This window comes from Gigantopelta aegis, chromosome 13 (assembly GCF_016097555.1).
Source record: "Gigantopelta aegis isolate Gae_Host chromosome 13, Gae_host_genome, whole genome shotgun sequence".
Taxonomy (NCBI): domain Eukaryota; kingdom Metazoa; phylum Mollusca; class Gastropoda; order Neomphalida; family Peltospiridae; genus Gigantopelta; species Gigantopelta aegis.
In genome coordinates this window covers 5,634,631-5,693,700 of record NC_054711.1, presented here as the reverse complement: position 1 = coordinate 5,693,700, position 59,070 = coordinate 5,634,631, and the positions used below count along the sequence as shown (strand labels likewise).

At 36.9% G+C, this 59,070-nt stretch overlaps 1 protein-coding gene across 1 annotated transcript; it reads right to left on the bottom strand.

Moving 5' to 3' along the window:
- Positions 1 to 20,713: 20,713 nt before the first annotated feature.
- LOC121387558 (WD repeat-containing protein 86-like) lies at positions 20,714 to 50,048 on the bottom strand. Its single transcript, XM_041518713.1, has 5 exons — positions 49,772 to 50,048; positions 44,650 to 45,927; positions 37,139 to 37,274; positions 36,212 to 36,315; positions 20,714 to 21,115 (listed from the first exon to the last, which is right to left on the bottom strand). Exons 2-5 carry the CDS (start codon positions 45,406 to 45,408, stop codon positions 20,897 to 20,899), a joined length of 1,218 nt encoding a protein of 405 aa, XP_041374647.1. The 5' UTR covers positions 45,409 to 45,927; positions 49,772 to 50,048; the 3' UTR covers positions 20,714 to 20,896.
- Between the last annotated feature and the right edge of the window lie 9,022 nt (positions 50,049 to 59,070).

The window sequence follows — 59,070 nt, the reverse complement described above, 5'->3', positions numbered from 1 at the left end:
CACTGGCTGTTTCTGGGCGACGGACTCCATCTTCGCCAACTATTATCTGAGGGATGTCTCCACAGAAGACGTTGAGGGGTTCCATCATCTGGGTCCGGTTGTTGCTGCACAGACTCTGTTGAATACAAGCCATCCTTGTCGCCGTTGATGTCTGTCTGATTCTGGGCTGCATACCGAGATGTCCACCGAATCGACAGGTGAGGATTGCTTAGACTTTTGTTCTTTTGCACAGTTCACGCACTGGTGCCGGAACTTTTGTCTCGATAACCTTAACTCTTCACTGCATGTGGTTATTGGTTGTCGTTATTGAACTAACAGATCTTTGGTGTACTAGACAGAAAACATTCGGGGGTCTTGTTTTGTTCAATGTTCTGACGGATGCACCTCATTAGGTTGTCGCTTGTTATTGAAAAACTATAACACTTCAATACGTGAGGGTTACCTAACACCTGCATCCCTGGTGGCTACGTCTTCCCACCCTGTCAGAACCAGCATGAGATGTGGCTTCCGCCTCCTGGTTCATGTGTTCTAGGAGCCGTACCTGCCACTGCTGACGGATGCCACCATTCTGGTTGTTGTTACTAACATCACCTGCATTGGTCTGTGACGGGCATCCCTAGGAGGAGGGTTTACCAAGGTTGGCCTTATTCTTCCACTAGTCAGCCTCTTTCCGGTTGGGGAGTTATCACAAGCATCTACGGATCTCGGCACCCACCACCATCTGTTTGAATGCTGCACTTGTTTGAGGACAGGTAATGTCTATAGAAATGGAGAAAACTTGAGTGTTTTCTCTTTTATAGATACATTACCTGTCCTCAAGATTCATCCCGCCCGGGCCTCCCCGCTTCCTGTTCTCCGTGCGATGCGCTCATGGAAAAAGAAGGAAGTTACAGTCATGTGACCGGAACTAGAGAGCAGTATACAGTAGAAGAATTTAGGCCATCCCATTGGCTGTTGGGATGTTCGGACCAGACCACTTGCGTGGGGGGGGAGGTGCACTTGTTTGAGGACAGGTAATGTATCTATAAAAGAGAAAACACTCAAGTTTTCTCCATTCTTTTAGAAAGTAACTGTTGATTTCTGCAATTTTTAAAGTTTAATAGACAATTTGGCGAAATATTTTGCTCACCCAGAGCTAGCCCTGCCATGCAAGGAAGAGAACTCACAATCAGTTATATTTGTTAGATCATTTTGCGATATGTTTGCCGCCGGTTACATACATACTATAAGACAAGGAAGAGCACTCACAATCAGTTATATTTGTTAGATCATTTTGCGATATGTTTGCCGCCGGTTACATACATACTATAAGACAAGGAAGAGCACTCACAATCAGTTATATTTGTTAGATCATTTTGCGATATGCTTGACGCCGGTTACATACATACTATAAGACAAGGAAGAGCACTCACAATCAGTTATATTTGTTAGATCATTTTGCGATATGCTTGACGCCGGTTACATACATACTATAAGACAAGGAAGAGCACTCACAATCAGTTATATTTGTTAGATCATTTTGCGATATGCTTGACGCCGGTTACATACATACTATAAGACAAGGAAGAGCACTCACAATCAGTTATATTTGTTAGATCATTTTGCGATATGCTTGACGCCGGTTACATACATACTATAAGACAAGGAAGAGCACTCACAATCAGTTATATTTGTTAGATCATTTTGCGATATGCTTGACGCCGGTTACATACATACTATAAGACAAGGAAGAGCACTCACAATCAGTTATATTTGTTAGATCATTTTGCGATATGCTTGACGCCGGTTACATACATATTATAAGTCAAGGAAGAGAACTCACAATCAGTTATATTTGTTAGATCATTTTGCGATATGCTTGACGCCGGTTACATACATACTATAAGACAAGGAAGAGCACTCACAATCAGTTATATTTGTTAGATCATTTTGCGATATGCTTGACGCCGGTTACATACATACTATAAGACAAGGAAGAGCACTCACAATCAGTTATATTTGTTAGATCATTTTGCGATATGCTTGACGCCGGTTACATACATACTATAAGACAAGGAAGAGCACTCACAATCAGTTATATTTGTTAGATCATTTTGCGATATGCTTGACGCCGGTTACATACATACTATAAGACAAGGAAGAGCACTCACAATCAGTTATATTTGTTAGATCATTTTGCGATATGCTTGACGCCGGTTACATACATACTATAAGACAAGGAAGAGCACTCACAATCAGTTATATTTGTTAGATCATTTTGCGATATGCTTGACGCCGGTTACATACATACTATAAGACAAGGAAGAGCACTCACAATCAGTTATATTTGTTAGATCATTTTGCGATATGCTTGACGCCGGTTACATACATACTATAAGACAAGGAAGAGCACTCACAATCAGTTATATTTGTTAGATCATTTTGCGATATGCTTGACGCCGGTTACATACATACTATAAGACAAGGAAGAGCACTCACAATCAGTTATATTTGTTAGATCATTTTGCGATATGCTTGACGCCGGTTACATACATACTATAAGACAAGGAAGAGCACTCACAATCAGTTATATTTGTTAGATCATTTTGCGATATGCTTGCCGCCGGTTACATACATACTATAAGACAAGGAAGAGCACTCACAATCAGTTATATTTGTTAGATCATTTTGCGATATGCTTGACGCCGGTTACATACATACTATAAGACAAGGAAGAGCACTCACAATCAGTTATATTTGTTAGATCATTTTGCGATATGTTTGCCGCCGGTTACATACATACTATAAGACAAGGAAGAGCACTCACAATCAGTTATATTTGTTAGATCATTTTGCGATATGCTTGCCGCCGGTTACATTACAGGGCTATTAAGACATGGAGGGAAAACAAGTCGAATGTGTGGAATGCAGTACAATGGCATGATTTGGCATCCATGTTCAGCGCTGGAATGAATATGCATAATGCTATAATTTGAATGTATCCCTTAGTCTCATTATCATTGGGTGCTTGGTTCCAGATCGAGTTTGAACCTCAAGGACTCGAGACCTTAAAGGTGCACACCCTAGTTTTAACCCGTAAAAAATGGACACTAAGTTTAATTAATTTACAGACCTGTAACTCATTTGGAAAAAGTTACAATAGAGTGACGATAAAATAGACTAGAACTCTAATCAATAAACCACTACTTCTCAAACACATGCATTTTTTAAAATGTGAAAAATGTATTGTTTGGTATTAGAAACACCAGGATGGCCAGAAACACTTCGCTTGTACGGAAATGGATAATCAGAAGAATAAAATATAAGTAAAGTTTGAATGTCCAGTAGTATTCTATTGATAACACTAAAACAAAAACCAACCGACAATATTTACTTAGTCACCCAGCTAGAATTCTATTAATAAACAAGGCTAGAAAATGACAGGAAGCAAGCGACATGAAACACGTGAGAAGCTTTCCAGTAATCCGATTCATGAGAAGCTTTTGCTTTCCATCTTAAAGTACCTGTGGTCTAGAACTACTGCTTAATTTCCATCTTTGCTTGACAAAGATTACTTCCCACTCATCAATGAATTGCCAGCTATGAATAAAAACAATTTAAAGTTTTTTGTTTTTTACCTAGTTGTCTAGTTCTTCATCAGTGGGCCCATTTGGCTATTTCTCGTTCCAGCCAGTGCACCACGACTGGTTTATCAAAGGCTGCGGTATGTGCTATTCTATCTGTGGGATGGTGCATATAAAAGATTACTTGCTGCTAATGGAAAAATGTAGCAGGTTTCCTATGATTACTAGTCAAAATTACTAAATGTTAGACATCCAATAGCCGATGATTAATTAAATCAATGTCCTCTAGTGGTATTGTTAAACAAAACAAACTTTAACTTTAGTTTGTGTTATCCTGTCTGTGGGATGGTGCATATAAAAGATTCCTTGCTACTAATGGTAAAATGTAACAGGTTTCCTTTCTAGGACTATGACAAAATTACCAAATGTTTGACATCCAATAGCCGACTAATAAATAAATCATTGTGCTCTAGTGGTGTAATTAAACAAAACAAACTTTTTCTAAGACTATATGTCAAAATTACCAAATGTTTGACATCCAATAGCCGATGATTGATAAATCAGTGTGCTCTAGTGGTTTCGGTAAACAAAAACAAACTTTAACTTCAGTTGTCTAGTAATCCAGCTACTTGTATTGTTATTCGTGTGACTGACTTCAAAAAGTCGGACTTGTTCAGTTCCAAGTCAATCCATTTCTCGGAGGTATTTATCAGCTTACCTCTGCGATACCATTCCATGATAAATTGATTCCATGTTGAAAATCCCCTGTAAGAGACACAGGCTCATTTCAGTGAGATTTAGCCCGCTCTTTGTGTTCACTACAATGGCAATATCCGGTGTTTGTTGCCAAGCATCTCTTAAGAAACAAATCGGCTCTCTTCAGTGGATTAACTGGTAGTTCACTTTGATATGATGCAGAAATTTTCTCCGACAAATATTTCTTCTGGAATGAAGGGAATGTTTGTTAAACAACACAATATTCTCATTTGATTATATTACAGTGAAATTCCTCTAAACCGGACACCCTCAAAACCAAGTAAAATGTCTGGTTTAAGAGGTATCCAGTTTACAGAGGTTCTCTTCTGGACATATATTTAAAAACGAACGATGAAAAATGTCCGGTTTTGAGGGAATTCCGGTTTTGATAGGTTTCACTGTACCTGTAGCAAACCTCATCGTTTAAGGGGAGCTATAATAAATGGGAGCTGTCACTCGTGCTCCCCATCTCTACCGAAATTATGAGCTCCCCTTATGTGGACTTACATGGTGCCAATATGTTAATATATTAAATTATTCCCCATAATGTAAATTTAGGGGAGACTAATTTCAGAATTTTTAGTTCCCCTTAGCATGTGAATTTATTTGGTGTCAATATGTTAATATCTTAAATGACTCCCCATAAATAATGTAAGTTAGGGGAGCAATTAATTATTCTTCAGTTTTCTTCAAGCCGAGGTCTGCTGTAGTGTTAGAAACTGATCGGAATTTCATCATCGATCTTCAGTTATAACCAGACTGCAGCAAACAAACAGCGTTCATTAAACAATCATATCATACACTCATCACAAAACAAACAACATTCATTAAACAATCATATCATACTCATCACAAAACAAACAATGTTCATTAAACAATCATATCATACACTCATCACAAAACAGTGTTCATTAAACAATCATATCATACACTCATCACAGCGTTCATTAAACACAATCATATCATACACTTGTCACAAAACAAACAAGTTCATTAAACAATCATATCATACACTCGTCACAAAACAAACAGCGTTCATTAAACAATCATATCGTACACTCATCACAAAACAATCATATACACTCATCAACAAAACAAACAGCGTTCAAACAAACAACGTTCATTAAACAATCATATCGTACACTCATCACAAAACAAACAATGTTCATTAAACAATCATATCGTACACTTGTCACAAAACAAACAGCGTTCATTAAACAATCATATCATACACTCATCACAAAACAAACAGCGTTCATTAAACAATCATATCATACACTCTTCACAAAACAAACAGTGTTCATTAAACAATCATATCATACACTCGTCACAGCATTCATTAAACAATCATATCATACACTCATCACAAAACAAACAGCGTTCATTAAACAATCATATCATACACTCGTCACAGCGTTCATTAAACAACCATATCATACACTCGTCACAGCGTTCATTAAACAATCATATCATACACTCATCACAAAACAAACAACGTTCATTAAACAATCATATCATACTCATCACAAAACAAACAGCGTTCATTAAACAATCATATCATACACTCGTCACAAAACAAACAACGTTCATTAAACAATCATATCATACACTCTTCACAAAACAAACAGTGTTCATTAAACAATCATATCATACACTCGTCACAGTGTTCATTAAACAATCATATCATACACTCATCACAAAACAAACAGCGTTCATTAAACAATCATATCATACACTCGTCACAGCGTTCATTAAACAACCATATCATACACTCGTCACAGTGTTCATTAAACAATCATATCATACACTCATCACAAAACAAACAACGTTCATTAAACAACCATATCATACACTCGTCACAACGTTCATTAAACAATCGTATCATACACTCGTCACAAAACAAACAACGTTCATTAAACAATCGTATCATACACTCGTCACAAAACAAACAACGTTCATTAAACAATCGTATCATACACTCGTCACAAAACAAACAACGTTCATTAAACAATCATATCATACACTCTTCACAAAACAAACAGTGTTCATTAAACAATCATATCATACACTCGTCACAGTGTTCATTAAACAATCATTAAACAATCATATCATACACTCATCACTCATCACAAAACAAACAGCGTTCATTAAACAATCATATCATACACTCGTCACAGCATTCATTAAACAACCATAACATACACTCGTCACAGCGTTCATTAAACAATCATATCATACACTCATCACAAAACAAACAACGTTCATTAAACAACCATATCATACACTCGTCACAACGTTCATTAAACAATCGTATCATACACTCGTCACAAAACAAACAACGTTCATTAAACAATCGTATCATACACTCGTCACAAAACAACAACGTTCATTAAACAATCGTATCATACACTCGTCACAGCGTTCATTAAACACAATCATATCATACACTCGTCACAGTGTTCATTAAACAATCATATCATACACTCATCACAAAACAAACAGCGTTCATTAAACAATCGTATCATACACTCGTCACAAAACAAACAACGTTCATTAAACAATCGTATCATACACTCATCACAAAACAAACAACGTTCATTAAACAATCGTATCATACACTCGTCACAAAACAAACAACGTTCATTAAACAATCATATCATACACTCTTCACAAAACAAACAGTGTTCATTAAACAATCATATCATACACTCGTCACAGTGTTCATTAAACAATCATATCATACACTCATCACAAAACAAACAGCGTTCATTAAACAATCATATCATACACTCGTCACAGCGTTCATTAAACAACCATAACATACACTCGTCACAGCGTTCATTAAACAATCATATCATACACTCATCACAAAACAAACAACGTTCATTAAACAATCGTATCATACACTCGTCACAAAACAACAACGTTCATTAAACAATCGTATCATACACTCGTCACAGCGTTCATTAAACACAATCATATCATACACTCGTCACAAAACAAACAACGTTCATTAGACAATCGTATCATACACTCGTCACAAAACAAACAACGTTCATTAAACAATCGTATCATACACTCGTCACAAAACAAACAACGTTCATTAAACAATCGTATCATACACTCGTCACAAAACAAACAACATTCATTAAACAATCATATCGTACACTCATCACAAAACAAACAGCGTTCATTAAACAATCATATCGTACACTCATCACAAAACAAACAACATTCATTAAACAATCATATCGTACACTCGTCACAAAACAAACAGCGTTCATTAAACAATCGTATCATACACTCGTCACAAAACAAACAACGTTCATTAAACAATCGTATCATACACTCGTCACAAAACAAACAACGTTCATTAAACAATCGTATCATACACTCGTCACAAAACAAACAACGTTCATTAAACAATCGTATCATACACTCGTCACAAAACAAACAACGTTCATTAAACAATCGTATCATACACTCGTCACAAAACAAACAACGTTCATTAAACAATCGTATCATACACTCGTCACAAAACAAACAACGTTCATTAAACAATCGTATCATACACTCGTCACAAAACAAACAACGTTCATTAAACAATCGTATCATACACTCGTCACAAAACAAACAACGTTCATTAAACAATCGTATCATACACTCGTCACAAAACAAACAACGTTCATTAAACAATCGTATCATACACTCGTCACAAAACAAACAAACAACGTTCATTAAACAATCGTATCATACACTCGTCACAAAACAAACAACGTTCATTAAACAATCGTATCATACACTCGTCACAAAACAAACAACGTTCATTAAACAATCGTATCATACACTCGTCACAAAACAAACAACGTTCATTAAACAATCGTATCATACACTCGTCACAAAACAAACAACGTTCATTAAACAATCGTATCATACACTCGTCACAAAACAAACAACGTTCATTAAACAATCGTATCATACACTCGTCACAAAACAAACAACGTTCATTAAACAATCGTATCATACACTCGTCACAGCGTTCATTAAACAATCATATCATACACTCGTCACAGCGTTCATTAAACAACCATATCATACACTCGTCACAGCGTTCATTAAACAATCATATCATACACTCATCACAAAACAAACAGCGTTCATTAAACAATCATATCATACACTCGTCACAAAACAAACAGCGTTCATTAAACAATCATATCATACACTCGTCACAAAAGGTTAAGCAACAAATACTACTTGACAATATTCTTCAAATGATGTGATATGTTATTAAACTTTCATCATCCAATTAATGAACACACCCAAACATGGCCATGCTTGTTGGAGTTCTCTACTCTTGAACTTACAACACGCATACTTCATTTTCATATTGCATTGCTTGTAGGGATAGACCATAGCCCAATGGTAAAACACTCTGATGTCCAGTCGTCTAGGATCGATTCCCATCAGTGGGTCCATTTTGCTATTTCTCATTCCCGCCAGAGCTCCGCAACTGGTGTAACAAAGGCAGTGGTATGCACTATCATGTCTGTGGAATACTGCATATAAAAGATACTTGGCTGCTAATCGGAAAGAGTAGCCCACTGCATAGCACCAGCAGGTTTTCTCTCTCAATATCTGTGTGTCCCTGGATATATATGTCTGACGTTATATTTCCGTAATTAAAATGTGTTAAGTGCGTTGTAAAATAAAACATTCCTTCTTCCTTCGAAAATATATTTACAAACGAAGAAACAACAACAAAAAAAGAACATTTCAAGAGAAATCTTTATTAGTAAATATAGGTTTTTACAATTTGAACTGAAAGGAAACACATCATGTTGATAAGCTATTGATAACTCGCTAAAAAACCCACTATAATTTGAACACCAAGATACAATTTTTTTTTTTTACAAGATTTTCTAACCCCATATTGTAAAGAATTAGCACAAAATGTGGGGTAATTAAATTAAGTTCCATGTCAACAAGTTTTTATTTCTTTATTTTTATCAGAAGTATAAACCACAAACCATTGTTTTCTTGATTTCAGTGACATGGATACTATCAGTGAAGCCTATCTCCCCATGATTCTTTTAGCGAGTAACCAAATATTGACAGACGAATGTTTTAAATTAATTATGTTAATTTATGCATAGATATAACAAAAGTCGGTCATAACACAATACCCATTGCAACTGATAAACTAAATACAGGTCAGAAGTCAACATTATATACTTACTGTTTATTACCAAATTTGATCAAGTAATATAAACAGGCCTTAATTTGTAAATGCCATTTTTCAATAGCAGAATTTCAATTAAAAAGATATTTTGTTAAAATATGTATAACATTGACAGTGTGGTTTCCCAGTACATTTAAGGTATAGTATGTCTTTATCACCATACAGGTATAACATTCACACTGTATCCAAAAGAGAAACGTTCGAGTTTAGAAGGATAACATGACACATTTGTTTCATTTCTGTTATAGTTTTTTAAGATTCAAGCACACTGTCCTGGGCAGGCACCTCAGCTATCTGGGCTGTCTGTCCATGACAGTAGGTTAGTTGTTAGTGTGAGAGAAGAGGGTGTAGTGGCCTTACACGAACCCACTGAGTCGTTAAAACTCGCTCTGGGTGGAAGCCGGTACCGAGAGGTGAACCCAGTACCTACCAGCCTCAAGTTCAACAGATTAACCACTACACCACCAAGACAAATTCAGGTAGCCCATTTCATTTGTGTGCCAATAAAAAAATGGATTACATAAAAGTGGATTTGCACTAGTGATGCGATTATGAAATAATGTTTTTTGGGAACTTTGCGAAGTGTTAAACTGTAGAAGTTGATCAGTTGCAGCGAGTCCTTCAACAATTAGTTATAGTTTATCACATCAGCGCTCGTTACACCACATCTGTATCACAAACAACAGCCAAATGTTTACACAGTGGAGACCATGCAAAAAACAACGTACATGAAATGCCCACCATTATGTGCACACGGGTAGACCTAACCGCTAAAGGTGAGTTTACATTGTGCCATTTTGAGTAACAATTTGTAGCATAAGCTAGTACTGTAATTTTGTTTTATAGTACTCTCAAATATTGCTAGGTGGTGCTACAAACATTATGATTTAGCGATCCTCGCAACTCCAGACAATCTGGTCGTATAGCATAAGATCAACAAGCCGGGCTTATAATGTTTAGTATAGATTTATTTAAATACTAAAGGGGTGTTCTCATTACACAATTAGTTGCACCGGCTTGTCACATGTGATCAATCATACTGTAAGAACACCTAAACGACTTTTAGTCTCATACGACAAGTTGTGTTGGGAGTCGTACCGATGCAACAAATCACATATTGAGAAAGCAACTTTTAAAATCATTATCCGGTTCCACTGTACAGACATTTAAATGCAGTAAGCCGTACCACATCAGCAAAACATATTCATCCGCGTCAAGTAGGTCAATGACTCACGTTCTCTGTATTCTTAACATGATTAAGATATATAAAATTGTTTCCAGAAAATGTATTTAGAATTATAAACAATAGCTCATGTATTATATAGTTCAAGACAATTCAAGAAAACAAAATCACGTTTAGTCAAATCCTCCAATCACAATACACACCTCGTAGTAATAAAGAAAAATGCTAAAATAGTTCTTGTAATGAAACCAGACATCACTACACATAAACAACAATATTGTAATATATTGAACAAAGAAAGGAATGAAGAAGAATTAACGAAACAAAACACATATATTCCCAACAGACTATAGACAATAGACTTGGATTTCTAACCATGCATGTATACGAAACAAAACACATATATTCCCAACAGACTATAGACAATAGACTTGGATTTCTAACCATGCATGTATACTAAACAAAACAAATTAAGCGACATATAAATGTAATACTATTATAATTATTTGGGAACTGTTGTTTCAAGTCGATTGTTTTAAACGACAGTATATTTTGTATCTTACAAGCTGTACATAAGTTAAAACTGGCAATTAGTGCATCTGACTTCACTACGCATACTATATTACAGGGAACGTGCAGGTGGTCATCCATCAAGATATTTGTAGCTCAACATCAGAGCAACAGTTTCTTCCTGCTATTATGCACAATGTCCAATATTCACTGGCTGCTATTTCTAACATACCGTGAAGATTTCATCACTGCCTGGGTCTTGAATATTGTATCGTCTTACTGTACAATGTATGTGTATTTAAAATTGTGATATTGCATCTCGACAGTTGTCAGGGTCCAGATTTTCAAAGCTATTGTAATTAGCACTACAGTATCGTAAAACCAAATGAAGGCTGGGACATACAGTATAGTGATGTCATAGCCTATGACTGTTTTATGACATCATAGCACTAAGATAGCTTCGGAAATCTAAAGCCAGGTTATTAAAACTTCAGTTTTTGTTAATATTAAAAGGACAGCACAAAGTAACTGCAACTTTAAACAAAATATTTTTAGGGGCATTGGGGAAGTGGGGGGGGGGGGGGGGGGGGGGTGTCAGACTAGTTAAAATGTACCATTTGTTGATATGGGTACAGGACCAATTCCCCATTTTGTATTAAAAATTAAAAATTTTGAAACAATATAAGAAGAAATATACGATAATTGAAATATGGGTTATTATGCAAATAGGGTACATACATGACAACGTACATGTATACAGCAATTCAAGAGAGATACCGTGAAATACAACATGCACGGGGAATACAAATACACAGGGAATCAATATAACCTATAGAATTAACATAATTCGTAGCTAGCAGGGGAGTAAAACACAATCTGTGAAAAATAATAGAAAATCCTCTTCTTAACCGTTTGAGAAATTTTAGGTATGCACAGAATCAGTGTGCTCCAGTGGTGTTGTTAAACAAAACAAACATTAATTTAATTTTCTGCTGGTATAATCCAGAGTTAAAGACACATTCCTTTCCTTTTCTAGCTAGCACTGATAAACAGTAAGGCGGGACTTGGCCCAGTGGTAGAGCGCTCGCTTGATGCGCGGTCGGTCTAGGATCGATCCCCGTCGGTGGGCCCAATTGGGCTATTTCTCGCACCAGCCAGTGTACCACAATTGGTATACCAAAGGCTGTGGTATATGCTATCCTGTCTGTGGGATGGTGCATATAAAATATCCCTTGCTACTAATGCAAAAATGTAACGGGTTTCCTCTCTATGACTGTGCCATAATGACCATATGTTTGACATCCAATAGCCGATGATTAATAAATCAATGTGCTCTAGTGGTGTCATTAAACAAAATAAACATCTTTTTTTTCATCTGCCTCCCCACATAAAAAATCCCAGGTACGGTCCTTAATTTTGAACCGACTGGTCAGAGTGCTATGTTTATTTCTGGCAAGGATACATTGCAATAAATATTTCTTTTCATTTTTTTTTTTTTTTTTTTTTATGTTTGTTGTTGTTGTTGGTTCTATTTTTGTAATTCCCTCGGCTCCAGTGTACATTATTTCAATGAATCTTAGCTTGGTTACTAAATTCTGAATTGGTTTAATAATAAAATTTAAAGCATTAAAATACCTTGCAATGTAATACGAAATAAAATATCTCACTGTATATGCAGCAAATATTTGTATTTTTTATTTTCAAACAATAATGGCTAAAATATATGCAGAAATATGTATGGCCAAATTTAAAAGGCTTGTTTTTGACCTGCATGTATGGGCCTACGTGTATTTACAATGCTTAAATACATTTAAGAAAAATAAACTTAAATCCTGCCCATAGAGTTTGGTTTTGAAACAATAACGACTAAAATATATTATAAGTGTAAACAGAAAATAAATATGTCAAGTTCAATTGGTCATGAAACATTAATGAGTAAATCCAAAAAAAAATATCAACAAATCACAAATTGAAGAAATTCGCTGTTAATTCAAACAGCAAACATAAGAAAAATCAAACATAACATCAAATATTTCGTGCTAAATACATCTGCCAATGAAGGGCAGCTATGTCATTTACAAAATTGTGATTAAAAGTCAATCTGTATGACAATCCTGGTATGGCCACATAAGCTATATCGATAAAGGTCACAACAATGACCTGGGCCCCATCCCACGAAGTGATCTTAGCACTATGATCACCTTAAGTGCATAAAGTAGTTATAAACTTATGGTGATCTTATTGCTAAGATAGAACAGGGCCCTGGGCCCCATTTTACAAAGTAGTCTTAGTGGTAAAATTACCTTACATTACTAAGTCCTACTAACGGCCATAGTAACTTAACGTCATTTTAGTACTTTCTTTAACTTATTTTCGTGCTTATATCCAAATGAGGTTCAAGCATGCTGTCCTGGGCACACACCTCAGCTATCTGGGCGACTGTCTATCCAGGACAGTGGATTAATTGTTAGTTGTTAATTGTTAGTGAGAGAAAAGAGGGTGTAGTGGTCTTACACCTACCCATTGAGTCATTAAAACTCAGTCTGGGTGGGAGCCGGTACCGGGTTACGAACACTGTACCTACCAGCCGTATGTCCGATGGCTTAACCACGACACCACCAAGGCTGCATTTTAGTACTAAGATCACTTTGTAAAACGTGTTCCTGATCATGTGTGCTTCACAACGCATTGCTCTGATAAGCTTGTTAAAATTCTACCTTGACCTTTTAATCTGTTAAACCGGTGATTTAGTCACACGACTGAAAGACATTTAACCAAATGACTGATGCATGCCCAACAATGAAGACAATACTGTGAAAAATGTAGTTATAACAATTGTAAAATAGTTTGATTGTATTTGCGAAACTGTTTCGACATTAACTATAGTCTGTTTCACAGGGAATGCCTTTTTTATACTATGAAATTTACTACAAGTTATTTATTTCTCAGCAGACTATTTTGTAACTTGCACACAAAAATAGTCATTTTGTGTTATTTCCAAAACACTTTTACTTTTTTTCTTATGTCAAACCAAACTGAAATTATTAACAACAAAAAAAGTAAGTATAGGTCAGTAGTGTTTTAATGTTTTGTTACTGCCATATTATTTCAACACGTTTTGATCAAAGATAACTTTAAAACATTGTTTCAATAAAGTTTGGTCTGTGATACATGCAAAAATGTTGCACACAAGTTTTTCTTGCATTTATAAATAAAGTACCAAAATGCACATTTAGCTAGGTTTGTTACTTGTTATTTTGTCCACTTTAAATTGTTGTTTAAATCATAAGTTTAAGACCTTGCCACATCAATACCTTACAACAGAAGAATTGGGTGAAGAGGAAGGGGGTTACCATACTTAAAGAAATATGTCAGCAATATCTACTGGCCCACATTTTTTAGTTGAGTACATTAATCACCCTAAAACTTAGCTGAAGTAACATCAGTCATTTGGTTAAATGAATGGTACTGGCGAAAATACTACAACATATATATAAACACATATTCAAATACATATACAGATTCATATATTAATACAATTCATTAATACAATTAATAACTATAATTCATAAATACAATTCATAAATACAATTCATAAATACTTAGCCTAGTAATAACAAGCAGTATTTATATGAACATCAACATTGATAATTGCATTAATTTACATGCATTACATACGGTACATATTACACATATATGATATTTACTATAATACACGTTAAATTATAGGTGTATTTATCAATAGCCTACATGTACTTATGACAAAACCAATTGAAAAATATAAAATACTAACTCAATCCGTTAACTTCATCAGATTATGTACAACCCCTGCAATTGCCGACGGCAATCGAAAGTACTGTAAAGTTAATATAGGCTCATGGCTGTTGGCCGATCCCAGAACCGCATATTTAACGGTTAATAAATATTATTTAAACCATTTATCCACGGCATATTCAACGGTTAATAAATAGTATTTAAACCATTTCTCCACGGCACATTTAACGGTTAATAAATAGTATTTAAACCATTTCTCCACGGCATATTTAACGGTTAATAAATATTATTTAAACCATTTCTCCACGGCATATTTAACGGTTAATAAATATTATTTAAACCATTTCTCCACCGCATATTTAACGGTTAATAAATATTATTTAAACCATTTCTCCACGGCATATTTAACGGTTAATAAATAGTATTTAAACCATTTCTCCACGGCACATTTAACGGTTAATAAATAGTATTTAAACCATTTCTCCACGGCACATTTAACGGTTAATAAATAGTATTTAAACCATTTCTCCACGGCACATTTAACGGTTAATAAATAGTATTTAAACCATTTCTCCACGGCACATTTAACGGTTAATAAATATTATTTAAACCATTTCTCCACGGCATATTTAACGGTTAATAAATATTATTTAAACCATTTCTCCACGGCATATTTAACGGTTAATAAATATTATTTAAACCATTTCTCCACTGCATATTTAACGGTTAATAAATAGTATTTAAACCATTTCTCCACCGCATATTTAACGGATAATAAATAGTATTTAAACCATTTCTCCACGGCACATTTTTGCTTCGGACTATATTCAGATTTTGCTGTTTTTTGCTGTAGACATTTTCTCAAATGCAGGGGTTGACATACCATACATTGTCTCAAGTAGTAATCGGAACACTTCGTCCAATTCCGATATCTTGTCATTAAACCTTGATTATGTGTTTTGTCACTATGTATCTAAGTGTTGATACATAGATTATACAGCAGTATATATAAATACACCAACAATAACCGAGGTATTGCAAATATGGACGGAATGTTTTGTACATGTTAACCACAAATCTATCTATAGTAAGGCAAGGTAATCCCAAAATTCACACCTAGAATTTAAAAAAAAACCCAGTTTTTTTTGTTTTTTAAATGCAGCTTTGTATATATGTATTTTTGGTAATTCTTCCACATGTACTCTTCAATGCAACAATATCAGTAATTTACAAATCAAAATTACAGTTTACAATATCGTGCAATGATTAGAAATTGTATAAACATGTAAAGTTATGCATTTAAATTATAAAGCTGCTATGTCACCCACACATACAGATCCATTAATATTTATATCCTCTATGCAGAATCTGACAAACCCACTCGTCCTCAGTATCGGCTAGTGAATTTTTCGTCTGGGCTAGTGGAAATTATCAACTGGATTACTATAATATATAGGGTACTAGCCAAAGTTTCTCTGATGGATAGTGACTTTCTCAAACATTGGGTGCCCAGCCATGTTGGTATCAGGGGTAATGAAAAGGCAGATTCTGCTGCCAAGTCTGCTTTGGATTTGCTTCATGCCAGGGTTGGTGTGCCGTATACTGATTTTAAACATAGTATTAACCAATTTATCTTTTCGACTTGGCAACATGATTGGGACTGTGCTTGGGAGAGTGGCAGTCCTCCTATAGACAGTGCAGGAAGGATGAAATTATTTTGTGTCATGCCCGCATCGGTCATACATACTTGACCCATTCATTTATCTTGAAGAAAGATCCTCCACCTCAGTGTGTACATTGTCAGTGTATTCTGACTGTACATCACAGTGGAGTGTGCTCATCTCAAAAATTCAAGAAAAGATATATTTGGTCAAAGAAATGTGACAGAATCATTTTGGATGGATGATTCCATCCAGAACTTTTACTACAATTTTTAAGTGATACTGACTTTTGTTGTAAATTTTAATTTTATCTATCTGTGATATTTGTATTTTTGCACAGTTCTTTACAGTGTTTTTATATAACTCCTGAATTTTTATATTGATGTTGCTCGTAACTTTAGTTTTGCTGACACCCAATAGCCGATGATGTATTTTTCATGCTAGGGTGTCATTAAACATTCATTCATTCATTCATTCTCAAATATTTGTTGAGCACTGCATCTAGCTACTTTTGTTTCCCCATCCCACTCTCACTGGTGTGCAAAGAACTCCTAAAATTAATAATTCAAAATGGACATTTCTTGATGGCATTGACAAACACTTGGCAGCGGAAACATACCAGATTATCCAATTAAAGATTACTGAGTGTTTAAGGTTAAAACTGAAATAGATGACATAAAATATGATTTCAAATATTTTCTTCACATTGATATATTCTTTTAGACATAAAGGACACAACACCCCTAACCCCTAAATAAATAAGCAAAGAAAAATTACAAATCACATGTGCATGCATGCACACAACACAAACTTGCATGCATGCACACATACATGCACTCACACACACAGACACACACACAGCTACACACACACAGAGATACACACACAGAGATACACACACACAGATACTCACATGCACACACACACTCACATGCATACACACCTACAACACACACATGCACTTGGACATGTACGTGTTTTATCTTAACTTCACATATTAACATTGGTAACGCAATATAATTATTAGTACAATTTGGTATCACAATTAACTTATTATAGAATGTATTGAACAGATGCATCATATTTGTGTTATATCATTACACGTAATGCATATTATAATTTCGTAGCAAACACAATTATCATTTTAGCAGTATTCATTTGCAGCAGTAAATATTGAGGAATGTAACACCCCCAGCAGTTATAAGGGGTAGGGTTGGAAGTGCATAATTTACACACACCTAAAAAAAAGTTTTTTTTTAATTTGTGTTATTTCTAAGTAATATGTGAATTAAACACGTAGTTTTACATAATTATATCACACTTGATATGGTTATATAATCACAACTGTATTTGTATAAATAATTAGTTCAATTGTTGAATACTGCATTATTTCTGCATATAAAAATATTGTCTTGTCGTAATTTCTAAATCTGACTAGATGCAAATATAAAAAAAAATTCAAATATAAAAATAGCTTATAATTATTATTACACCAATAAAACAGCATTAAGCTGTTTGTTTCAAGAGAAATAAATGCAAAAAAAAAACCCTTTTCTACTTGTTTATTCAGACTACCTCTGCTAATTACGGTTTCTCTGTTCCTTTTTTCATAATTATTTCCAACTCATGATGTAGACAAATTCATAATCAACAGAGATGCTCAGTATGTGAAAGGACATTTTGTAATATACTGCACAATAATAAAAAAAAAAAAAAAAAAAAAAATTCACACAAATTTCACTTTACACAAAAATGATCTGACAAAATATTAGACATATTGTGCCGAATTAACGAAGCCTGTTTTTCTTAAACGCAAGAGTTTAAGCATTGTATATGTATGTAGTTACACGTGTGTAGGAGAAAAACAGGAGTTTAAGCATTGTATATGTATGTAGTTACACGCATGTAGGAGAAAAACAGGAGTTTAAGCATTGTATATGTATGTAGTTACACGCGTGTAGGAGAAAAACAGGAGTTTAAGCATTGTATATGTATGTAGTTACACGCGTGTAGGAGAAAAACATGTTTTGTAAATTCTGCCCATTATGTTTAGGCCTATCCATAAATGCGCAGAATACATATAGAAAAATTAAAACTTTAGCTGTTCTTTTAGTAAGAGATTTACAGTGTAAATGGCTTCAGGTTTTACAATAAAAATATGAAAACAATAGATACTGGGATATTCCAGAAATGACCACAGCGAACAGACTTTAATTTTATTTGTATTGAAACATTTGAATCAAAATATACTGATCAACCCAAAAAACTAAAAAGAAGCAAATATTTTAATATACAGTGAAACCCCTCTAAACCGAACACCCTCAGTACCAAGTAAAATGTCCAGTTTTTAGAGATATCCAGTTAAGAGAGGTTAAATTCTGTACTGATTTTTTAAAAAGTACCGTGAAAACGTCCGGTTTTTAGGGAATCCCGGTTCACATAGGGTCCGGTTTTGAGGAATTCTGGTTTACAAAGGGTTCGGTTTTGAGGGAATTCTGGTTTACAGTGTACGGTTTTGAGAGATTTCACTGTATATGCAATTAATTCAGTAATAATGGGCCTAAAATGTTAACTAAATATTCAAATGATAATTTCAATAGATACAAAAACCAATGGGATTCAAACTGAATATTTTAAAAATTAAATTAAATTAAAATAAATGAATATTCATGTTTCTTTTCCTGTTCAATATATACTGTAATACATAGCATATTATATTATGCAGAGATGCTAACCATTACGAATTTGGTGGAATCATTACGAATTTAAAGCATAGATTACGCTATTACGATTATCTTGTTCGAAATTCCGATTTTTAGAAAGAAAATTGTAATTTCGCGTATTTGGTGTCGGATCGTATTTTGGAAGGCACAAATGTTGTTAGAACTTTTTCCCTCTTCACCGTCAACAATCGTAGATTGGTTTCCTGCCTTGTTCTTTAAACTTATGGATTCCGAATATCGAGCATAGCAAGCGTGGCAATATAGAATAGCAATCGGTCTTCCGAACAGCCCCGATGTTTCCCGATTGTATATGGCCCTGAACTTGACTTTACCAAAATGTCGAAAAACATGCTCCTGAGCCATCACTGATGACATTCCTATTTTGGGCAGTGGGATTCCTATTTTTGAAGGCCTGGATTCCTATGACACTCCAACTAGGGTTGGCATCTCTGTATTATGTATAACATAGATTTGAAAAATGTTCCTCTCATTTTTTGACCCCCCGAGACCCCCTCCCCACATGACATTGTGTCAGTTCGTGATCATTTCTGGAAAAACCAACCACAAGTCCAATAAATAATTAAATAAACAATTCAGTCTCCTACCTAACTGTTACTGTACTCGATATTAAATTACGTCAAAGAAATTGCTATTCATAATTCATTTGTTTTCGTGAGTATATACTTTTTTTGCTGTATAAGTCACTGAAATTAAACATCAGTGTGTTACAAACTGTGATCCATTTGTAAAGTTCATCATTTCGTTGCTATCTATACCATATAATACACCTATATGTTGATTTTCTTATTCTGATTCAGATATGAAACACTTAAGCATATGAAACACATACATGTAGGCATATGGGATAAGCAAATACATGAGATAAGCAAAGGTATTATATCCAATGAGTCCATGGACATAGCTCAATAACATATATCAGTAAACTAACAACAAAACAACTAACCCAGTTGTCAGCTGCCATACAGGCAAGCACATATGCAGGTCGTCTTTTCCGTCATTCTTTGGTGAAGGAAAGACGACCTAAACTTCGATTCCACAATAACACGAAATGGTTATTTCGATTTACGGACAAGATGGACACAGCATAACTAGCATCTTTTTTTATGTATAGTCTTTAATTCTTTTTTCTCTCCTGTTCGTAGTCTGAACATTTTTGTTTTCTTTCCTTTTCATATAGTCTTTTTAAATTCTTGTCTTTCTTTTTTCATACAGTCTTTTTAAATTCTTTTTTCTTTTCTTTTCATATAAAATGTTTAAATTAATGTTTTCTTTGTTTTTCATACAATCTTTTTAAATTCGTTTTTCTTTCCTTTTCATATAGCCTTTTTAAAAAAAAAAAACTTTCCTTTTCATATAGTCTTTTTAAATTAGTTTTTCTTTCCTTTTCATACATGTAGTCTTTTAAGTTCATCATTCACTGATTTCACCAAATTTAAGACTTAAAATTCAACACCGAAATGTTTTCACTCGATCATTATCTTAGCGTCGCCATTTTGGATTCCATTCTGGTTGTCATCCACTTGTTCGACGCCGCCAAACTTCTCAGCCTCCTTCATCTTGTCCTTGTTTTTATCCTTGTCCTCTTCTTCTTTGCCAAATATGGTATCGGGTTTTATTCCCGACACGTCCCACACTTTAACTGTCCCGTCGTAACTAGCTGTGAAGAGACGGTTTTCAACAAGCTGCAAGGGAAACAAAAACTATTAATACATTAAAACTTTAGAGATATTCTTTTTTCTTCAACATAAATTTTACTTGATGAATTAAAATAGACTATGTGTTAAATATATAAAATGAACTAAATATATAAACTATATACATGTAAGTATAAATAGAACCAGTTAATTAAAACAAAAAAATATTTCATAAATTTTATCTGTATGTATTAATTCTTTAGGTTTAAAATGGTGATCATTATTTATTTATTTATTTATTATTATTAGTAGTAGTAGTAGTAGTAGTAGTTAGTAGTAGTAGTAGTAGTAGTAGTAGTAGTAGTAGTAGTAGTAGTAGTAGTAGTAGTAATATTATTATTAATTTGTCTTGTCAAAAATAAGAATTATTTGAATTCGACTTTAGCTCATATCTGGCATATGTCTGTATATTTCATAATGCTGGTTTCACAAACTATTTACTGTAAAACATTTATACAGCAAACGTATGTAATGTAAATTTGCCTATATTAATGTAAGTCACAAGTGATTTTGTTACTACACTGATGTTAACTATGTATTGTAACAAACACAGATATACACGTACAACAAGCTGTTAGGAGGTATCTATATTAATTATACAACATCATGTATTAAAACAAAAATACAAACAGATACTGTGCTGAGTATACTCTCTCACCCTCTCCTTCCCTCTCAATTTCTGTCTCTCGCTCTCTCACTCCCACCTTGTTCTTCACTCCCTCCTTCTCTTTTCCTCTCTCCCTCCTCCCTCCCTCCCTCCCTCCCTCTCTCTCTCTCTCTCTCTCTCTCTCTCTCTCTCTCTCTCTCTCTCTCTCTCTCTCTCTCTCTCTCTCTCTCTCTCTCTCTCTCTCTCTCTCTCTCTCATTAATTCACACCAATACCAAAAAAAATCTTTATTATCAGTAATGTTTTTATTTTTACTATGATTACTAGTATTAAACTAAACACATCCATTTAATTAAAATCTGTAAAACCAATTTATAGCAAAATCAAAATATGAAAAAAATATTCTATTATCACAAATATTATTACATACAAGAATGGGCATAACACTTGATCACAAGAGAAACTATGTCAAAAGCACTAATGAGAAGATTTTGGATTTCTACAAGAGAAACTACGCTACAAACGCCACAAGTGACAGAGTGCATTTTTAAACATGAAGTTTAGAAAAAAACTGTCAGCACTAAAACATTGTTAAATGACGAAAAATCTGTCACACATACAAATTGGTATATAATCCTTGATAAAGACTGATAATGCAACAAAAGTTATGTTTTATATGTACATGTATACCATGATACTGGTTGGGATGGGAAAAAAGTTTAAATCCAATGATGGTGATTCATCATAGAACCCATCACACCTCAGAAAGAGAAGAAACCCTCTATTGCCACATAGGCTACCCTTACAAAAAACCCCCAGCAAAGTATCTTTTATATGTACACTTTCCCATAGACAGGATAATATATAACATGACATGGTTGGGATGGGAGAAAAAACTTAAAACCGCTGACAGAAATCAATCCTGCGACACATCACACCTGAGGTGAGTACATTTCTTCTGAGTTTCATCCCATGCATAAAACACCGGAAACGTTCTATCAAGTTTCGAGTCTACACTTTACATTTTTATAAGCATTGGACCAAAGATCACGCAAACACAGGCATTGAAATGGCTTCAAATTCTTTGTGTGACAATTCCTTTGTGCAAACACGGACCACCTTCTTGCCATGGTGATGTTAATGCAATCTACATAAACATCAATTGAAAACACTTTTGTTATAACATAAACAATAATATTAATCAATATACAATAAACAAGCACATTGTGAATTGTAAGTTAGTTCCCCTCGAATATCCTATCGAAAACTGACATGCATGTCTGTTCATATATATAGTGAAACCCCTCTGAACCGGACACCCTCGGGGCCAAGTAAAATGTCCGGTTATAAGAGGTATCCAGTTTAGAGAGGTTATTTTCTGTACCGATTTTCAGAGAAGGACCGTGGAAAATGTCTGGTTTTGGAGGAATTTCCGGTTTACAGAGGGTCCGGTTTTGAGAGGTTTTACTGTAATGTATGTGATACAAAGTACAGTCAACCTTGTATTGACCAGATGCCAAACAGAGGATTCATTAACATAGGGGTCGGCAGTGGTGGATCAAAAAAATCCATTTAGGGGGGCCCCAATGACATAAGGAGGAATGCCAATGGAACTTTGGGGGAGATTTGGAGGGGATCGTACAAAAAAGAAGAAAATTAATATACAATAAAATTATAACTGTTGCAAACTTTTGGGAGGCCCGGGCCCCTGCCCCACCTCTAGATCCACCTCTGGTTGAGACATATAGCCCAGTGGTAAAACGTTCACCTGATTCACGATCAGTCTACGATTGATCCCTGTCAGTGGGCACATTTAGCTATTTCTTCTTCCCACCAGTGCACCACGAATGGTACATCAATGGTCATGCTATGTGTTATCCTGTCTGGGGGATGGTGCATATAAAAGAACCCTTGTACTAATGGAAAAATGTAGCGGGTTTCCTATCTAAGACTATATATTAAAATTACCAAATGTTTCGCATTCAATAGCCGGTAAATCAATGTGCTCTAGTGGTGTCGTTAAACAAAACAAACTTTATTTAACTTCGATTAACATACAGAGCTCGGCTATTGAATGTTTAATTATGTTAACAGTACATAATTAATTATTTGTAAAGACTGGCAAGTTTAAGAAATAAAACTGTATGAGACATATTTGGTGATTTATAAAATAACTTTTTATTATAATAAATATTTTGACATTTGTTACCTTTGTTAGTTAGTCTATAGGATGGTGCATATAAAAGATGCCTTGCTGCTAACAGAAGAATAGCCCATGAAGTGGCGACAAAGGGTTATCTCCCTCAATATATGTGTGGTCCTTAACCATATAACCGTAAATAAAATGTGTTGAGTGCGTTGTTCCTTCCTTCCTTGTACATTTGATCATATTGAAATAATCTAAAATCTTAATGGTCCAGTGGTAAACATTCACACAATTGTCAAAGCTAAAGATTTTTACCAAATATATCACTGTTTATGTTATGTCACAGTATCAAGTTTCAGAACTGTCCAGCCAAAAGTCTATAAGATGATAGACTTTCAAATTTCAATGTTAAATTTCTATATAAATTTAAAACTCTAGGGGTAGAGACTGATAATTCTGACACAGTCTTCGGTTAAAGTTTGTTTTGTTTAATGATACCACCAGAGCACATTGATTATTCATCATTAATGCTATTGGAATCCTCAGATGTCTGACATCCAATATATCCAATGATTAATAATTATTCTCTAGTGGTGGTTAAATCATCACATGTATGCTGTGATAGGAAACTGATATTTGCCAGTTGTAAACTTGTGATTACAATGTGTGTGCGTTCATGTACACTTGCATGGAAGTAAGTTCTAAAATAGTCTACTGAAGAGAAGGAAGGAAGGAAATGTTTTATTTAATGACGCACTCAACACATTTTATTTATGGTTATATGGCGTCGGACATATGGTTAAGGACCACACATATACTGAGAGAGGAAACCCACTGTCGACACTTCATGGGCTACTCTTTTCAATTCGCAGCAATGGATTTTTTATATGCACCATCCCACAGACAGGATAGTACACACAACAGCCTTTAATATACCAATCGTGGTGCACTGGCTGGAACGAAAAATAGCCCACTGGGCTACATCCAGCTGGCTTGAAACAGCAGCCTGCAAAAAGCTATCCATTGTTTACACCTAGAAGGTGAAATAAAAATGGCTGTCATTTTCAATAGACCGATCTATGTAGGTAGTACTAAATCAAATAACTTCCAGCTGGGTCAAAATTCGAGGTGTACCCAACGTTTGATAGCGAAGTGAACACCACAAGTCCTGTGATTGGTGATAAATGTGAGTGTGTTGGTTGTAAAAAAAAACAATTGATTCTTCTGGGAAAAAAATGTATGCATTTTTTATCACCACAACCGGACTCCAAATCTAAAGCAGGATCAACTATAACTTGAACCCAGAAGAAGAAGAATGACCTGCTGTTTACAGTGTTTTTTATCACCACAAATGGACTCCAAATCTAAAGCATGATCATCTATAACTTGAACCCAGAAGAAGAAGAATGACCTGCTATTTACAGTGTTTTTTATCACCACAAATGGACTCCAAATCTAAAGCATGATCATCTATAGCTTGAACCCAGAAGAAGAAGAATGACCTGCTATTTACAGTGTTTTTTATCACCACAACCGGACTCCAAATCTAAAGCAGGATCAACTATAACTTGAACCCAGAAGAAGAAGAATGACCTGCTATTTACAGTGTTTTTTATCACCACAAATGGACTCCAAATCTAAAGCATGATCATCTATAACTTGAACCCAGAAGAAGAAGAATGACCTGCTATTTACAGTGTTTTTTATCACCACAAATGGACTCCAAATCTAAAGCATGATCATCTATAGCTTGAACCCAGAAGAAGAAGAATGACCTGCTATTTACAGTGTTTTTTATCACCACAACCGGACTCCAAATCTAAAGCATGATCATCTATAGCTTGAACCCAGAAGAAGAAGAATGACCTGCTGTTTACAGCATTTTTTATCACCACAACCGGACACCAAATCTAAAGCATGATCATCTATAGCTTGAACCCAGAAGAAGAAGAATGACCTGCTGTTTACAGTGTTTTTTATCACCACAACCGGATTCCAAATCTAAAGCATGATCATCTATAGCTTGAACCCAGAAGAAGAAGAATGACCTGCTGTTTACAGTGTTTTTTATCACCACAACCGGACTCCAAATCTAAAGCATGATCATCTATAGCTTGAACCCAGAAGAAGAAGAATGACCTGCTGTTTACAGCATTTTTTATCACCACAAATGGACTCCAAATCTAAAGCATGATCATCTATAGCTTGAACCCAGAAGAAGAAGAATGACCTGCTGTTTACAGTGTTTTTTATCACCACAACCGGATTCCAAATCTAAAGCATGATCATCTATAGCTTGAACCCAGAAGAAGAAGAATGACCTGCTATTTACAGTGTTTTTTATCACCACAACCGGATTCCAAATCTAAAGCATGATCATCTATAGCTTGAACCCAGAAGAAGAAGAATGACCTGCTGTTTACAGTGTTTTTTATCACCACAACCGGATTCCAAATCTAAAGCATGATCATCTATAGCTTGAACCCAGAAGAAGAAGAATGACCTGCTATTTACAGTGTTTTTTATCACCACAACCGGACTCCAAATCTAAACCATGATCATCTATAGCTTGAACCCAGAAGAAGAAGAATGACCTGCTATTTACAGTGTTTTTTATCACCACAACCGGATTCCAAATCTAAAGCATGATCATCTATAGCTTGAACCCAGAAGAAGAAGAATGACCTGCTGTTTAAAAATAAAACTAACTGCAGGCCATATTTTATTTAATATCTCAAGCCCTGTAGTAACAAATGTTTCTATTTTCACTAATAATAAAACAAATTATCTTTAAAAGAATAATAAAACATTTAGATATTTTATTGACTTAAATGTTTGAAATGTTTTTTTACCTTATGAATTAAGTCATTTCCCCCAAATGAAATGATGCAAACATGTATTAAAAATAGTCTCACACTAGTTTTGCACCAATCAATTATCTTCGATGAAACAGTTTAATTTGTAATTAGTTATTTATTTTTGTCATCAAAACAGTTTAATTTGTAATTAGTTATTTATTTTTATCATCAAAACAGAGTTCAGAGAAACTTTTTGTTGCCATTTTTCTATGAGCTCCGAAAGAAAGGTTACAACTGATTCATTAGTTATGAAAATGCTAGATAAAGTAGAAACACATTCACAATATGGCTTTTACATCTGGTGCCAGACATCTATGACCTACTAATTTTAAAATCTGTTTTGTTGCAAAGTTTAAAAATAGCATCATCCATTTTGTCCAACGCCATATAACCGTCAGTGAAATATGTTGAGTGCGTCGTTAAATAAAACATTTTCTTCATCCATCTTGACATGCACTTTGAGAAAAGATAAATGTTTGCGAATATTTCTCACAATTTATTTTCACTCAAGACATTCATAATTACAACTATTCAGTTATTTTGCAACAAACTTTTAAAAAAGATTCATCTTTGTGACTTTTTCTCACAATTTATTTTCTGGCAATGGTTATAACTATTCAATAATTTAAAAACTTGTTTTGTTTTAACGACATCTCTAGAGCACATTGATTTATTATTCATCGGCTATTGGATCTCAAACATTTGGTAATTTAGACATATAGTCTAAGAAAGGAAACCCACTGTATTTTTCCATTAGTAGCAAGGGATCTTTTATATGCACCATCCCAATGACAGGACAGCACATACCACTGCCTTTGATATACCAGTCGTGGTGTACTGGCTCAAGCGAGAAATAGCCCAACGGGCCCACCGACGGGGATCAATCCCAGACCGACCGCGCATCACACGAGCGCTTTACCACTGGGCTACGTCTCGCCCCTTCAATTGTATATTTAAGTGTATACTTTAAATTACCTGCAGCCCGTTTATGGCAAATGTGTGACCTTTGAACTTTCTTCTGATCCCCGCTGATTTCGCGTCGAAGCAGCAAACGAGCGTATCACCCGATGCCGTAAACACTTGACAAAGCAACACAACATGAAGAAATACACCAGATCAGTAACACAGACAACACAAAAAAGTAGTTCCGAATTCAGCCATTTTTATTTTAACAAAATGTTGTTTTCTTTTTGTTAAGAGCTGCAAGTACGTTTTCCGGGGCAATTTTTTTTTTTAAATTACCAGTAGCCTAATCTACCATCATTGGTCATGAATAATAATCAGAATATATTGACACAGTCATAGAGAGGAAACCTGCTACATGTTTCCATTAGTAGCAAGGGATTTTTTATATGCACCATCCCACAGACAGGATAGCACATACCACGGTCTTTGATATACCAGTTGTGGTGCACTGGCTGGAACGAGAAATAGCCCAATGGGTCCACCGACGGGGATCGATTGGAAACCAATTGCACATTAAGTGAGTGTTTTACCACAGGGCTACGTCCTGCCTCTCAACAGTGTTTTGAATTTGACAAGTAGGTTAAAAAACATATAGTAGACCTTTGACATATTCTCACAGAAGTTTAAAAAAAATGTATATTAACTACTGTCACATAATGAGGCTTAAAGGAAACATGACACGAGACCATATTATAGCTCATTTTAAAAGAAAAATGATATAAAAATAATATACAAATAACTTTATAAGAATAAAATACGTGTAGTTAACTTAAAATGAAGAAATTGCGCTAACCAGTATCAAAGTACGATTTATGCATATTTCTTCGTGAGCGTTCGGAAAAAAAGGGAAGTGACGTCAGAGCCGCTGTACTCTTCCATTGTTGTTAACTGTTTATATATGGAGTAAGGGGCTTACGATCTTTTCAGTCCAACAGTGCCGTACTGCGCGGCCTTCGGGTGTAAAAATAAACAGTTTAAACGATCGGGATTGTCTTTTTATGGTTTTCCAAAGGATTGTATCCGAAGAAAGACGCGTGTATTTTATCGCAAAAGAAAAGATTGGACACCAACACCGCATAGTACTTTGGTGTCCGCCTAATTACAGCCCGGAGCCCGAACGTTACCCGGAGACAAAAACAGTACTCGGTTGCGAATGCCGAGGTGTACATTGTACATATTTGGCACAAGATACACCTCAGCATGATGTATTTATATATGTTAAAACAAAAATGTTGAATTTTTATTTTTTTATTTTTTTTGGAAAAAAAAAGATTTTTCATGTTAGGGCTGTAGGCCTACATAACAAAATCTGTATTCACCGTCCGAAGAAGGAAACGTCAATAAGTAATTAAATATGGCATATACAAACATGGGATTTGGCATGAGGATACATCTCAGTACGATGTATTTAAATATGTTTTTAAAAAATGTGTAGAAAACAATAATAATTTTAAATAATGTTTTTAATCTTCGGGCGGAATACGTTACAAAAACGTTCCTCATCGCCCGAAGCCCCAAAGCAACACGAAGTTCAATACAAAAAACCCCACTACTGTCGGTGTCGAAATAACTATTATGTTTCATCCACGGGCTGACTTGAGAATCGGAGTGTTGTTTTAGTTAATTGATCCTTTCTTTCCGTGGCCTGCACATGTGATTCCTGATTGGCAGGTGTATATTGCAGGGTATCGACCAGGTAAGTGATTACCACGGTCTAGACATGCGTACAAAATACGTGCCATTTTTTTAAGATTACAGGGTATTGTGGCGTAACCTGTCGCGACTATAGTACAATGTTAATGGACATTATTAGCCGCCCTGCTTCATTACTGTAAACAATGCTGTAAAACCCTTGATTAAGTAGACTTTCCCATCTAAAATTACAAAACTGACCAATTACGTAGTACCAAAGAAAAGAAAATTATCACTTGGGTATCGTGAGTGGTCGTTTTTACTCTAACGCACCCTACCAATAGGCCTAATAATATGCTACTTTTTTTATGAGAGAAAAATACTATAACCCCATTTCGTTCTATTGATGCAAATAGAAATATATTTAGTTTAAAAGTTGATTATACTCTCAAGTCATTTATGTTGTTTTACAAGCCAGGTTAATGAAAGTGAAGCGCCTTGTCGTAAATTAGAGCGTTTGTTTACACTGTGCATACAGATTTCATTATGTACAGCCCGAACATAAAAAATGCGATATTTTCTAAAAAAAAAAAAAAAAAAAAAAATGTTTGTCCTACATTTATATTTTTTACATATTTAAATACATCATATCGAGGTGTATCTTTATGCTAAATATGAACAGTATACACCTCGGCATTAGCATCCGAGTTTTGGTTTTGTCTCCGGGTTACTTTCGGGCTCCGGGCTGTAAATTGGTCGACCGGTCTGGTCTGGCACCATCAGTTTCTCCACCCTCCGACTCGCTATCCGTTTTTTCTTCAGTATCACTGTTGTAAGTAAATGTGTGTCTTTCTTCATTTACTAACAGCTCATATTGATACGGCAAAACGTTTTGCGAACGAACACTCATTGTTTTGGTAAGCTGTGCAAGTCTTAGATTCTTTATGAGTGGTACGGACTAATGCTTTTAAGTGTAAGGCTTCAGATCAAGCGACGCGTCTCTGACGTCAGGGACCTCGTGATTGCCCTGCTCATTAAAGATCGGCAATTTCCGCTAAGAGCTCGTATCTGGGGTTCTTTTATGGAGATATTTTAAGTAATTAATTTTTTATATATTTTTTTTTTAGGTGATTCAATTTATAATTAACTGTACATGGTTGGTGCCAAATATGGTTTACGTGACATGTTTCCTTTAATTGTCACCAGGTAAATGTTATTTTTGTAACCAATGGCAACAAAGAAAACAGACCATTTTATCGACTCGATTCAATAAATTCCCGTTCCCATCATGATGAACAAACATTGATCACAAAGGAATGAATCTATGTCCTGAAATACAACAACATGGTTTTATTTTCGGCTGGGAAATTAGTTTCTATAATAAATATAACATGCTCAGTTTATTTATTTATTTTTAAAGTGCATTTAGGGTAATAGATTTATTGATGGATTCCATGGCGACTTCATGGAATAAACATGCCTGACAATTAACCACAGCAATTTACAATGCCATGGAGCTTGCCATGTTATTCATTTAGCCATGAAGCTTTCAATTTTCTCTCTCACATTTTGATTTATTTATTTTTTGTATTACTGACAAATTAAACTCCTCATTAACCACAAAACTGTTTTTGCTGCAGCGATTTTCTTACTTGCCAAAGTTAAATCAAGTATTAGGCATGGCATTATGCACCACGACTGGCATATCAAATTCTGTGGTATGTGCTATCCTGTCTTTTGGTTGATGCATATAAAAGACCCCTTGCTACTCATGGGAAAATATAGCAGGTTTCCTCTCTAAGACTTTATGTCAAAATTACCAAATGGTTAACGTCCAATAACCGATGATTAATAAATCAATGTGCTCTAGTGATGTTGTTAAACAAAACTAATTTTTTCTTAATGAGCCACCTGTCATTTGAGGCAATCTTTAAAATCTCCAATGACTTCATGTAATTTAATATAGACTGGTCTTCCTTAAAGGGACATTCCTGAGTTTGCTGCAGTGTAAGATGTTTCTCTTAAAGGGACATTCCTGAGTTTGCTGCATTGTAAGATGTTTCTCTTAAAGGGACATTCCTGAGTTTGCTGCAGTGTAAGATGTTTCTCTTAAAGGGACATTCCCGAGTTTGCTGCATTGTAAGATGTTTCTCTTAAAGGGACATTCCTGAGTTTGCTGCAGTGTAAGATGTTTCTCTTAAAGGGACATTCCCGAGTTTGCTGCATTGTAAGATGTTTCTCTTAAAGGGACATTCCCGAGTTTGCTGCAGTGTAAGATGTTTCCGACTAATAAAATATTTCTACGATTAAACTTACATATTAAATTTTTTTGTTTTTGTTTAGAATATCAGTGTCTGTATATTCAATGTGTTTCTGGTCGTCTTAATATTTGTAAGAAGCCCAAACTGCATTTTGTCATTTTGCATCTTTTTTAGAAAATAAAATGAAATTTAACCTAGTACAAATATTAGGATGATCAGAAACATGTTTAATATTTAGAGAATAACTAACGAGCTACGAGGAATTATGAATTATCTGTCCCGAGTGAATGAATGTTGTAAACCCGAGCTTTTGGCGAGGGTTTTACAACATTCATTCACGAGGGACAGATAATTCATAACTCCTCGTAGCGAGTTGGTTATTCTCTTTATTACCCATTGTCAATTTTAATTGATTTTTAATGTACAAATTCCTCTGCAGTCTACAACAAAGCCATCAGCCATTACGTCATATAGTATTACACGCATTACATGACGTAATGTAAGTGACGTCATAGCATAACAGTGTTCTTTTTACAGCCAAATGTTTACAGTACAAAATAATACAACTGTATTTGCATTTGAAAATAATTATTTTTATATATTACTGAAGCTGCTGCTTATGAAAATATACCATTTCATGTTTACGAAACAAATGAGTCCATTTGTTTTTGTAAATCTTTGTAGATCGTATAACGTATGTGCAATCTGACTCATGAATGGAAACATTATATGAATGAAAGTGAAGTTCCAGCCATGGCAAGCGGCCAACCAAATGCCGTGATTTTTAAGCCAGCCAATCAGTGGCTGTAGAAGCAATCTGCACACTGTGCAGAGATCGAAAAAATATTACCCCATATATCTGAGCCCATATGGGTAATAAACAATAATATTTTATGCAGAAAAATATATTTGATATGTAATTACAATCGTTAAAAGGATGAAAAAGGTACATTACTATCTGATCTTACAGCTACAATATGATGAGAACACCTACAGTGAAACCCATGATAACTAGACCTTCGGTAGGTCAGGTCAGGTCAGGTCAGGTCATAGGGTTTTACGTGCACATTCAGAGCAAGCTGTTGTAGCACACGCCTGTCATGGGCACAGGTGCCAGCCTTGGATAAATTGGAATTCCATTAGTCTGATACATATCTTCTGTCAACTGAGTTTAACTCGGCTGATAGCAGATATATTGGACTATTCCTAAAAACAATATGTTTTTCATGGTCCATTATTAAATAAACTAATAATACCACATGTTTCATCAGGACTTCTTTTACAAAGCTGTTAATTTTTGTATATATAGTTTTTAAAATTTATGCCTTATATTTAAGTTTTTCATGGTGATGAACGCAAACCATCCCCTAATGATATTCTCTATTATTTCATGACCAATGAAAGTCAAAAGAAAAAAAGAAATACATTTTCTACATCTCTAAAACAGAAGCTGAATTCGTCACTAAAAGCACAAACTAGTAATTTACTTCACTGCATTTCAGATAAGCATTACAAGAAATGTTCTCACCCAGAAGAAGTGCAAACGCACAGTGCTATGAATTACTATATACAGAAAAACGTCGACTGATCCTTAAATGTGAAACGCTTACAATATTTAACTAATCTCATTACAAGAATTTAATATTTCTGTATCACATAATCAGTTATAACACATATAGTGTGTCTTAATACTAGTATGGCCAGGATAGCTGTGACACTCGCCACAATCGCCAATTGAGAATTTTAACAATACATGTAATTGGCAAATTTTATTTTAATCTGGCAAACATTTTTTAAGACAATTTGGTGAAATATTCTACTCACCCAGAGATAGCCCTGTGTAATTGTATATATATTAAATATATGTCAAGCGTAACAGTATTAAAGATCAGTCTTGGAAACAACTATTTTTATTGAAGGCAAACATTTTACAATAACACAATTTGTTATAATAATTCTTACGTCAAAGTATGCATATGTTTTTATGACACAATATGCATAACATAAACTAATTGCAATGTCTGTTTTAGCCAAATTAGCATGATACACATTATATAATGTGGGTTTTTTTCCCTAATCTTTCATAATTTTGATGGAAAAACTAATTTTTGTGTAGAAAATTCTCTACATTTTATAATTTGCCTCCAATAAATGTTTTCATGTTATACTACCCAAGGACAGATAGGCAACTAATCTTGCAGATAATTGATTAGCATATTATTAGCATATTTAGCATACACATGTATTTATAACCTTATTTTAATAAATGAACCATACTCTTTCCACTTTATAAAATGGCTTATTTCAAACAAAATTAATATTTATACCATTAATACTGTAGTTCAGTCTGCCAAAAACACCACACTCCTAAATCATCAATAATAGTTTCATTATTTTTATAATACGGATTTCTCTTCCCCCACTCCCATCCCTTCAAGTAAAAAATTTTGCACAAGTTAATAACTCCAAAGTTTCCTCCCATACAATAGTATTATATTTAAAATATTGTAAAGGAGATTACAAATGGTTAAACTCGCCCATAGCTTATTATTTTGAGTTAGTATATATATATATATATATATGTATATATATATATACACATGTATATATGTATATGTATACGTATACGTATACATATATACATGTATATATAATTTTTGAATTATTATCTTGTACATACTATTAAACACAATTTTTTTTTAATTCAGTTCTAATGAAACCTTTACCATGTTTAGTTAACATTCTGTAAATTTAATATAATCTACAGTATATATTGGTATTCATTCACATCCATTTGCATCAGATGGTTCGATACATGTCCTATGAAACTGTACACAGATAAAGTAATATACAGTCTTTTATCTATATATTACAGAAAAACATCTATAGGGAATATAAATTATTTATATCTAGGTTTGGCTTAATCTATGAAAAATAAAGAAGTTTGGTCATGGTTGGCTTTATTTGTTAAATACACCAGTTATTGTTAAAGTGAATGAGTGAGTTACATATGACAAATAATTATTTTATTAAATGTACACATAGCTTCGGTTAATTTTATAATAAAAATGTTTCAGTTATGTGAAACAACAAAAAAGAAACCACTTACATTAAATTAGGAGATAACCATATTGAGTTTTTAGATTTGCGGGTGTTATTGTCTATTTGATCCCACAAATGTCATTTTTGACTGAAGGCATTCGCCTGAGGTAAAAAATGAAACATTTGCAGGCATCAATTAGACAATAACACCCGCAAATCTAAAAACTCGATATGGTTATGTCCATTGTAAACTGAATTGTTTTTCTACAAAACTAACTGTATATTGGTTATTTCTTGAAAAAAAATGCCTGACTACAATCTAACTGTTGACCCTTGAACCATCAACTTGGCCTGTTCCAATTGCTAATGACGTCACTTTCTAATAAAGTCATTAGCTTTCCCGGTGTTATTTTCATTTGATTCCTTAAATTAACATCACTTGAAATTAAAATAATATCCAATGATTATAAAATACCATCTCATTCAAACTATTAATGTCATTACAAATCTTAAAAAAAAAAATCATTGATCTTATATTCAAAAGATTTTTAAGCCATATGACATTTTAAAAATAATTGATTTTATATTCAAAAGATTTTTTGAAAGTTTTATTCTAGAACTACTTTGATTATTTATTTTAAATATTTCAATTTTAATTAATTTTTCTTTCTTTTTAGTTATTTTCGTTCTTATTTCATTTCACAATTATTATTTCATTCATTTCAATAGAGGAATGTTCAAAAAGAAATATATGTAAATATATTCAAAGCGACAAACCAATCATCTGCAAGATTGTTAGCCCGGAAGTGAAATGAGAGACAGCACCGACAGATCACCATAGCAGCAGTATTAGCAGTCATCTAGGCAGAAATCTAGCACTGGACCTAGAGAAACTAGTTTCACGCTTTAGTAACAACAAACTGGTTTTCATCCACAAATTACCACCACAGACATTTCCCAGTGTATTTTATGAGCACAAACTTTAGATTAAACATAATTTATTAATTATGTAGACCGATGTTAATTTCTAGTTTATTTCATGAGCATTAATTATTAAAAATTTTTTTTTAAAAACAACCCTACCCATTAAAAATTAAAAAGTCCAAAGGGTGCATGTTTTTAAGGGTTATAAAAATGTGTACAAATCTGAGATTTACCATTAATATTTACTGATAGCAAAAATGTTTTATTCTCAATATCAAAGATGTTTTCAAGTAAAGGAATAAGTTACATTGTCAATCCTGCTACCAGGGCTGTTTTCAGGGGTTGAGGGTTCAACAAATAGAAACAAATAATTGGCGCTTACATACAAGCACTTTAAAATGAGCCTTTGAAAATCAGAAGTAGGGGAGATTATAATCCCCACTCCCCAAAGCCCCCTAAATTTGTGCCTGAACAATTATTTCCATTCAGCTTTTGCCATACAGTTTACTATACACAGACATATTTATATGTATAAAAACACAGCTCATGAAATTAAAAAAAAATAAAGTTTTGAAGGGTGGGCGTTTATTTGTGGAGGAAAACTAGTTAACAATCTATAGTGCAACATTCTCTACAGTCAATGATGAACCTGAAGGGCGGTAACTGTGCTCTCATGGGACTTTAACTCCCGCTTGAGGGCGCCACTCTTGGCGTCAAAACATCGACAACTCATATCCCCACAGGCGGTGAAGACTGGAATAAATTGTGTTTTAAGAATATACATTATGATTATGTTTCAAACTAATCACTTAAAAATCATTTGAAAAAAATAAATTAAAAAACAAACAAACATGTATAAGCAAATGTAATTTCAATGTGTGTCAAATCTTGAGTTAATAAACTACATATTTCAATCATGTTATTTTAATTTAATTTCATGCTTGTAGAGGAGTAGATCCTGGAAGTATTTCACTTTGGGGGGCGGGGGGGGGGGGGGGTTGGGGAACTAACGGGAAAACAGCATATGGTCTACCGGGCAACTCTTCAAAAGGACACTCCAATGAAGAAAAAATTAAGAGAGGAAAACAAAAGGGGCTTGAATATGTTTAGGGGACATGGGCCCCCTGGTCCCCCAATTGGATACGCCTCTGCTTAATTAAGGTTCAAACATGCTATCCTGGGCACACACTTCAGCTATCTGGGCTGTCTGTCCAGGATAGAATATTAACGCCTGTACAAAATTGAAAGATGTTTGACGGTGTTAAATTTAAGTTCCTGATTCTATGGAATTTAAATAATATTTGAACACCAAATGGACTGGGCACGTGTTTTATTAGGTCCTCTCTCTAGAACATACACGTACAACTCTAGCAACCATCTTGATAATCTATGAAACTGCCATTTTTTTATTCAAATATTAAATACTACTTTTAGTATCAGTTTGTAAATATTGTTTTCAAACAGAAGGGCTGGGTAGAGCGAGGGTAACATTAATTTCTCCCTACACCCCCCCCCCCCCCCACCCCCTGCCTGGAACCATTACTGACATATTGACAAGTAGCATGTAAATACTTACCAAGTCCATCATACACTTTGATGACGCTGACCGTGTGTTTGTGTCCCTTGTAGATCCGAGTACAGTCACCAAACTCTGTGACCCATGACCTCCCGGTATGATCTGAACTTCCCGTGTACATGATTTTGTTTACTACCTGCAGGCAAAATAGAGTTAAAGTTAAAGTTTCTTTTGTTTAATGATACCACTAGAAAACATTCATTTATTCATATGATATTGGATGTCAGACATTTGGTAATTTTTACATATGTAGTCTTCAGTTATAGTTTGTTTTGTTTAACAACACCACTAGAGCACACTGATATATTAATCATCGGCTACTGGATGTCAAACATGTGGTAATTCTGACTTGTAAGTCTTCAGAGAAAACCCACTACATTTTCTTATTAACAGCAAGGGATCTTTTATATGCACTTTCCACAGGTAGAATAGCACATACCACAGCATTTGATGGGGCACTGGTTGGAACAGGAATAAAAACAAAATCAGATAATGGGTCGACCCAAGTTTGATCCTGTGATGAAAGCAGCTCAACCAAGCTAGATCCTACCCCCCACAATTAGAAGAAACAAAGCATGTTGTTATTTGTTTTGTTTATTTGTTTTTGTTGTTGTTTTTGGGTTTTTTTTTAAGGTGTGTGTATGTGGGTTTTTTAGTGTTGTATCTTTTATTGGAGAGAGAGAGAGAGAGAGAGAGAGAGAGAGAGAGAGAGAGAGAGAGAGAGAGAGAGAGAGAGAGAGAGAGAGAGAGAGAGAGAGAGAGAGAGAGAGAGAGAGAGAGAGAGAGAGAGAGAGAGAGAGAGAGGCAGACAGACAGACAGACAGACAGTGACAGAGAGAGCACATATTATAGGGGTGGGGGAGAGGTTACAAACAACATTTTTATCTGTGGATGACTTCCGACATAATTTTCTACCACCAGGAGAATAAAACAGTTATCAGATATGTTCTACAACCAACCAACAATGATGTGAGAATTATAAGTGTACCAGTTGCCTACCTATTCTCAAATTTGTCAATCACCTACTGGACTATTTTATAAGATAATCAGATAAGCTAGCTCAAAACAAACCAAAGCTGCACATCGTTTGGAATAAACGTATGGTATTTTTTTTGTGTTTGAATCAGACTAATAAGTATTTTTCTAACACACAAATGCGATAACTCAGACGCCACAGACATACCATCCAATGAAATAAACACGATCGAAATGAAATATTTTGTGACATTTAAGTTAACCTGAAACTGATTTGTTAGTGACGCACAAGTCAATTGCAGGTACAAGCTCTTGTTATTTATCTTACAACTTGTTACAAAATGATTATCAGTGTATCACTCACGGACCCCTTATGTTAGTGACATCATAGTGTAATAACTTTTTCATTGATCACATTGCGACATCGATTTCTAGCAACAAACTTTCATTAATAAGAGCTAACGTGATTGGTCAAAATAATTGGGTTTGATTGATTGATTGAATGTTTGTTTAACGACACCCCAGCACAAAAATATATATCGGCTATTGGGTGTCACAAATGGTAAGTATATGAACATATTTAAATCTCCTGGGACTACTTTTTTATCCTTAACATTCATCAAGTGAACGGCGTATTTTAAAATGCCAATTTACAATACTTTTAACGATGATATGACTGGCAAGAGATCTGACGAATTTTTAATAATATACATTAATTATTCCTATTTCATAAACTATACCATCAAAGCAGTTTTACTATATAAATTAATAATTTAAGCCATTTCTAAGACGTAGGCTAACATCGTGAAATCTGCACTTGATCGCGTGCGCGTACGCAGACAGAAAAAAATCCCATTTTAACGGCGATGTCACTGACCTCCCGACCCAAGCAGCCAACAGAATACACGGGTAACGGGTAATAGTAGATGCAATACGTAGTTAAAAGCCACATGGATACTGCGTCTGAGAGGGGTAGCCTATTTGCTGTGCCAGTGGTATAACGATCTTGCAGTTAAAGGGACATACCCCAGTTTTTAAACACTAAGGCATATTTTTGACTACTGTAGCCGTTTTTGATAACTGAACTCATACTTTACTTAGATTTTGATTATCAATTTCCGTACATACGAAGTGTTTTTGGTCATCCTGGTGTTTTAATGTCACAAAATGCATTTCTTATATTTTTAAAAACGCACGTGCGTCTGAGAAGTAACAGTTATGGAGTCGAGTGTTAGTTTATTTTTAGAGGGTATTTCAACATTTTAAAGTCACAGACTTATATGTTTTACTCAGTTGTAACATTATCCAAGTGTGTTACAGGTTTGTAGATTAACTAAACTTATTGTTAATTTTCACAGGTTGAAACTAGGGTCTGTCCCTTTAATGGATGACGGAAGGGATCACATGCAGGCATCTTGCTACCCCACCCACCACCCACCCCCACCCCATCCCAAGTCAGGCCACCGATCGTATCGGAGGTCGGACTCGGGATAGGCGTCTTAAACTAGTTATTTATCTATCTAATTTCTTTTTGACCGCCCGATCTAATCTAGAGACCAAATTTAACGAGTAGAATTTTCTTTATTAATTATATTAATTAGAGATGCGCATCAAAATTTTAAAGGCCCACTATTTAATATTTCTTGGATGTAAATTTCAAAATTGTCCCCTTAATTTTTTGTTCTGTCCCGGAGCAAGTCACTGGCTATCCAGAGACAGGCCCCGGGACGGACATGCTCGAAACTCTAGTGGTATATGAGCATGTTAAAATTATTCGCACTCGCACTCGCATCTCGCTACTCGTCTCATGGACATGCTATCATTCAGACATGGCAGGGCTCGGTGACCACAGTCCAGAATGCTCAGTTTACATTTTGGTGGAATGGTTATCCAAAGCCTGATTGCAAAGAATTTTACACCCTCCCATCCCTAATAAAACATGAAAAATGTTAACATAAAAAATGAGTTTCACGTGCACTATACAGTTTTCAGGCAGATAAGTTATTTTATAAGTTCGCGGAAGTAGACTTCTGATGTGTTAAAGGATTCATGCATCAGTTGATCAGCTCGTACATGTATTCATACGCCGAAAAATTGAATCTGAACGACAAAACCGTAATACACGATCAGGGCCGTATCTCCGTATAATGCAGAGTCAAATGTATATTTGGCAAGTGGATGATCCCATGGATCTGTATCTAGTGCCTCTCCAGAGGAAATCCTTTACTGGAGATTTCATCATTCTTACATCGTCACAAAGAAGACTGCCATTCTCAGACGATTTTATAAAATCAAAACTACAATGTAGCACCGGACAGAGCTCATTAGAATAAGTACAGCTGTGATGACATGCACTCATGAATCGCTGTCATAACAGTGTTTATCTCAGTTGTTCACGAAAATTAAGCATTTCTCGCTCAACCGGTGGCAACCGTCATGAGTATTCAGGGTCGTAGCAAGGGGGGGAGGGGGGGGGGGGGGGGGGTGGGCAACTGGAAGAAATCCGGAAAAAATTATAGAAACTTAAAGAAAATTCTCTTCTTAACCGTTTAAGGAGTTTTAGACTATCAACTACTCAGTTGCCCCCCCCCCCCCCAACAAAAAAGCCTAGCTACGGCCTTGGTACAGCTGTCAAGTTTGTCACTTCATTCTAAAACGATGAAAAAATAACAAGTGTGCAAGTGTCTCACCAAAGAGTTGAAGAAGCATGCAAAAGTTCAAAATATGGAATAGCATCGGCCATCATTTTGGTCAGTGATGCATCGTATTTAGTAGACAGCCTCCAAATGTCTACCATAAATAGTTTTTATACCCTCTAGCATCCCTGGACATCATAACCCCGATGGAACAACTTCTGTGCCAGAACGATGTGGCGTTGTTTGAAGTTGTGATGTGTAGACAGCAACAGCTGGATCAGAAGGTATATTGCTCAACATCAATGGGAACATTGATTATTGGAACATTGAGATCTTCCCTTTTGTAATACAGTTTGGAGACCAGTGTTGCTTTGAAGTAGATTCTCTATGCATAGATCGAATTTTGGAAATGTAATGTTTTTGTGCCATATTTCTGTTTGTAAAGTGCTTATTCAAAACATGCTTATTTTGATGCCTGTAAATGTTTAAAGTTTAAAATATTTGAATGTAATTTGTTTGATAGTATTGAAATAAGAGGGAAAACCTTTTTCTGTCTTTCTTTTCTTTTGACTCAGTCTCCCTAATAAGCAAAATGAAGTCTAAGGAATACTAGCGATCGTGTATTAATTAATCGTGTATTGCACCATAGATAATAAGCTGGCAGTAGAAGTGACCTATAATGCCAAGGGTGTCCTATTGACGATCACTTTACCCTGAATGTTTGCATTATCACAATATGCCAAGAAATGCCATTATTGGTGATACAATAGGCTTAAATAGTATAATGAATCTAGTTGCTTTAAACAGGCCCTTGGGAATGACATCTGGGGTGAAGGGGAGGGGAGGGACAGTGTAGTGGGTGGGGATACAGTATCTAGGGGATACAGTGTCTACTGGGTGGGGATACAGTCTCTAGTGGGTGGAGATACAGTCTCTAGTGGGTGGGGATACAGAGTGTAGTAGGTGGGGATACAGTGTCTAATGGGTGGGGGTACAGTGTCTAGTGGGTGGGGATACAGTGTCTAGTGGGTGGGATACAGTCTCTAGTGGGTGGGGGATACAGTGTCTAGTGAATGGGGATACAGTCTCTAGTGGGTGGGGATACAGTCTCTAGTGGGTGGGGATACAGTGTCTAGTGGGTGGGGATACATTCTCTAGTGGGGTGGGGATACAGTGTCTAGTGGGTGGGGATACAGTCTCTATTGAGTGGGGATACAGTCTCTAGTGGGTGCGGATACAGTCTCTACTGGGTGGGGATACAGTCTCTAATGGGTGGGGATACAGTCTCTAGTGGGTGGGTGGGGATACAGTCTCTAGTGGGTGGGGATACAGTCTCTAGTGGGTGGGGATACAGTGTCTAGTGGGTGGGGATACAGTCTCTAGTGGGGTGGGGATACAGTGTCTAGTGGGTGGGGATACAGTCTCTAATGGGTGGGGATACAGTGTCTAGTGGGTGGGGATACAGTCTCTAGTGGGTAAGGATACAGAGTGTAGTAGGTGGGGATACAGTGTCTAATGGGTGGGGGTACAGTGTCTAGTGGGCGGGGATACAGTGTCTAGTGGGTGGGATACAGTCTAGTGGGTGGGGGATACAGTGTCTAGTGAATGGGGACACAGTCTCTAGTGGGTGAGGATACAGTGTCTAGTGGGTGTGGATACAGTCTCTAGTGAGTGGGGATACAGTCTCTAGTGGGTGGGGATACAGTCTCTAGTGGGGTGGGGATACAGTGTCTAGTGGATGGGGATACAGTCTCTAGTGGGTGGGGATACAGTCTCTAGTGAGTGGGGATACAGTCTCTAGTGGGTGGGGATACAGTCTCTACTGGGTGGGGATACAGTCTCTAGTGGGTGGGGATACAGTGTCTAGTGGGTGGGGATACAGTCTCTAGTGGGGTGGGGATACAGTGTTTAGTGGGTGGGGATACAGTCTCTAGTGAGTGGGGATACAGTCTCTAGTGGATGGGGATACAGTCTCTACTGGGTGGGGATACAGTCTCTAATGGGTGGGGATACGGTGTCTAGTGGGTGGAGGTACAGTGTCTAGTGGGTAGGGATACAGTCTCTAGTGGGTGCGGGGATACAGTCTCTAGTGGGTGGGGTTACAGTGTCTAGTGGGTGGGAATACAGTGTCTAGTGGGTGGGGATACAGTCACTCATTTAGTATGCCTACCAGCTATATTAATTGCTTTGGAATTTGAATAAGGCTTTAGAAATAAGGTAACTCTATGGCAACGTGAAAATCGAGTGCGGGCTGTTTATAATTTATTTATCCAGTATGGGTTTAAACCATGAATAGAAGGCATCGGTAACGAATCGATTTAGTCGGGATAACAAAATAACGTTTGTGGTGCAAGATCGTCTTCCGATAAATAATTGAAAATGCGATCGTTCAAGTGACTATTTCGTTGTGTGGTACCATCAGACCGAATATGCCTATCTCTGTGAAGCCACGTTTCATATATTTTATAAAAGAAAGAAATGTTTTATTTAACGACACACTCAACACATTTTATTTACGGTTATATAGCGTCAAACATATGGTTAAGGACCACACAGATATTGAGGGAGGAAACCCGCTATCACCACTTCATGGGCTACACTTTTCGATTAGCAGCAAGGGATCTTTTATATGCACCATCCCACAGACAGGGTAGTACATACCACGGGCTTTGATATACCAATAGTGGTACACTGGTTGGAACGAGAAATAGCCCAATGGGCCCACCAACGGGCATCGATCCCAGACCGACCGCGCATCGAGTGAGTGCTTTACCACTGGGTTATATCCCCCCCCCCCCCTATATTTTATAAAGCATTGTAAACACCATCGACCCATCTGTGGACCCATTGGGCTATTTCTCGTTCCAGCCAGTGCACCACAGCTGGTTTGTCAAAGGTCTGTATATATGGGATGGTGCATATAAAAGATCCCCTGTTACTAATGGAGAAATGTAACGGGTTTCCTCTCTAAGATTATGTGTCAAAATTACCAAATGTTTGACATTCAATAGCCGACGATTGATAAATCAATGTGCTCTACTGGTGTCGTTAAACAAAAAAACCTTATTCTGTAAAGTAGAGATGCCCGGTATATCGCAATCGGGCACGGATGCAGGATGGCAATATAAATTTTGACAGTACGTATCATGATATTTTCCTAGTGTATCGCTATATTGCGTTTACTGTGTATATTCTGTACGTGTTTTACTGCACACGAATTATATTTTTAAACAAAAACTACCTGATTAAGAAAAGAAACAACAGCTTCACTTGTTGGGAACGAATCCTGATTGACCGGTGTGTCATTGTATTAAGCTATACAAAATGTACTGGAAATTAGAGAGATTTATAATTTCTAATAATAGAGAATTGGTCTTCGCAGTATATCGTGGTACGTATCGCAATTCATTTGCCTGTATCGCAATATATCGAAATACGAAAATTTTGGCTATACCCATCACTACTTTAAAACCACATTTCATATTTGTAAAGCATTGTAAAAAGCCATTCAACATAAGATATAGATATAACAATATAACAGAGAAATAATTAAAGACACACACACACACACACACACACACACACACACACATTGTGATGGGAAGGGATGGGGGTGCTAAATTTTAACAAGGAGTAATAGTAGGGTAGAGCAAACCTTACCGTTTAAAGTGAGCTATCACGCTCACTCCCATCACTCCCCTTAGCCTGTGAATATTACATGGCATGAGTTCGACCCGTACCCCTATTTCAATGGTTTTAGGTATATGGGAACAGTCGCTCTAATAGTGAACAATAGGCCTACACCGAAACTAGGCTCTGTTACTTTAAAGGAATGGGACACTTATTTTTTCTCTTCCCAGAATAAGACTAAACAAGTGAATGAATATCACTAAAACTCACCTGCATGCAGATAACGGAACCCTGGTGTCCGTCAAACAACTTCAGCTGCGTTCCTTTAAACAGATTCCAGCTCCGAACCGTGAAGTCTGTACTTCCGGTGAAGAGAATCCTTCCGGTCGGGTCGACGCTCATGCAGGTGATGGCTCCCTTGTGACCTTTGAACACCTTCATCGTCTGCCCAGTTTCGAAATCCCACGATCGGGCATGGAAATCCGCCGACCCGGTGATCAGGATGTCCTTGGTCTCCTCGATGTCAAGGTCAGTTGATATGTTCTCATCGTCGTCGTCACCGGGGATGAAGATCAGCGGATACACGCCTCGCTTGTGTCCCCTGAACACTCGGATGTTCTCGCCGCTGTCGAAGTCCCAGCAGCGCGCTGTCCGGTCGTAGGAGCTGGTGAAGACGAAGTCGCCAGTGCAGATCATTCGGTAGATGAGGCTCGTGTGACCCGTCATCACCAGCACGCACTCGCACGTGCCGACGTCCCACTTCCGGATGGTCTTGTCGGCGCTTCCCGTGAGAACGAAACAGTCCTCGATTATGACGCAGTTTATGTAGTCTGTGTGTCCTCTTAATATGCCTATGCACTCACATTCGTCGGTTTTCGTGCTCCAGAGTCTGGCGGTTTTATCTTCGGAGCCAGTCGCAAGAACAGACATATCCTCGCTCAGGGCCATGCAGTTGATGCCAGCCTCGTGTTCGTTTAACGTCTGCAGTAAATAGCACCTGCTGTCCTCCTTCGAGCCACAGCCACCCATGGCGAAGGATCTGCTGAAATGGTTGCGAAAAAATTCCAGCTTTGCGTAGTTACTCCACCTTTGGACAAATTACTGCCGTGTTCGCGTATTGATATACTGGTTGCGATGTATAAGTCACAGAAGTATGTATTGATGAAAGGTTAAGGTGTCGAATTATTCAACAATAAAATAATAATAATAATGTAAAGAAGCCAAATAGTCAATTTGTAAAAGTATGATTCAATTCGCGATATCTTTGAATATTTATTTTAGAAAACAAAATGTTCCGGTTCAAATTACAACAATTTCGATTTCGAGTACGATTTGTTCCCCCACTCGAAGCCCTTTTTTGTATCCAAAACACTTACACTTACACTACACGTTCAGGCTGCTTTAAAAACTCAAGCAATCGACACCCTTTGTATTGTAGAACAATCGTTGGTTGTGGGAATCACTGAACGCTTTTGAAAAAAGGAGTTTGACTTGTCTCTCTTTTTTTCTAAGTCAAATATACATGCTGAAGTGCTTTTAGTAATCCCGCTGAAAGTACAAAATAAGTAAGGATAAATATTTTAACAATTAATACATATATTAGGCATACTGTAGAACTGAAATATTTTTGTAAACAACTGATTGAAACCTTCATTTTACTGGAGATGTTTGGATAGTTTTGTTTGTTTAGAGTTGGGGGTTTTTCATTGTGGCACGTGTGCATGCATGCTTACATGGCCAAAGACTTATATAAACACGCTATATTTCAACTTTAATTTCGTTCTAAATACTTATTTATATTTCAGCCAATACTGTCCAGGCGAAAAACATATTCCACCGAGATCGTAATTTATAGCATCAGTATGATTTATGAAACGACGGGGAATTGCCATTTCCCTTTCTTCCTTTGATGGGTGTCAGATTCCGCCATTTTGTTTAGTATATAATCAAATATTCTGCTATCAGAGTGTGGCTTTTATATCTTGATGATGGTTAAGCCATAACATTTACAGCTGGTAGCTACTGGCTGTCCAAATCTGGTTTTAGGGAGAGAATCATGTTAAATAAAATTCAGGCAACGTTCGGGCTTTAACCACAATTAATTCTCGCAGCTCTCTTAAACTCTTTTAATCAACATTTATTCGTCATTGCAAGTAAGTTTACAATGAACTGCCACATCGCACGTTTACGAGAGTTTAGTCAATTGGGCTAGACCACCAGAATGGTCTAAAGATTCAAACTTATGACATATAACAAGAGTTATATAATAAATAGAAAATTTCATTTTTTGTATCTCACGAGTCGCGCTTGCGCGACGAGTGTGATATGATTGCAAACTTCACGAGATGAGATATAAATCATATTTGACAAAAAACATGAAATTTTCTATTTATTATATAACTTTTGGCAATTTACCTTTATTTTTAAAATGCCAGCAGCAAAATAGTTTCGGCTTTCTTACAATAGTGAAATTTTCACTCCAAAATGTGTTATCGTCACTAAGTGACTGATAACACTTTTATTTCACTGATATTTTAAGATATTTCACTAAATGTTATATAATAAGTGTTGATAGTAATAGAACCATAGACTATTTGTTTGCAAACTAAACAAGTTGATTCAATCTTGATTGCTGATTTGATTGCAATCAGCTTAACTGAAGCGTGTTCAGGAAGGCCAGCAATCGTGGTCGATCGCTAGACTGGTTGTTTGCGCCTAACTTTAGATGTATGTAATATGATAAAAGATAATGGTACCAGTCAAATAGTTTGCGAGCGCTCGGCCTCGTGAACACGCCTCTGATTACAGCTATAGACCAGCTGAGCTCATTTCAATCAATCGACCTCGGCCTTTAGTTTGTTAGGTGCTGGGTTCGCAGCCCGGTACCGGCTCCCACCCAGAGCGAGTTTTAACGACTCAGTGGGTAGATGTAAGACCACTACACCGATTGCTCTCTCACTAACACTAACCACTAACTCCTAAAACTTGTTCTTGGCAAGACAGATCAGATAATTGAGGTGTGTGTCCAGAACAACGTGCTCGAACCTCAATTAGATATAGAAAAAAAATTGAAATGAAATAGCTGAGGTGATAGCTGAGGTGTGTGGCCCAGGACAACGTGCTTGAAGCTTCATTGGATATAAGCATGAAAGTAAATCGAAATGAAACGATTTCAGTCTGACTGAAGTTCATTGTAATATTACTGTTGGGCTATATTATTACCCAATACCGGCCTCGGTGGTGTCGTGGTTAAGCCATTGGACATAGGCTGGTAGGTACAGGGTTCGCAGCCCGGTATCGGCTCACACCCAAAGCGAGTTTTAACAACTCAATGGGTAGGTGTACGACCACTACACTCTCATTTCTATCACTAACCTCTAACCACTAACCCACTGTCCCGGACAGACAGCCCAGATAACTGTGTGTACTCAGGACAGCGTGCTTAAACCTTCATTGGATATAAGCATGAAAGTAAATCGAAATGAAACGATTTCAGTCTGACTGAAGTTGATTGTAATATTACTGTTGGGCCATATTATTATCTAATAAAGAACAAATGAAATAATTAGCAAGGCAGACGGCCATTATGGTCAGTATTATATCTACTACACATACTAATGAGTTATGTCATGTGAGCCATAAGACTTCGTACAATGGTATTAATGAAGTTGACTAGCCTTGGTGGTGTCGTGGTTAAGCCATCGGACATAAGGCTGGTAGTTAATGGGTTCGCAGCCCGGTACCGGCTCCCACCCATAGCGAGTTTTAATGACTCAGTGGGTAGATGTAAGACTACTACACCCTGTTTTCTCTCACTAACCATTAACAACTAACCACTAACCCACTGCAATGGACAGACATCTCAGATAGATGAGCTGTGTGGCCAGGACAGCGTACTTGAACCTTAGTTGGATATAAGCACGAAAATAACTTTGAATGAAGTTGGCCGAATTTTCCCGATAGTCCAAATCACTTTAAAGTTTGTTTTGTTTTACAACACCAACTAGAACACATTGAATGATTAATCATCGGCTATTGGATGTCAAACATTTGGTAATTTTTACTTATAGCCTTAGAAAGGAATACCCGCTACATTTTTTCCATTAGTAGCAAGAGATCTTTTATATGCACCATCCCAAACCGACCGCGCATCAAGCGAGCGCTTTACCACTGGGCTACATCCCACCCCAAATATACAAAGACGGGGATCGATCCCAGACCGACCGCGCGTCGAGCGAGCGCTGTACCACCGAGCTACGTCCCGCCCATAAATGAATGAATGAATGTTTAATGACACCCCAGCAGAGAAAAATACATCGGCTACTGGGCGTCAAACTAAGGTATGAGGTATAACTTAGCTAGTCGTTTATCGACTTATTAAAAGAAGGCAAGGAAAGTTCACAGTTGATTTCATCTTCAAATAGAGCTATTTATATTCCATGGCCTTTGATATAATAATAAGAAAAAGAAACTAAATTATAAATAAATAAATACAACTCCGTGACAGAGTGTCTTTTCTTTGATAAATAAATCACCCAAATATTGGGTTAATAAAAAACAAACAAAAAAGCCCAAATACCTCCACCACCACCCCAAAACTCCCCCCAAAAACAACAACAACACACAAAAACCCACATGAAATATCCCACAAAAACACGCGCGCGCGCGCGCACACACACACACACGACAAAAACACCAACACTTTTTTAAAGTTGAATAGCGGTCAAGTATGCAATGAAGGTCATTGAAATTCTGCATTATATATCAGTTTATTATATTGCATGTAGATGGTGCAATTTTCATTTTGTCCTTCCACTGCAACCCAATGGATGGTTCAGTTTGGTATTCTTTCCCCGAAAATATCGACAGCGATCGTGCGTACAATTTCACCTTTAGGAGAGCTTTAAAAGAAAATATCGACATGGTTTGGCCAAAATAACACTAAAAAATTAAGAAGTTTATTTTAGCCTGTAACTATAAAACCCCAAAATCTATGGACTAAGAAAATAAAATGGTGTGTCAGTTGACCATCGTTTGTAGTACGTAGATGTTGAGTACATTATCTTTGGTATATATCATTGATTGACATCTTATTTTCTACCGAGCGCCATTTTAAAAATAAGCTACTTTCAAAATGAACATTTTGTCATCCATCTACAACATAATAGTCTTGCGTGAAAATATTCAGTTCTGTATTACTTACTTTTCCCGCTATTCAACTTCAAAATTTGGGACGTTTCTTTTTTGAATCAACAATCAACAACCTATAACCAACACGATTCGCCATTAAAATAGATCGCTCTATAAAAATAAATAATCTGAATCATACAATTAATATTTTTAATTAAGACTAATAATCCATTACTTAAATAATACTAAAACAAAATCATACCTGTAATCCTATAGTTATTTTGAAAATTGATTAGTTGTCTGTTTTAAAATCGCTTCTAGAATGTTCCCTTTTTTGTTTTTGCATTCCACTCCACCAACAAGGTATATGTCCCAGGACAGAACTGCCACTGAATCAAGGTGCCAACTGTACCGGAGTACCCCGATAATCGATCTTAGCAATGGATGTTGTTGGTTGGTCGGCAGACAAAGATGAAACTCCGTATACTTGAAACACGCACGTCATACAGTTTATTATAAAAGCGTTCTGTCCTTCCATGGTTATGAACACACGTCAAAAACTCCAAAGCGGATTGTTTCTGCATCCTCGCGGATCAATATTATGTTATGCTAGACTTCTCCGTCCGCCATCTTGCTTTATCCATAGCAACTACAAAACACCGAAGCCACCCGATCGATGCTATTCCGGAGTCTGCTGTTGATGCTACTAACGTTTGATGTGGTTTAGAAGTCGCGACAACATCCAGCTTTGCATCAATTTCTGATTGATCAAGTCGGGAATAATGTCGTAATTGTCTTTAATGCCAACGTTGCGTGTTCGCATGCTCGGAGCTGCTGAGAACGGCGCAGGTTCCAGTCTTTAACCATTGTCAAGAATTTTTAGTTTTTTCATTTTTTTTTCCATTTCATTTCAACTTATTTTCGTGCTTATATCCAATTAAGAGTCAAGCACGCTGTCCTGGCACACACCTCAGCTATCTGGGCTGTCTGTCCAGGACAGTGGGTTAGTTAGTGGTTAGTTAGTGGTTAGTGGTTAGTTAGTTAGTGGTTAGTTAGTTAGTGGTTAGTTAGTGGTTAGTAGTGGTTAGTGGTTAGTTGGTTAGTGGTTAGTTAGTTAGTGGTTAGTTAGTGATTGGTTAGTGGTTAGTTAGTGGTTAGTTAGTTAGTGGTTAGTTGGTTAGTGGTTAGTTAGTGGTTAGTTAGTTAGTGGTTAGTTAGTGGTTAGTGGTTAGTTAGTTGGTTAGTGGTTAGTTAGTGGTGTTAGTAGTGGTTAGTTAGTTGGTTAGTGGTTAGTTAGTGGTTAGTTGGTTAGTGGTTAGTTAGTGGTGAGTTAGTTAGTGGTTAGTTGGTTAGTGGTTAGTTAGTGGTTAGTTATTGGTTAGTGGTTAGTTAGTTGGTTAGTGGTTAGTTAGTTAGTGGTTAGTTAGTGGTTAGTGGTTAGTTAGTTGGTTAGTGGTTAGTTAGTGGTTAGTTAGTTGGTTAGTGGTTAGTTAGTGGTTAGTGGTTAGTTAGTTGGTTAGTGGTTAGTGGTTAGTTAGTGGTTAGTGGTTAGTGGTTAGTTAGTTGGTTAGTGGTTAGTTAGTTAGTGGTTAGTTAGTGGTTAGTTAGTGGTTAGTGGTTAGTTAGTTGGTTAGTGGTTAGTTAGTTAGTGGTTAGTTAGTGTGTTGGTTAGTGGTTAGTTAGTGGTTAGTTAGTGGTTAGTTAGTTAGTGGTTAGTGGTTAGTTAGTGGTTAGTTAGTTGGTTAGTGGTTAGTTAGTTGGTTAGTGGTTAGTTAGTGGTTGGTTAGTGGTTAGTTAGTTGGTTAGTGGTTAGTTGGTTAGTGGTTAGTTAGTGGTTAGTTAGTGGTTAGTTAGTGGTTAGTGGTTAGTTAGTGGTTAGTGGTTAGTTAGTGGTTAGTTAGTTGGTTAGTGGTTAGTTAGTGGTTAGTTAGTTGGTTAGTGGTTAGTTAGTTAGTGGTTAGTGGTTAGTTAGTGGTTAGTGGTTAGTTAGTTGGTTAGTGGTTAGTTAGTTGGTTAGTTAGTGGTTAGTTAGTTAGTGGTTAGTGGTTAGTTAGTGGTTAGTGGTTAGTTAGTGGTTAGTTAGTGGTTAGTTAGTGGTTAGTGGTTGGTTAGTGGTTAGTGGTCAGTTAGTGGTTAGTTAGTTGGTTAGTGGTTAGTTAGTGGTTAGTTAGTGGTTAGTGGTTAGTTAGTTGGTTAGTGGTTAGTTAGTTTAGTTAGTTAGTGGTTAGTTAGTGGTTAGTTAGTGGTTAGTTAGTTGGTTAGTGGTTAGTTAGTGGTTAGTGGTTAGTTAGTTGGTTAGTGGTTAGTTAGTTAGTTAGTGGTTGGTTAGTGGTTAGTGGTTAGTTAGTGGTTAGTTAGTTTGTTAGTGGTTAGTTAGTGGTTAGTTAGTTGGTTAGTGGTTAGTGGTTAGTTAGTGGTTAGTGGTTAGTTAGTGATTAGTTAGTGGTTAGTGGTTAGTTAGTTGGTTAGTGGTTAGTTAGTTAGTGGTTAGTTAGTGGTTAGTTAGTGGTTGGTTAGTGGTTAGTGGTTAGTTAGTGGTTAGTTAGTTGGTTAGTGGTTAGTTAGTGGTTAGTTAGTTGGTTAGTGGTTAGTTAGTGGTTAGTTAGTGGTTAGTTAGTGGTTAGTGGTTAGTGGTTAGTTAGTGGTTAGTTAGTTGGTTAGTGGTTAGTTAGTGGTTAGTGGTTAGTTAGTGGTTAGTGGTTAGTTAGTTGGTTAGTGGTTAGTTAGTGGTTAGTGGTTAGTTAGTTGGTTAGTGGTTAGTTAGTTAGTGGTTAGTTAGTGGTTGGTTAGTGGTTAGTGGTTAGTTAGTGGTTAGTTAGTTGGTTAGTGGTTAGTTAGTGGTTAGTTGGTTAGTGGTTAGTGGTTAGTTAGTTAGTTAGTGGTTAGTTAGTGGTTAGTGGTTAGTTTCTCTTTTTTTCATGATGTTTCTAATTCAAGTGGGCAGGACATAGCCCAGTGGTAAAGCGCTTGCCTGACGCGCGATCGGTTAAGGATCGATCCCCGTAGGGTAGGCCCACTGGGACTATTTCTCGTTCCAGCCAGTGCACCACGACTGGAATACCAAATGTCGTGGTATGTGCTATATTGTCTGTAGGATGGTGCATATAAAAGATCCCTTGCTGTTAATGGAAAAATGTAGGTTTTCTCTTTAAGATTATATGTCAAAATGTCCAACATCCAGTAGCCGATGATTAATAAATCAATGTGTTCTAGTGGTGTCGTTAAACCAAAAAACTAAAGTTTGGCAAGGTATCTTTCATATACACCATCCCACAAACTGGATAGCACATACCATGGCTTTTGATATACCAGTTGTGGTGCACTGGCTAGAACAAGAAATAGTCCAGTGCGTCCACCAACGGTTTCCACTGTGTGATTTTATCTTTATATCCGACGCCATATAACCAAAATAAAAATGGGTTCAGTACATCGTTGAATGAGACATTTTTATTTTTAATGTAAATAAACTTTAAAACCTTTATTGGACACCCGATAGCCGACATTTGTTTTTGTACTGGGGTGTCGTTGAAAATTGATTGATTGCCTGATTGTTGCATTGCTTGATTGATTGATTGCGTGATTGCCACGGGGATTCTATAATACCCGTAACTGAATAAAAGACGATTGTCCAAATATCTCTCCTAACTGTATATCTATTAGATCTCTCTGTAACGGGCGGTATTTACCCGAGTATGGCTCGTCTAGGTATGATCAGAGATACGATCTTATATAAAGTATATATACCACTCAAAAGAATTTAAGGGTCAAAAATTTATAACCAAATAAGTTTCAGAGTGTATTAGATTGATGATGTAAACAACACCAATTTTTTTTTTATTGTTCCATATTTACAAAAAAACACAAATAAACGTCACTGTATACAAGAAAGTCACATGACATGCTGTCAAAGTTGAAGGTTGTCAAACATGGATTTTACACATTAGAACATTCGTTTAATAGTGTGTGAATCCACCCCTGGCGCGAATACACTCGACACATCGTTGCCTCATGCTGTTGATCAGACGTCTGAAGAACTCTTGGGGAATGGCCTGCCACTCTGCCATAAGGAGTTTACCCAGATCATGAAGGTTGGCCGGAGGGGCATGGTTATCCCGAACTCTCCTGCCTAATTCGTCCCAGGCGTTCTCTATTGGGGCCAAGTCAGGCGAATATGCTGGCCAATCCATCCTGGCGATACCTTGTTGTCTGAGAAAGTCCGTTACCACCCTGGCGCGGTGGGGTCTGGCATTGTCATCCTGCAGAACTGCCCCGCCGCCAATCTGCTGAAGGCCTGGGAGAACCAACGGCCGGATAATCACATTCAGATAGCGGATTCCATTCAGATTGCCATCCATCACATAGAGGGGGGGGGGTGTCCTGTGGTGGATAGAGATGCCGCCCCACACCATGACGCTGCCACTACCGAACCGGTGACGTTGTCTAACGTTAACGTCAGCGAAGCGCTCCCCAGGACGTCTGTAGACACGAACCCGACCATCGTTGAACTGGAGACTAAACCTGGACTCATCAGTGAACATCACTCGACCCCACTGAACACGTTGCCACCGCAGACGAAGCGTGCACCAGTGACGTCTGGCCGTTCTGTGACGTGGTAGGAGTGGTGGTCTAACAGCCTGGCGACGGCAGCGTAGATTATTGGCTCTCAGACGATTGCGTGTGGTTTGATCAGACACTCGAGTTCCAGTCGCAGTCCGCAGATTGTCACGTAATCGGCGTGCAGTGGTTGTGCGTTGACGTAGAGCCATATTGGTGATGTAGCGGTCCTCTCTATTTGTAGTGCTTCGGGGTCTTCCCGAACATGGACGATTTCGAACAGAATTCGTTGCTTGGTACCGTTGCCACAGTCGGCCAACGACACTCTGACTGACACCAAGTCTCAGAGCAACATTTCTTTCCGTATTGCCATCCTGAAGCCAAACAATAGCCCTTCCTCGATCTTCGATAGTCTGTTGAAGTCGTACCATTGTCGAATTTGGAGTGTGCACCGTACACGAACGCAAGCTCCAATTATACGGAAATTCAGCATTGGGAACATGGAATACACGTGCAAAGCGTGCAAATGAAGCGCTTTGTGAAAAAGCAAGTTATGGGCACTTAGCAGACCTTTCGCTTTCGCCCTAATTTACGTGTAAATGTAAGCATGTTTTCGCCATTAGAACTAGTCGACAGTGTCAATGACAGTGGATTTTAATTCATTTATGGGTTGCTTAGACCCACTTTCGTCAAAATGGAACAATACCATGCGTGACATTATGGTCTAGCTAATATAACTGACATTCAGAAAATAATGTCGAAAATATCGTCTGACCCTTAAATTCTTTTGAGTAGTATAATATTATAGCACGTTTAGTTCACTAGAAAACAAAACAAAACACAATACACTTTGGAATCTATATTAACCTACGCTGACAAATGTACAGCCGCAGTAGTTAATTAATAACAACAATAATAACAACCCAGAACTGATCACTCAATTAGTTAATCTCTAGGTGTCTAGTTTACAGAATATGCTAATCACTTCACCGTGACACAACACCCACACGTGTGATAATTGAGAAACGCTAACACACACACGTGCGATAATAGAGAAACGCTTCCAGGGGAACTTAATTAATAAAGGAATTACAACACTATTCCTAACTGGTTAATTTTTAATTAACCCTAACTACTCATTCAGTAACCTTGTAACACAGAATTAATACTGGTACCTATCACAATAAAGACAATAACCTACAGTTTACCTAGGTCCTCTAGGATGACTGGCTAAGCTTTATATTACCAAATACTCGTATAATTATAGAACAGTAAGACTACGATTTACTTCGTCAGATGACCGAAGACACTGTCTAAATAATATTGGTATAATACAGTATTAAAATATTTAAAGTCACATCAATCACATCAAGGTTATACAACAGAGCAGAAATAATATATTTACCAAAGTCCAAACGGACTAACGTTCCCGGGAAGTCTTCCTTTTAGGTTCTCCCAGATATCTCTAAACCCTAGCTATTTATTCAAAACTCTCAGAGACAGCGAATATTGCCTGGGGGTACAACGCAGTACCTCACCTATCATCTGATATTCCACCTCTCCCAGAGTCGGTATATTTCTCTCTGATCGTCAGTCTGGCTGTCGCCATCCCGCGAGCAATCCCCTGGCCATAAACAGCACTACCGGAGATATTACGTAACTACTAGCCACATGGCCTCCACACCTCCTCTGGGTGTGTATTAGGCGTACAGCTCGAGGACCGTCGCACAGAAGTATTACGTAACAAGTTGCCCACCTGGATTAAGTGCAATGAAACTGCACACGGCCCTCTAACACAATTAATTTCGCCACGGGCGAAAACAAAATTAAGAGCATGTTCCGTCACACACACCCACCTCAAAAAGGATATTTCCTCTACTCTAGGAATAGGGAAATATACTACATTAAAACAAAAAGGTGCGTTAACCGACGCATACGGGCATTTATAACACATGTAATAATAAGGTGACTACCAGTAATCACACTGAGTCTCTGAGTCCCTGGTATACAAATAAAATATATATAAACAAAACAGAAATCAAGAATGTCAACACATTATCATAACGTTCAACTTCGGGACAGGGCATCAGCGATTACATTGGATGTGCCCTTGATATGTTCAATGGTAATTGGGTATTCCTGCAGAAGAAGACTCTTTCTCAAACTCTCTGGTTGGAGGCTTTCATTAGGATGGTCCAGTCCGTCTTCGTCTTCCTGGAACAGCACAGCTCCAGCTTCCACGTCACTGGCATCCACAGCTAGCTTGAACGGCATTCGGTAGTCTGGTGCTGCCATCACGGGAGACGAGTAGCGCCTCTGCTTGAGACGGTTGAATGACTTCTCGCATTCACCTGACCACTGGAACTTCGTTTCTTTCTTTTTCAGTGTCGCACGTTTTCCAGGTTTTCTCCGATAGGCATGCTGTCGAATTGGTATAGCGTTGGGTTCCAAGCGCACATCCTGGCTTAAGGTGTTGGTAATCGTTGGAAGGTTCTGACAAATGGAAACATTGTCTTGTTTCAACGTAGTCAACTTTGCTCGCTGGGGGCTCAAGTCTGCTAGAATCTGGCCGTTGGCCAACTTGATCTCCGCAGTCTTGACGTCATCACAGGAAATTGAGTGTCTCTCAATTTGGACCGGTCTCTCTGGAACTATCGGCAGTCTGTCAAAATAACCTTTTAGCAAATTGATGTGACAATACCTACTTTTCCTAACCCTATCAGGAGTGTTTATCACATACCCTGTCTCATTAACCCGTTTGTGCACAACATAGGGACAGAAATACCTGTTCTGTAATGAACCCCGTTTAATGGGAAGGTACAGCAGCACTTTATCCCCTGGTTTAAATTCCCGACTCTTAGCCTTCCTATCAAACACTGATTTTATTTTGCTCTGAGCATGGCTCAGTTGCTTCCTAGCCTTCCTATCTCTAACTCTCTTATTCATTAATACTCCCTTGTCCATATCATAACCTGACATCTGATCCTCCATCTCACCCTCAGTTAACAATGTAGTGCGAGCTGCCAACAAACTTGGATCAGCCCCCTGCTCTAGAATTAACTCTTGTCTATCACAAGGTAAATCCCCTCTATCAAACACAACTGGTTCAATTCCCCTCTGCGGGAGATCAACAGGTTCCACCACGTTTAATTCCTCAGTTGACTTATCTACCATTTTACTGATAACCTCATCCACTCCAATTTCATGGCTCACACACGTATCAGACAAATCACAAATATCCTCTAGGTCTCGCGTTACCCTTCTGGCCATAGCCTTAGTCTTTACACACGCAGGATTACTAACCTCATCAACCTCACACTCTTTTATGGGTAAAGGGCTGTCTTTCATTAACAATTGGTCACATTTCGGCTGACAACACTGACTAGTCCAATCATTCCCCAACAAAACTCCTATGTTTTCCACAGGCAAGTCCTTTACAACACCCATAATGACTGGTCCCGTCACAAACTTCGAACACAAGAAAACCTTATGTAACCTGACAACCAAATTTTCTCCAGTAACCGAGGTTAAAGCCAAACTACGTCCTGAATCTGAATTTTCAATACCAGCTAAACCCTCTTGTGTGATCAAACTCTGACTACACCCGGTATCCCTATAGATTGATATAGCCTTAGGACTCAATTCTTGTTTCACATCACAAACCATACCAGTGGACACATACGGGTTTACTTTCTCTGCCATGGGACTAACCATTAACTCTCTCGCTAACGGAGCTGACCTCACTAAACCGACCACGTGCGCATTATCGCGTTTCCTTTTAAAACAGTCCCCGACAAGATGGTTATCCTTTTTACAGTAACTGCAATGTGGACGAAAAGTTCGTGCATTGGCTGATAATGCAGGCCTATCCTTACTTTGCCCACCAGGTACATTCCTTGCCTGACTAGCTGACCAACTAGATGACTCTCCCCGATAGCTACTTTCCCGGGAAAAACCTGGCTGAAATTTCTTCTTATCACCCTGTTGTAAAGAGGTACCCTGTACTGCCTGAGCTTTGTGTATTAACACGTAATCATCTGCCACTATGCCTGCCTCCTCTATCTTTTTGACATCACGATCCTCTAAATGAATACGTAAGCTAACTGGTAATCCATTTTTAATGTCCTGTAATATCAACAACTCCCGTAACTCGGTATATGACTCTACCTGATGAGAAACAACCCATTTATCAAACATCCCTGCCTTCTTAGCCACAAACTCACTATAAGATTGACCCTGCGTTTTTCTCAACTCGCTATACCTAAACGATAATCCTCAGGTCGTAATTCATACGCCCTCAACACTGCCGCCTTAACTAGGTCGTACTGACTTGCTCGCTCATCACTCATTGAATTATAAGCTACACTAGCCTTCCCCTTAAACTTAGACACGGCTAACAATGTCCACTTAGACTGCGGCCAATTTAGCTGCTTAGCGGCCCGTTCAAAAAGTTGAAAGAACATATCTACCTCCTGGTCATCAAATACAGGTACTGATCTATACGCCTCCGACATGTTAAACCCATTTCCGGCATCTCGTCTGACTTCTTCAGTATTCAACTTTAACTCATGTTCCACTTTTAATTTTGCTAACTGGAATTCTCTATCCCTATCTCTCTCTTCTCTCTCTCTCTCTCTCTCTCTCTCTCTCTCTCTCTCTCTCTCTCTCTCTCTCTCTCTCTCTCTCTCTCTCTCTCTCTCTATCCTCTATCTTCCCTATCTCTATATCTAGCTCTATCTTCTCTATCCCTTTCTTCTCTTTCTCTATCTCTCTCTCTCTATCTTCTCTATCTCTATCTTCTTTTTCTCTATCCCTCTCTTTTCTTTCTCTCTCTCTCACTCTCTCTATCTAATGCACGTTCTTCTTTTTCGTACTCAAGCTTTTTAAAAGCTAACTGTTGTTCCATACGCAAGTCATTTATCTCTATCTCTGGAACAATCTGACTGTCTTCCATAACAGGACTATCACCAAAAACTTCCTGGATAATAATTGATCTTATATCTCCTA

Bases quoted from the DNA above. Each gene is read 5' to 3' on its own strand.
- LOC121387558 (XM_041518713.1), bottom strand. From the start codon at position 45,408: ATGGGTGGCTGTGGCTCGAAGGAGGACAGCAGGTGCTATTTACTGCAG. The intron at 36,316-37,138 runs GTAAGTATTTAC...AATTTATTCCAG, and splicing joins CAAAGTGTATGATGGACTTG to TCTTCACCGCCTGTGGGGAT. The intron at 21,116-36,211 runs GTTCATCATTGA...TTTCCCTTGCAG, and splicing joins GCACAGTTACCGCCCTTCAG to CTTGTTGAAAACCGTCTCTT.